The sequence below is a fragment of the Lonchura striata genome, chromosome 6 (genome assembly GCF_046129695.1).
Source record: "Lonchura striata isolate bLonStr1 chromosome 6, bLonStr1.mat, whole genome shotgun sequence".
NCBI classification, from domain to species: domain Eukaryota; kingdom Metazoa; phylum Chordata; class Aves; order Passeriformes; family Estrildidae; genus Lonchura; species Lonchura striata.
In genome coordinates, this window is record NC_134608.1 from 18086034 (window position 1) to 18152992 (window position 66959).

General features: G+C 37.8%; 2 protein-coding genes across 4 annotated transcripts; one reads left to right on the plus strand and one right to left on the minus strand.

The window, feature by feature from the left end:
* Positions 1–19580: 19580 nt before the first annotated feature.
* On the minus strand, positions 19581–22696 carry GPR65 (G protein-coupled receptor 65). Its single transcript, XM_021540954.3, has 2 exons — positions 22654–22696; positions 19581–20747 (listed from the first exon to the last, which is right to left on the minus strand). The coding sequence occupies exon 2, from the start codon at positions 20618–20620 to the stop codon at positions 19583–19585; it is 1038 nt and encodes a 345-aa protein (XP_021396629.1). The 5' UTR covers positions 20621–20747; positions 22654–22696; the 3' UTR covers positions 19581–19582.
* A 6645-nt stretch (positions 22697–29341) lies between these two features.
* GALC (galactosylceramidase) lies at positions 29342–60477 on the plus strand. 3 transcript variants are annotated; one of them, XM_021540957.2, is made up of 17 exons: positions 29342–29565; positions 30412–30480; positions 32212–32275; positions 34233–34346; positions 35705–35844; positions 37922–37960; positions 41111–41238; positions 45463–45618; positions 47618–47742; positions 48936–49063; positions 49514–49603; positions 50875–50964; positions 51306–51450; positions 51841–52021; positions 54258–54421; positions 56057–56133; positions 57857–60477. In XM_021540957.2, the coding sequence occupies exons 1-17, from the start codon at positions 29398–29400 to the stop codon at positions 57998–58000; spliced, it is 2022 nt and encodes a 673-aa protein (XP_021396632.2). In that variant the 5' UTR covers positions 29342–29397; the 3' UTR covers positions 58001–60477. The 3 variants fall into 3 exon arrangements, with proteins under 3 accessions (XP_021396632.2, XP_077640127.1, XP_077640126.1); XM_077784001.1 differs by lacking the exons at positions 41111–41238; positions 57857–60477 and adding exons at positions 43188–43318; positions 56318–57850; XM_077784000.1 differs by lacking the exons at positions 41111–41238; positions 57857–60477 and adding an exon at positions 43188–43318 and having other exon boundaries at positions 56057–57850.
* The last annotated feature ends 6482 nt before the right edge of the window (positions 60478–66959 follow it).

Here is a 66959-nt window from a genome sequence, read left to right on the forward strand (position 1 = left end):
TGTGAAACCAAAATCAGCTGTCTTCCTGTGAACAAAATCCTTTTTCCTTTTAATGATTGCTGTATGTATAAGGAAACTGTTGTATTCTCTGGTTTTGATTTTTGGTTCAAAGCTCTGGTTCACTTACAGGTGCTGTCCTTTTGGATTGCTTTGTAGAGATCACTTTGAAGCAAACTAAAATCCAATTGGAGCAAATTGGTAAAAGTAAAGCCTGCTCCTATCTTTTTTTCTTTTTTTTTTTCTTTTTTTTTTTTTTTTGGTATTTGAAGCTTCAAAATATCTTTTTCACATTACATCAAGCTTAGAAAATTGGTAATTTTAGAGAGAGAGGACTGTGCTTTGTCTGTGGTTTACTTTGTTCCTACTACTATTGTTGAAGATTTTGTTCTTTCTCAGCTCACATGCTGCAGTTCAGGGTTGCTGTCTCTTCTCAGAACAGCCCTTTGAAAGGCAGGTCTGATTGTCCATGCCATTATTCTTCCATGACTTTCCTGCTGTTTGCCTGATTCCAGGAGAGCATTCCTGATCAGGAGGAGTGGCTGGAAATCTGAGCAGTGGGATCGATGGAATGATTGGCAGCTCAGGAGCCCTTAGCATCAGCTCTGCATGTCCCTGACAGCTGTCACTTAATGCTTGATTCTGGACTTTATGCACAGTTTAGGTGAAAGCACTGGCTTTATCTCTTCTTGCTTCTAGTAGGGCAGAGATGATGTTAATAATTTTATTTTAAATTTCTTTCTCTTTAGTTACTCTTTCAGATTATTAGCTGCCCTACGCCTCAAAAAGCTTGATCAAGCCTAGAGAGAAACACATATCTCCTTCTTGAAATGCCAAATGCCTTTTGGGGAAGTTTATCAAAGGCACAGGAAGGAAGCAGGAACACAAATCATTGGGCTTTTGAAACTTTTGACTCCTGTGTTAACCCTTTTAACCTATAGATCTGACAGTTTGGAACAAGGCAGTACTTTCATTTCAGTTTCTTCATAGCTTGGCAGGCTGGCCACTGAGAGAGCTGTCAGTCAGCTCTCAGAAAGCACAGATGGCAGACATGTTAGTGTGTTTCAAACAGAGACCCATTCCAGGTCTTTCTTAATTAATATATTATTTAATCTTTATTAATTAAAGATTAGTTATAATAATCTTATTAATAGTTTCATTTTTAAAATTATCTTTTTCTTCTCCTTCCACCACTCATATCATTGAATACCTTCCTTGCCTTTCTTCTTCAGCTATGAGGACCACTGTCATGGCTGCAAGATTTGAAAAATGAGCTCTAAGCTGCTGTGTTAAAGGATGTATTAGTAAGCAGGATTTACTCGGTAAGATGGTACATGTTTACCTGGAGAGAAAGCTTGCACTGGCCTCACATTGTTCTTTGAACATCTGTGCAGATCCCTCAGTTACCATGTCTGTATTTCTACTTCTCTGGGCTGAAATATTCTCCCATGACCAGTTGCATTACTTGGTGGAGAATATTTCATTCAGGGAGAAAACAGGGGATGCACAGTGAAAGGATTTCAAAGTCAGCCTACCTTCATCACCTCAGCAAACTGGACTAATCCTAAATTTGCCCTGTGGGGAAGCAGCACTGCAGCCTAGCTTCAACATACTCCTTCAGTCAAGTAAATTAGCCTGGGTCACATGTTTTCCACACAGATATCCAGGGATTAAAGTTTTTTTCCAAAGGAGACTCCTTTTAATCTGTGTATTAATAAAATAAACCCTCAATGACAGGAATTCTGCAATTCAATTCAGGAACTACTGTATCATTATATTGTAATGATACAGTTATTTAGAATACTGTAATGATACAGTAGATTTTACATTGCCTGCAGGGTTAGACTTTATATGATGCACCATATAAGCTGATGAAGTTTTTAACACACACAGAACTAGAAGTATAATGTGAACCTAAAAAATAAACTCATTAAAAAAATTCTTCTCATGATTGGAGCTTGGTAGGAAATTGTCTCCATCTCATGGCAGTAACTGGCCAGTCTATGCCTCTATGCTTCCATGGTTTTCTCATGGTTTTCTCTGTGGTTTTGTAGGATGGGATTGCAGCCTTGGATCTCTTTTGTCAAACAGATTCCCTAATGGGAAAGAACCTGGAGCTTTAGTAATGTCTTTGAGTTCATCTGCTATCTCAATTTTTAAATTTTTATGTGTGCCTGTATGTATTTTATTAAAGGTTTAAGGTTGTTAGGGAGGTTTGGGGAAATGTTTTATGGCATGTGGAAGAAAGGGGGAATCAATACTCCATGGATCTGGCTGTGCTTACCATTGTGCAGTCACATTTTTGAAACTCACATGTTCACTTTTAGTCTAACATTTCTACTGTCACAGTATCTTTTTAATTGATCTGGAAAGGTTCTCACATCTTTATGCACCACAAAAAGCTTGTTTTGAAAGATGAGTCTTTAAAGAGGTTTCCAGGGTTTGAAAGGCAGAATACAAACTGAAAAGAGAATGTGATTGGTGAAATGTACCACTGAGACAATTTTAGATGGCAGGCACAAATCTTTCTGAAATGCCATGGTATGGGGAATGCTGTGGTAAAAATAAACTGCCCAGGGCAATAAAGAAAACAGCCATTTCTCAAGTAATTGTAGGAACTAGACTTAGGAAGTGAAATAATTGAAATGAGACACTATTAGCTAAAAGGGGAAGCATAAATCAGTAGCTGGAGGAAAATGAAATGACAAATGGAGACAGTGCTGGGGAATAGGCACTAGTACAGCTAAAATGACAACAATAACAAAAGATAAAATCTATAGCTGTTCGACAGAGCCAGTTCTGTGGGTAGAGAGAAACTAAATATGCGAGATTATGTATTTTTATTGATTTAGATGGTTAATTTCTGCCTGCATGCTTGCTACTTTATTTTGATAGTGATTACTTACAATTGTGGACAGATCATTGAGAACATATTTGGAAAGCCTCTTCTGACGTCAGCAGTTTCTTTGATTTGATGGGCAATGTGTATATCTACATAACCACCAATATTTTTCATGTATGTAATAATATCATTGTTTTGAAGAAGGTGGCTGTTTTGTAGTAGATTCAATTGCTGTATACTCCAAACTTATATTTATTCTTCAAGCTGACACTCTCTCTCATGGAAACTGGACTCCAGACTTTTAAACTCTTTTTGATCTGAAATTATTTCAGTTTAGATTGCAAAATACCTTTAATGAAAGGGGAGGGTGAAACAACAGAAGGCAAACTTCTTAAAGGTAATTTTTACCTACAGATTGCTGTACTGAAATTACAGCTTATCAATCTGTAAATTTGTAAACCTGTCATAGATGTTTCACAAAAAAAAAATTAGATAAAGCAAAAAAAAAAATCCCAAAATATTCACACATTTAAACGGTGTTGTTAAAATACAGAAAGATTAACCTGACACAGCACAACTCTTTCAACTAAAAGTTTTTTCTATTACATATTTTTAACACAATGTCACATACAAGAAAAATCCTTTTGTCTTCCTCACAGGAGGCTGCACAAAGCATTCAGCATCTAATTCAATATCCTTTACTGTGCAGAGCCTCCTGAATCTCAGGTGAATATCCCATTTCATTCATGGCCAGCAACCATGCTGGGGAAACCAGCTCATCTATGCCTTGGACCTCCGACTCCTGCTGTAACTCTTCAATCTGTCTTTCTGTTTCTGTGTGTGACATTTTATGCCCTTTCATTCAATCCAAATAGGTTTTCTCTTTAACCTTGTGGTAACAAAACATTTCATTGTATTTGAAACTAATGGCATTTGGTAATTGGCTATGCACTAAGTGGCAAAGGGCATCTCCAATAATTTACTTGAATGCTGTTTGAAAGTGAAATAATTAGATTTTCAGAAAAGAGCTACAAGCATAAGAGCTAACAGTGTCTTCTGAGCCATTAGCATAAATAGTAGTATAATATAATAGCATAATAAGTAGTAAAGGCATAAGGGGGTTTGGAAGTATTTTTGATAGCTCTTTTTGTTGTCTAGGTTATACAGTCACTTTACTGTAACTTTACATTTCAATACGTAATCAAAAATCCAAAATGTTTCTCATGTTGAAATTGTAGTTTTATGGCCAATCCTAAGTGTTATCTGTATGCACACAAGGCAGAGAAAGAAAATGAAGTATAAATATACATTATGTGTGAACACAAAAGGGTATATGTACAACATTCACTTGAGATTAAAAGGCAATGTGAGCCCTGTGTATGGGGCTCAGAGTTGGGCATTAAACCTTATGATGCTTGAACAAAATGATTGAAAGGAATGATTGACCATATTAACTTTACATGAAGTGAACAGTGTGTCCTAACTTTCTCTTTCTTCATAGTGGAAATGATGAATTCATTCTGTGGAGCATTTTGGAGCCTTTAAAAACATATTTCAGGCAAGGAGGACAGGCAGAACAGGAAGTCTTGCTAGTTTCTATTATTTTCTTCTGTTTACATAAAAATGTAAATATTTGATTTGGCCAAGTCTATCATATTTAAGCTAGTCTTGTTCATCTAAGTAGGCATTATTATCTAATTATCAAAACATAAGTATATCTATTTTGTTAAATTACAGGTGAGAATTGCTTCTCTAAGCAGAAAAAGAAGGGAAAAAGGAGAGAGGCACATGGACAGCCACTAGCAGATTCACCTGAAGTGAATTGCAAAAAGATCTGGCTGACAACCACCACCAGAAATAGAAGAACTTTCTAGTATATTTTAATATTTTGATATGTAGTGCAATTTTTTTTGCTTCCTGTTTCTTAAACCATTTCATCTTCATTCAGAACAATTCTTATTCATTTACATGTCATTATACAATGCTGATGGTATGTTTAGTGACAAGAATCACATTAGCCTGCAGGTTCAGCAACAGTTCAACTAACAGATAGATGTTTGTTCCTTCTTAATGGCATTAATTTGGGTGACATTGGCTTTTAGTGCACATTATTCATGCTCAATTATGGTAGAATAGATAAAGAATTGAAAGACACAATCACATCTGTGTTCCTGAATGAAGAGTCTTTGTGACATGCTTATAGAGATTGAAGTGTCATCCAAGTGAATTAATTATAACAATCTGTTTCCTAATGCAATCTGGCAATTATTTCCTTTTCAGAATAGCCAGCTTTGATTTTGTTTACAGATTTTATACAAACTTTGCAACAGACCCATAACCACATCACCAATTAATTGCTTTTATGAAGATCTTGGGACACAGCTGAGAAGCTGCAGAGGTTACAGCAGAATTGAGCCCGGGCAGGGAGGGGGTTGTCTCCACTCTGCCATTGCTGGAGAGCATTAGGGCAAGTCTGTCTATCCGAGCTGTGGATCAAATTTCTGAATATGGATCATGAATGAGGGACCCCAAATGACTCTGGTACTCAGCCTTTCCAGTTTTGAACTCTTAGTATGTCACAGAATCACAGAATCATGGGATAAGCTGAGCTGGAAGGGACCTAGAAGATCACTGAGTCCAGCTCCTGGCCCTGCACAGCACCATTCCCAAGAGTCCCACTTGACTGACAGTAGCACGTAAGATTTGTGTAATAAGTGATAGTTTGATGGTTTTTCATAGAGGATTTCGATCTGTTCATGTTGAACTCTATAGAACAAAAAAGCTGAATTTGGCTCATGTTTGCCAAGGTGGATGCACAGAAGTAGTAATGATTTTTTTTTAGACTGAAGTTCCTTTTTAAACTCATAACAGTGTCTTGTAATGTTTATTGCTATGAGATTTGTCTTCAAACCACAGCTGAATTTCTCAGGTGCTATCAGGGTGCCTTTACCATCAACTCTCTTAGAACACACACTTTTGAGCTAATACTTTTCTGGACTCCAAATCACAATTATAAACTGACTTCTTCTTATCTTTACTCACTTTTCCTTTAGTGGGATATCTGGAAATTATTCCTGCAAAAAGCCAGTACTAAACCTTGCCCTATTCAAGAAAAATTCAGATCATGAATAAACAGGTTCTGGATTTACATCTCACTACAGCAAGTCTGAAACTGGCTTTTATATTTCTTTAATGTCTGACATAGTTTAACCAATGATGATCTTGAGCCAAATCTTGGATGGGTGCATGCATATGTGTATGAAACTACATAATTTCTATCAAAAGGTATTTCATCACTTTTTTAAAGAAGAAGGGAGAAATGCAGGTTAAGAGAGGAATTTTTAAATTGAAATATTAGGTGTCTCATGGTATTTAAATAAATTAATCAATCATGATAGTGCTGTTTCCAGAGAAACTTTGAAAGTGATTCCCTAGAAACAAGCTGAGGATCAATTATCTCCTGCAAAAGAGCAATACAGTTACAGAATGGCAATGGCATGCAGTGGGAATAGTGGCAAAACCAGGTTTTTTCCTTTAGTATATCAGTCATAGCAATCAACTGCTTTTCTTTGTCCTAATAGATGGATTACGTGAAGAAAGTGCCATTAATGTAAGGAGAGATGTTTTCTTGCCAGCATATGCCCTTTTCCTATATGGTGTTGAAGTATCTTTAAAAAAGGTGCACTGTCTGTGCCAGGGTGGCACCAAGAGCAACCTCACAACAAAGGAGGTCCCTGAGTAGCTGCTTCCTACCACAGGGCAGACTTCCTCTGATGCCTCAGCCAGAAGGTGTGCACTGCATTTGCTTTATGTGCTAATGGCCATCCACAGCAAATCACAGGGGGATTCAGAGCCCTTCCTTCAGCAATGCAGGAGAAAAATAGATTTTTAAAGGTGAAAGAGCAGCATGAAATGCTGCAGAAATAACTCTTTTAATGATTCATGAATCTGATTATTATTGTTATTAATGATGATACCATGCTTAGAGCCATTAGTACAAATCTTAAATGCAGGGAAAGCACTTTTTTTATAGCCTGGAATTACACATTCTAAGGGATATTCATGAGTAGAAAGCTATATTATAATAATATGCATTATGGTTTTTATATCAGTTAATTCTGCTGAATTTGTCTAATTTTTGGATTTGCTTATAAATCTTAATTAGCCACTGTGGATTTGAGTGCAAATAAAAGATTACTGGAAACAAAATAAAATGTTTATATAAAACCTGTTAAATTATGAAAATGAATTCTGTCACTTATTAAGAATAATAAATTAATTGACTTTAAGTTTTACCATAACCACAGCACAAAAGAACGTTTTATTCCTGGTTTTCAATATTAAGAGCAAGTTGTATTTGTATTTGCCTGGAAGCAAGGGACAGTAGACTCTTATGGAGATGCCATCAGTATACATAAGTCAGGGAAGATACTCATTTAGCAATGCCCTCCATGCTCTGAAGTTAGATGGGCAACTGTCTTCAAATATCATGTGCTGCACCCTGGCTTTGTCACTCTCACCACTAAAGTGTCAAATGAACCACCAATGGCATTTATAAAGTAACTGTTTCCTTTGGAAATTTTGAGGTGTTGATTAAAAAAGTCCCATCACCAATGAAGAGATCTACAAAGTAGCTGAAGAAATGTTTATCCTCAACAGAACTGGAAACCATTTGCTGTATTCTGGTGCCTATCTGAATACCCCACACCCCATACCCCATCCTGCACATCCAGTGGAAACAATAAGTCTAAGAAAAAAACTGATAGCCCAGTGGGAACCAGTCCCTGACACTGCTGCTGGACAAATGAAAACAGAGATTTTTATAGTGAGAGGCCTGAAGATCCCTCTGTGCTCTTTGATTCTGAAAAGCCTTAGCAATTCTGTATGCTAGCCTATAATGTGTCTACCAAAAAAAAAAAAAAAAAAAAAAAAAAAGACCCCACATCTCTTAAAAGAATGTTTCTCCAACTAGCTCCTATCATAAATCCTGTTTCAAATCACACACTGAGCATCATGCTCTGTTGTATTTTTGTCATTGTCCTCGGTATTGAGTTACTGATTTCAGCACTAGTGGCTGTAGCTGAGATATTGAGGGAGCAGCAGAATGAAACTCCAAGGCACAGTCTGTCCCCCCCTTTGTGTCACACAGAATGGGTAAATCACACTCCTGTGTAGCTGTGCAGGAGGTGAGGCAGCTGCAGCTCCTTCAGCCACTGTAGGAAATCTCTGCTTGCATTCAGGATAAGCGGCAAAGATTCAATCACTCATGGGTCATCACAGTCTACCTGCTTATCTAGCCTGCATCTTTAAATGCAGAATATTTATGGGAAAAAATGGATTATAGGTTTTTTAAAACCATCTTTCCTCATTTTAGAGATTCCAAGTGACAGTGCTGCTGCCTTGGAGCTTAACAATGTTTAAAGACCAGTGTTGTATGGAAATGGCCTTTTCCATATGCCAAACTGCACCTCCTAAGCCACTTGGACCTGTGATCCTTTCTGGGTAGCCAGGCAGATAAGCTCCTCCTGTTACACATGCCTTTTCGATGTCTAAATAGGTAAGAAAGTGATCAAATTACTCCTCAGCTTTCTTCTCGAGTGATCAAATATCTTGAATCCTTGAGACATGCAATACATTTTTCTAGTCCCTGGATCCTCTTTTGTGTAATTTAGACTGTGCAGCAGAAAACAGTTCACATCTTTTAAAAGTTGGCATGCACATAGCATTTTATCATGCAAAACAACCAGCAGAGATATGCTTCTCTCCTATTGTAGACTCATCTGTGCTTCACTCCTAATAAATATTTCTCTTTACTGATGTATTGACAAAATGTCCTAAGTGTTGAACGTTACATTTATTTGGCCTTAATGCTGCTCATAAGACAGCATTAATTATTTCTAGGAATTACTCTGCCATAATTAGTGGGACTAACAAAGATTTGGACTATACCTCATGTATGGATTTCCAGCCAAACCAAGAAGAAATGTATTATTTCACAGGTGAGCCTTCTCTGGGGTTACTAATGCAGACTTGGACCTCAGCCTTTTTTACCTGAAAGGTCAGTAATTTAGTAATGCCAGCTACTTGGCTCTTTTCTCATTAATATAACAAAGGGCAGCTATATCCAGAATGGTTATTATGGAATATATGTCATGGCCATCTGTTACAGTAAGATATCGAGAGCCTAGAGAGGATGATTCACAATTCTGAGGCCATGTCCTATGGAAAGCATAGAGCGTGGTGGCAGATGGGAAGATGGATCTGAGCAGATGGATCTGGGTGTGGCTCATGTCTCACGCACTGGTTTACACTGGGACAGAGCACTGGGGCTAATTTCTTGCCAGCAGGAGCAGCCTGCAATGTGCACTCGTAGCAACCACCAGCAGATACCAAAATAATTCCGCTGAGGAGGCAGGCGTGCTCACAGTGCTGCTCATCCCAGAGCGAGCACTGCCTCAGCAGCTGCACAGCAATAGCCAAGGGCAGTATTTCGCTTTCAGAATAGAATGCCAGGGTGAGAAACCGCATAACATGTTCAGGTGTGACTGCTGAGAGTGTCTGTGCGTGTTCTGCATTGACTGACAGGGCTCCCCAGATGCCACAGCTACTACTCAATGACTGCCAGGTGACAAGCACATTGACAGCAGAGTGCACTGTAGCACACCGTCTCCTGAAATGGTGATAAGCACAGCAATGCCACAATCTGATTGAAGAAGGCAGCTCTTGGTAATGTTAGAGATTCTAGTTTCACTTGCAATACAGTGTTTTCAAACAATATATTAATAGTTGTGATGCTCCATAAAAGCAGCCTAACCAAATGAAATGTTTAGCAATGACACTGTTACGGAAATATTAATCACACTGTTTAAATATTTTAATATTTCTATTTAAAATTTGAACTTTCCATTTTTAATATCACATGTGCTACTCATTTGCATAGCCCAGAGCTCACAAACTCACCAGGAATCTTTCTCCACAATCTGACAGGAGCTAGCTTATATCTTTTGTACACCCATATTGATTTTGGAAAGAAAGTTGCTGCTTGAAAAGAACATTAAAAAAGTTAGACAAAATTGTGAGAAAGAGAAATAAGTTATATACCTTGCCACAAGTGCTTCCTGGAACTGTTGCCATACTCAGGGAAACAATTTTATTTTTACACTTAGCTAAATTAATTTATTGAAATAGTGCACGCTATAGTTAAAAGTCAGCACGTATATGTAATTTTTACTAGCTACATATTTTATGTAAATTCTCAAGTGCAATAGATAGAAAAATGAGAGCCACCTTGGAGGCAAGGTTGTTCTTCCCTTCTGGGCTGAGATGATGACTTCTTTAATATCCTCTTTATAGGAATCTTTGTGGTTTAGCACCTCATATGAAATTTAATACTTTTCCACAAATAGCTGACAGTGAGGAAGAAATACAATTATCTCAGGACAGAGAAGTTATTTTTAGAGCTCTGTATTGTCTACTTGGCATCAGTTTTTTATAACACTTGATATGTGCATGATATATATAACACGTATGTAATTGGACTACTTGCTGCACTTGTATTCAGACTCTGAGCTGCACTGTATTCAGTCTCTGATCTTATTTATACCTTTGCTGTGGGAGATTTATATCCAGGTGTGGTGGCTGACCAGCTCAGCCATTGCCTTTTTTCACAGTCTGGCACAGTCACTGGTAAGGCAAATACTCTTGGTAGTAGCAGTTTGCTAGTAGTTAATAAAGGAAAAAAAAAAAGTGTATTTGGAGAATAACAGCTACTATATCTCTGCTTTTAGGAAATAGGGAGTGTGCTAGTGATGTGTGTTTAAGATGACATAATACTGGTTAGGTAGGAGTGGCCATGCAATATAGGATCATGTCTTCCCATAATTCAGGGAAGGGGATTTTCTTGGCTACAGTGATTCTCTGCAAAGCCATTTTCCAGCAGTCTTAGATGTCTTGTGTATATGCATATGTCTTGCATGTGTATACCTGCACACACGCTGCTCCCCTGCTGACTGCATGCACTGCACCCTCAAGGAGAAGAGATGCCCAACACAAGAAAAGAGCAAAACAACATCCCAGGATGGCAGAATGGCAGGAGAGGGAAGAGCGTGGGCAAAGCGACTCTAGCTAGCAGACACAGCACAGTATCAGGGCTCTCTGTTCCTTTAGTATCTGTTTCATATGATCATGCTCCCACAGAAACAAATGTTTCAGATACCTTCCTTATTGATAAAGCTTTTGGGCACAAATTTTCTTGTTCTGTCTTGAATGGCATAGAGTGAGAGTTATTGGGATGTGTTATTCTTATGGTAAATTGCGCAACCATTTATTCTTGAAAAAAAGATTTTGTAAGTGGGAAATAATAATTACTATTATTACTACTATGATTATTTTAAAAATAATACTAATAACAATAGTAAGTAATAATGTTGGTTGGTGCTGTTCAGAACATTACCAAAACATATTCTGAGATAAAAAAAAAAAGTGTTTCCAACACTTCAACATTTGAAGTAACAGAGCCTGAAGATTAAATAATGTTTCCTTGACAAAGATTCATATTCCCAGCATCTGAACATACCACTGGTCCTCCTGACATTATTGATAAGTTCTGTTTTTGTTGTGGATGAGCATTGTTGGCATTGTTGACAACTACAGACCACAACAGAGTCAATACTGATTAAGGTGAGAGCAGGATCTTCCTTGCATTCAGCTCTGCACATCATAACTATTCCAAGGCTGCAAAATGAAAGAATGGAAAGGTTTTTTTTGTGTCTTGTATGAAACTCCATGATGAATAGCTAGAGACCATTTAATGGGTGTAACTCATATAGTTATTTGAGCATCTCATTGCGATGCTTCTATATCTACAAAACATTTCAAAGCAAATAAGGACATGTAATACTTTTCTCATTGCCAGTCATATCTGAGAATATGGAGAAAATGTCTTTTTTCCCCTGCAAGAGGAAAAATCATCTTGTTTAAATAAGTAGTCATTATTCCTGCCCAACATAGCATTCTACAGTTGTTCTATATTTCTTCACATGTAATTATTAATATTATGTAAGAGCTCAGCAAGATTCTTCTTCTCTTTTCTGATCAAGCTGATTTATCTGTCTGTAATATATTTTGAAATTCAGAATGAATTTACATCATCCTCATAGTATTCTAAGGTAAAGATAGGAGATTTATTCTAGTAAACAACTTTTAATTTTAAAACTGCAATTTATAAGTTACTTAGTTGCATATTAGAGAGCCCTTCAGAGAAGTAACTAACAGGGACAAAAATAGCCCAAATATAAGGGGATAAAAAGGGGGAAAAGCACAGAAGAGTGCAGTAACAAGAAACTTGGGTTGCAGGACATCTGTTTATTTTGCTATCACATTCATATGAAACTTCATGGTGGTTGGCCCTGGAGTTCATTTAAGCTGTAAGAAAATTCTCTTGAATTCTGCTTTTGGCTGCCATTGTGGTAAATATGTCCTTTCTGACCTAGCCAAAATACTGATACCTAGTGAGCTTTTTTTCCCTTCCCCAACAACATGACAGTTCCACGTGCTATGCCATGGCTCAGGGTTGCTTGTATTAGTAATAAAGATTTGAGGAGTTGAACAGAGATTTTAAAAATAAATATTCTTCAGGACATATAATGGATCAGGGTGGAGCAATATAGAAGAATGAGCTCTGGAAAAAGAAAAAAGAAGCAAATCAACATAAGGACTAGTGAAATGGAGGTAGAAGAAAAAGGAAGAAGAGAAACCTAAGGCTTCATATTGGATGGACTTGCACAGCATAACACTGAACGTTTTTCATTGTTAAATATAATGTGTATATATATGTTATATATATATATATGTTTACACATGTCTGAGTTAGAAAAATGAGTGCTCGTGGTGTACTGCTGTAGAGAGCTCTCAAGGCTCCCTGTTGGGCTGTTTGATTTTACTGTGGGTCTATGACTGACAGCCTGACAGCTTGCTGGAGCTCAAGGCAGAGGTTGAAAGGACCATGGGTGGCTCACTGCAGCCTCACGGGAATTCGGGGCACAGTGTTCCGAAACTTCCTTTTCTTCTGCTTAAGAGACACAGCTTTAAACAAGGAACGTTTTTATGCTTTTCCATAAAGCCTGCCTAAACAGACTAAAATCGCCACCTAGTGAGGACAGTCTCTCAGCTCACTCATTTTACACAAGGCTCTTGTAAATAGGTAATCCTATTATTCCACTGCATTTAAGTTTGAGTGATAATGATAAACAATATTTTGCAAGAAAAATCCCCGAGAATTTAAGGAAAAATATATTTGCTGAAGTGACAGGAACAGGCATTTTCTATAAAATAATACGTATCCAAGCACAGATATTCCTACCACCTGTCACTGCAATCATTAAGGTTCTTAATTATTGTCTTCAGAATATATTTACAGAAATCTTGAGTGAAGAGCCGATTTTAATGCCTGTGTTGGGTGTCTTATGCCTCCTGCACAGGTAGCGCTGCAAAAGGTCTCCAAGTTCTTGCTCTTTGTTTCTCTGAATGAATTGCTAAAAATAAACAAACTGCATTAATGGCTAAAACCCAATGAAGTATCCAGAAGTGGTTTCACTTTTAGCATGCCTGTAATGAATGGAAGTGAATGGGCAACAAAGAAAAGAGAAAACCATATGTACCATGTTAGCAAGGTTTTGAAAGGTTCCTTAGCTAAATCCATTTTGCAGGTTTCTTTTGCTCGATCTAAATGATCAAGACACTTTTCTATTATTTTCACTATGACGCACCATATATAAATTCTTTCCTGTTACATTGAGGAAATAAACTGACTATTAGGGTTCAAAAAAATGCATAGCAAGTCACTCTTAAGATTTTATTTAAAAATCAATTACAGTTAAATATATTATATTTTATATTATTTTTTCCTGTCCTACATTTGGTCTTTTAAAATTAACATTGTGAAGACTGTACAGTTATGAACATAAAACACCAGAAGAAGTAAGGGAAAATACACATGAACCTCCAAATACAAAGGCTGTGACTTTCAGGCAACCACATGAAAGAATTCTGAAGAAATTGTGAGTATAAACAACAGTGAGATAGGAAGAACTGTCTCACAGTTTTTTCCCCTCAGATAAAGTTACTTTCTTTGACTTGCCTTGGCAGAAATACAGTTATGGTGCTTACTGCTGATGAATATTTCTAGATCTTTTTGAAACTGCGTATGTCAGGCTTATATAAAATCAGAATTTGAATCTACTAGCATTGTACTAGGCAGTGTACTATGGATCAAAAAAAAACCTTCAGGATTTTTTTTACCTCTCTAAACAGGTCTAATTTTAAACTGCTAAATGCTACTGCCTACATTTATTTCCTGCTTTCCACAGAAGTAAATAATTCTCTAACTTTGAACTGATGAAATGGTCTTCATGATGAAATGGTCTTCTTAGAGCATGGGGAATTTTCACAGCTGCAAAATTCAATGCAAAGTTAAATGAGGAGTCACAGGCAATACACAGCACCCTTCACAATACACTGAAGTATCTTTCTCCTTCTGTTATGTTATGAGGTCTGAGTCATACCTGAACAGGGTTTAGACCCTGCACTGGTAGCCAACAGCCATCAGATGGGGAAGGAAGACTGGCACTGATCACATCAGAGCAGGTGTCCAAGAAATTATATCTTGTATTTCACACATTTCTGGCACAAACTCTGTAGCAAATGTGACTGCAGCATTATTTCCCTGTACAACATTCCAGGATGAAGCTTTTTCCTAGGCTGGTTGTGCTCCACAGAACCTGTATTAGGTTCACATACATGGAGCTGCCAGACAGTGACATGTGCTGGTTGTCTGCATGCCAGGAAGGAGAGCTCACATGTTTGCATGGGGTTACCATGAATACATTAGCAGTCCTCAATAGTTTGACTTTTTTTTTTTTTTTTTTTTACTTGTGCAATCACAGACAGTGAAGCCATGTGTTTATGTTCTCTTTCTGAGTACACCGTGAATCTCAGGAATCACTTGGTAGGTATTGGGCAGAGTTGAGAGTTCCTTTTGCCCACTAAGAACTACCTTTTTGTTTAAGAGACTTTGGGTACCTGTGGTGGAATGATAACTAAGCAGATGAATTGTCATTAGCCAGACCACCTGTTCAGACCTGGTACCTCAAATTAGGATACTCACCTCAGTCTCACCAGTGCATTTCATTTAAGGATATGAGCCTAAGGATGTGAGTCTAAGGAATTCCTGATTTACAGGATCAACAGCATTTTCCTCACAGTGTTTCCTCACTCATATAATTAAGTATGTGAAACAGAACACAGTGTGCCTATCTCTCCTTTAGACTGTAGCTTTCTGGATTTAGTACTTGTTAGGACATCTGATAAGGTACCAGATATCAGATGAAGGAAACTGTGGTGACAATCTCTCCAGTCATTCAATATATGCCTGAGATATGACTAGGATTGAGAAGCAAAAAACTCTGTGCTAAAATGCTAGAATTTTGAAATAAGATTGTTCCTGAGTGTAGCTCTTCATGTGGGGACAGAAAAACAGCCATTCCTTTGCTCCCTTGTTGTTAAAAGGAAAGAAGATTTTTTTTTTTTTAAAGGGAGATATGGCAGGTAAGGCCAAAATTCTGCAAGAAATCAAAATAAAGCTGCAGCAGGTATGAAATAAAGCAAAATTTAAGGATATTAGGACCATCTCTCATGAAAAGCTTGTGCAAATCATTGTTTATATTAAGTGAACTTCAGTAAGTCATTTGAATGGCAATGTGCCATATTTAAATGATCTGAAGAATCATCATAGAATTATAGAGCGGCCTGGACTGGAAAGTACCAGTCCAGAACATACTTTACCTCTTTCTAAGGTATTAAAGGATTTGGGTGAAATAGCTTGGTTACCTTTAATTTATAGCTGAATAGCCAAAACTTCTCTGTATTAGCTTAGGCTAGCAATTTGTTAGTAACACAGCCATTGTGGTGCAGCAATAAAAGAAAAAAATTCATGAAAAACACATGCACAATGTGTTTTGCTCTTTCCCCTTATCAGTACTAGAGCATCACTTATCAGCTGGTGCCCTAGATCAGCCTCGCTGGGGACCCTGCAGCTGCAGGGGAGTTCCTAGCCTTGGGCGGGGCAGCTGCCATCTCGCAGGGCTTGGGAACCACCAGGAGCTGCTGTCTGAGGCAGAAGCATTTTTGAGCAATCTAAGGAATTAGATACTTATATTTGATCATCACAAAGGGATAGGACCCTGGATTTTCTGAGCTTTTTCATGAAGCCCAGTCTGTGGCCCAGTTAGGGTCATGGTTTTCCTTTATCTTGAAGTGAATCTCCAGCAATGCAGGGAGGTACCACAGGAAATGATGCTACGAAAAACATCCACAGATACCCATGTAAGCTGGTCCATGGTAGGGCTTTCATGAGCATTGGTGGATTATTAAAGAATAGAAAATCTCAGGTGAAATTTTATGTAAATTAAGCTTTTTGCAGAAGCTCAGAGTCACTTACCAACAGAGTCTGTGTTCTTTACCAACAGTCTTCTCCTAGTACATTAGGAATTAACTGCCTGTGCCCAGGCCAATGCTGACATGGTGCTGCCATGTCCAGCCTTGCACCTTGCTGATCCCAACCTTGCCTTCATTACTTGGCTTCCCAGCTTGACCCCTGGCCTGCCTTGTCACCAGAAATTTGTCTGGTGATCAGAGAGCAGCTGGCCTGCTCTTCTGCCTTGCTAGGTGCCATGGGACTGTGGCTTGTCGGTGACGATGCTGCCCAGTCTGCCTGGCTGTCACCCTCAGCTCCTGGCTCACTGCCTCTTGTGGAGCTGCCAGTTCTCACTACTCCCTGACACATAGGTTTAATTTGACTTGATTTTGTTGGTTAGCTTCAGTTTTCGTTATTCTTTAAATTAATTCTTAAATTCTTTAAATTAAAAGCCAAAATAGAATTAACTTTCCAAACTTTATGGCATGTGAAAGATTTAAAAATGAACCACTGAGTTATTTTTTTTCATGAAGTCACAACGAAATTTGGTTCTGCTTTCATTTCAATGCTACAGTGAAAGTTCACATTCTATTGCAAAATGCATAGGTCAGCAGTGGAAAAAATTCATGATTAAGTAACTTGCACTGCTGCTTGCATAATTCTTCCTTCATAATATATAAGAAGGAACTACGGAAAAAAGACTCTCAAATCAGAAACACAAACCCACATCAAAACAAAATTCAGTAAATGGAAACAAAAAGGAATGGAATGTAATTTTCTAGAGAGGAAAGCAACAGCCAGAATAGTGACTGCCCACAAGATCACAGAACAATTGTGGTTTGAAGGGCGTTCAGGGAATCTCAAATGCAGCCTTCTGCTATAAAAGGAAGATCAGCTACAAGGTCAGATGTTGCTCAAGCTTTGTTGAGTTGGGTATTGGAAACTGCTGAGGATGGGGCACAAAGAACATCTTGGTGCAACCTGCCCCACTGCTTATCAGTTCATCATAGCTCAGAAACTCTTCCTTATATCAACTCTGACCCTTCTTGCTTCAGGTTTTCCACATGATTTCTTGTTCCCCCTTGTCCCGTTTTCAGCTCAGGCAGAGTTAAGTTCCTTTCAATAGCTGTTACAGTGCTGTGTTTTGAATTCAGAATGAGAATGTGTTGATAACACACAGATGTGTTCTGGTTTTGTGAAATGTTTATCCTAAGTAAAGGACTTTTTTCTTGTCTCATGCTCTGCCAGTCATGAGGTTTGCAAAAGAAACTGGGAGGGGGCTTAGCTGGGACAGGTGACTTGAACTGGCCAAAGGGATATTCCACACAATAGAATGTCCTGCTCAAGTTTATAACCTGGGGAAAGTTACCCAGAAGGGTGGCTGCTCTGGGTTCAGGAAGTGGAGTCTGACTTTGGTCAGTGGGTGGTGACAAATTGAGTTGTGCATCACTTGTTTTTTCCCTTATTATTAAAATTGACCATTATTACTACATTTTAAATTTATTTTTGATTATAAAACTGTTTTTAATCTAAACCTACAATTTTTACTTTGATTCTCCTTTCCACTCCACCTGTCTGTGGAGAGACAGAAGGGGGTTGAGTGAGTGGCTTGTGGTCCCCAATGTCCAACCAGGCTTAAAACACATGACTCCTGCTATGAGCTCTTGTGAAGAGCTTGGCTCCATCTTCTCAATACCCTCTACAGGATTGCAAAGCTGCCATTAGGTTCTCTTCTCCAGGCTGAACAAGCTCAGCTTGCACAGCCTGGCAAGGTCCTATTTCAGAATGTGAAATTAACAGAAAGTACAGACACACACAGCAACTCATGAAAACAACAGAAATTCTCTTTGCAATGGAGAATTTTTTTATTTAAACACAGAGGCACACTCTCATAAGAAATATCTTACTGCTTGTGACCACTTTATGCACATCCTCCACACATAATGTCAGACCTAAAAGGGTGCTGAAAACTTCTGGTGAAAATCTTTCCGCACACAAATTTGCTGGAGGGTGATTCTTTTTTTTTGATGGAAAGAACAATTCTTTCCCTATGAAATAAAAAAAACCACCATAACCAAATATTTTCCTGGGAATTGAGCAAAGGTAAAAAGGCTGTGAGAAGAGGAAAAAAAATGTACTCTTTTCAGAGGGTCAGGTGTCTGGATGGGACAAGGAACCAGGGAGCCAGACAGCTGTTTCTGCCTGCACATGAACAGGGCCCTGAATTAACAGCTGCACTTCTGATTTGTGCTAACACCAACTTTTTCAAAATTGTGTGCGTTCTTTTGCTTCCATTCTTACTGTTTGTTGGTATATTCATGCTTTTTGCCAGTATTGCTGGCTGGCTTAATTTTTTTAAAACTGACAGACTGAGAGCTCTGGAGCCTTTAGCTGAGGCCTCCATGTGCAGTTAAGTAAATGGATGCAAACCTTACTCTATTGAGTCTGAAAATGGAACCACACTCCAGATTTCAGTCATAACAAGCAACTCTGAAGGATGGCCCTTTACATTGTTGAGATGTGAAACCTCACCTTTCTATCCTTCTCTTCCTCTCCTGTATTTATCAGGAAAAGTTTCATCCAAATTAAAACACTGGTGGCTAGAACTTGCTTCTTTATAGGCACTTAATTTAATGAATCTTCAACTATCTGAAACCCAATACAGTAATGTAATGAAACTGCAGACATACAGCTATACATTAGAACATATATTTTTAAAGGAAAACAAAAGCTTAAGGGTGGGTAAGTGCCCATACATAGGAGGTAAACAATTTTAAGAAGTGTGTGATCTTAGGGGTATGCTAAAGAAGATTTGGAGTCTTTAATGAAACACAAGAACCATCATAGCAGCATAAATAAAACCGTGAAATTTACCACACTCCCTCTGTCTGGTTCTTTGTTAATCCATACAAAGAAAACTTCAGCCTTCCTCCAGCTTAGTACATTGCAGCAGGCTGGCTGCAAGAAGAGACAGTTATGTGGGGGATCCTCAGTAATTCTGTCACAGCATGTCACAGCCATCCTTCTTGACTGTGCATTTGTTTGTTGTCACTAATTTATATACCACACGTGAATTAAAGATATGTGTTGATACTCCATTGATTTCATTGACCCTATAGTAAGTTATTATTGGCTCCAGCTACTGGAGTAAGCTACCAGCTTAGGCTGGTATCTCTGACTTTGGGGCATTTCCTAGGCACACAAGTTCCTAGGAGCACAATTTTTCTTTCTTTTCCTTTTAGGTTATCCAGTTTTTCTCTGCATGTGGTCATTCAGGAAATTTTCACAGTCTGTGTTTCACAGGAACTTCTGTAGGTGATCAGTGCAGTGTTTTTTGTAGCAGAGCTGCACGGAGCATGTCCTTTCACTTGGTCTTCCCCACGCTTTTGTAGGCACAAGCAGCACCTGAGCAAATTCACTATCTCTGTTCGTGCAGTGTCACTCACAAAGCAGTACAGAATGGGATCCGCAATGCAATTCAAACTAGTTAAGGCCTGTGTGATTCTGTAAACCTTATACATCAGCAGCAAAAGATGTGGGTCAGAGGTGGAAGGCTCTTTGATGCTGCGGATAAGCAGTATAACATGATAAGGAGTGAAGCAAACAATGAAACTAACTGTGATGCTCACAATAAGTTTCTTCACTTTTTTCTTTTCTTCATCTACTGTGGCTTGGTTATACCTGACTACTTGGTAGATTTTATGGTAGCAAAACACAATGATTATCAAAGGGCCCAAGTACCCTGAGCATATCCGGAATAAATTTATGTTCGCCTGCCACCTTTCCAGGGGGTAGTTATCATAGCATAATGTATGATTAGTGAAATTGCAAGGATCATTGAATACTTCTTTGTACACCAATATGACTGAATTAAAGATGCTTTCCAGAAGCCAAACAATTATGCTGACAATCACTGAAAATCTTCTTGTGCGCAAGTACTGGAGCTTCAAGGGGTGAACTAATGCCAGGTACCTGTCAAGAGAGATGCAAGCAAGGAACGCAGTGCTGGTATAGAAATTCATATACATGAGGAAGGCAAAAATCTGACAAAGCAAGGCAGAGAGCCTCCAGTCATCTCCATGCCAGGCATAATCAATCCACAGAGGCAGAATCAAAGAGTACAAAAGGTCAGCCAGAGACAGGCTAAAGATGTAGACTGCTAACTCATTCTTTTTCCTCACCTGAATGCAAGATGCATAGAGGGATATGCAGTTGATGGGAATACTGATCATCATCACAGTGCTGTACACAAATGGAAACAAATACTTATCCAGGGTGTGATCATCATGGCACTCAATGCTGTTGTTCATTGTCCACCCCAGAAGTATCCTTGAGGTAATTCCAGCCTGGGTGCAATAAAACCCCCTGTTGTAGTCTGATGGGCTGTCATCTGTTAGTTCTTCAGGACCTGATTGATAAGATTCCAGCTTTCTGCTACTAAAAAGGAAAAATGTCAGCTATTACATTTCTGTTGTTTTTACAGGATTCTTGGTGTGTGTCTTTTTTTTTTTTTTTTTTTCTAGAAGTAAGGAACTGGTTTTAGGAGATCAGGGGATGTTAATGCTCCTGGAGTTAGGAATGCATAGGAAGAGGAACCCAAAATCTAAGGCTGTCAAGGTCACTTAGATGGAAGCTTCCACAGCAGAAGTAGGATGAGTAGTTAAGACACTTCTTCTAGGAGTGGGGTGCTGTCCTGCAATCCTGGGTCTCTCTTGCGGGAGAGTTAAAGGAGATCAGAAAGTAGACCACAGATAAAATAATAGATGTGCATTTTCTATTATTATGGTAAGCACTGCTCTGGAAATATGAATATGGCAGATTTTTTTATTTCAAACAGCCTCCTCCCCCCTAAGGCAATGGAGAGAGAAGGATAGAAAGACAGGGATTCAGGTATCGCTGGATGTTGGGATCTGCTCAGAAGAGGAAAATATATGTCTGGTATCTTTCTGTATTGCAAATCACTCTTGTCTTTGCATCCTCACACATCCCTGCTTTCTCTCTCCTCCTTTGTATGTGATCCCACATGAACTTGCTGTCAACTGTGCTGGTCCAGCAAGGGTTACTGCATGTACCAGAAATCCTTGTGTGAAACTTGCCAGTCTGCTGGGTTCCTGCATGCACATGACAATCTGCTGGGATGTCCCTTCGAATATGTGAGGTGGAGACTGAGCAGAGTTTTTCATTAACACTTCTTTCCTCTAAAAATTGCAGCTGTGGTGCATGAGCTTATAAAGCCATTAGCAATTAAACTTTTCTTAGTCACTTCCAGGACTGTGGTTATCAACAGCTTCAGCATGAAAATATCAGCAAAATGGTAGCCCTGACTAAAGCAGCTGGACTGGAGGTGTTGCATGTGTGAGCCTTAGTAACATGTAGAAGAGCTGACCTTTAGAAAGGGTGAAAAAAGGGCAAGAAAGGGTGTACAGCTGTAGGTGTGAGACAGCTGAGTGTCAGTATCACAGCTCTGACACTCGGCAGTTTCCTTCTCCAGAGAATGAATTGTTACATTCAGGAAATACAACAATGGAAAATATTGGTTGCAGACCAATTATACTGACAAATTTAGTAACTACTTGAGAGACTGCTGTGATAGCTAACTGCTTGAGAGACTGCTGTGATTTTAGCTCAAAGCTAATCTGTGCTTTGAGCCTGGACTGTAGCAGAGGAGGTGAAGAGGCTGAAGAATGAGTAGGTTGCTAGATAGCACATCTACAACTGTTCTCACATGGGAAAGAACTCAAGCAGAATACATCTTGTGTGCAGAAACTTTCCCATGTGGTAAGAAAATTCAGCCCTTTATAGGTTTGATGTGTTTGTGGGTTTATCAGAAAAAACCAAACAAGTTTATTGCCTGTGCTGAGAGGTCATTATATGGGTCTCTTGTCCACAAAAAAAGCCCCTTTCATTATCATTCATTAAAAAAAGGAACAATGATAATACTACCCAGAAAGCACATACGCAATTTTACCTGCCACTGCCTTGTTTGATCAAGTTGCCTAAATTATCAGCTAGAGCTAAACTCACTCACAAGCTTGAAAGCCAAGGAAAATTGTTGAGAAGGACATGGCAATTTGGTCTATTGAGGAACCTTGTCAACATGATGACTAATTTAAAAAAAATGCAGTGTCTATATTTAAAATAAACATAAGATGTCTTCATTTCAGCTTGGTTTCATAAAACCACACTGTAAATAAGCCATTGCAAGCTTATCAGTACAGATAAGTATCACAAAATAAAAATCTAGCTCTAGAAATTGGATCAAAGGGTTTTGTGACACGCTTCTCACCAAAGAGAAATCAAATGTATGCAGACAGACCAGATGAATCAAAGATAAAATACCTACCTCTTCTCCTAATCACACTTTAGCATCTCTTCTCCTGTGACAGGTCTCTTCATGTCTAAGAGGGAAACATGACCTTTCAGAAGCATATGTGTAATGCAGCAAGTGTATGAGGCAGCGTTTCCTGGTCTTGTGACTGAGAAATTGGAATTCCTTCTCCCTCCCACATAAACTCTTTCTCTTTTGTTAGTTAACTTCTTGTATTACAGATTCACCATCCTTGTAAACTCCCAACTTTTCTCTTACTACCCACAACAGCTTATTTTGTTTCTACTCTTAGACCAACATGCCAATTTCCTCATACCACTTGGGGTTTTTTCAGTTTTTTCATTTTAGCTCATTGTTTCTAAGAATTTCACTCTGTTTATCTTACTGAACATCATAAAATAAAACACTTGTCCTTATGTTGCTCTTATCTGAATAAACTACGCATCCTTTTGGGCAAGACTTTGATTTGCTCTTCTGCCAACTGCCTTAAAGAACTAATATCTGAAAGTGTAATTGCTAATGGCAGGCTGGGACACTAAAAATGAAATTCAAAGAAGTCAATTGAGACTACATGCAAACTGTCACCTGAGTTTTTTCTGTCCTTCATATTCACAAGTCACTGTACCCCATTGCTTTTTTTTCTTCTTAACCAGTATGTTCCTTAGTTCCTATGAACACAGCCCTGGAGGCTGTGCAGCATTCCCAGGTAATCCATGTCCAAACTGTGATGACACATTGATGGTACATACATGAGGACATGCTTTCAATGATGGTAATAATGAGAAGTGTGTCATTCTGGCACGTATTGATGACCTATACTTAAGTGTGTCAAAGAGCCAGGAAATGAAGCCTACCACAATACATGCTGCAGTTTCTTGCACAGAAATATAAAATCATAAAGCACCACTTTCCCCTAACTACAACACATTTTACTCAAATTGCTTGGGGCTTTATTTCAGAGGAAGTAGTCCATATCACACTTTCTTGCTGAGTTGTTTTTTTCATAATTAGGACTTTGTAATGCAATATGATTTTTCTTACCTGAATGCATGATCTGAAGCATTCCCAGGTTTTCTCTCTGCTACTGAGCACACTTGCTGGCTTTGCCTAGGAGGATGGTACTGGCTTACAGATATTCTAAAAAACAATATTTGATTATTTTCCCCAATGATATATTTTTTTTAACCATCAAGGAATTTTCGTTTGATGACATGGTCTAATGGTTTGATTTTCATGGTCAAAACCTACTGTGACTAATTCCACATACTTGTGACTTATTTTACAGACTTGTTTTGGTATCAGATGTTTCAAATAAAAAAAAAAAAATTCTTAACAGTAATTCTTTATTTTAGATACATTATTCAATTATTACAATAGCTCCTGCCTCTGCTATTTTGCTACAGAAAACCTACTGTACAGGAATTCTGAAGAGTCAGTAAGAAAAAATTTAGAGAAATGGACTAGCAAATGTTATGCTTTAAGTACTGTATGAAAACAAGTCTGTAAAGGAACTCTGTGAGATTTTCTAGAGAAAAGTAGTCATTGGATTTGTATCAACACATTTCTACAGCATCTTCTTCAGGTTCACAGAGAGCTTTATGTAGTCTCTCCATTTATGACATTTTGAAAGTTGCAAAGTACAGTGTTAAATTTTCATAAGCTTAAATACAAAAGGATATTCCATACTTCTATCTGTAAAAAACTTTGTAAGGGAAGAAAGGAACAATGCTGTGAGAGCTAGCACAGTAGCTGCTGTTCTGATGATACTGTATATCAATCATAAGATGGAAAGATAGATTGTTTTCCTTTTTCTCTTTAAGCAATTTCAACAAAGTAGATTGCTGTGTGTTCTCAGAATAAGTTCTATTGCCAAGTTGAGCTCTTCAAGTACAGGGGATGTTCCACAGCTAATTCTTTTTACCTCAGGAGCAAATCTTACAACTCAATTCTGAAAAACTTCACAATTTAGGAGAGTTGAAATATGCCTTTCAGAAACATGGCCTTTTTCTGCTTACAATTAACAGCAATTTTCCTCATACAACATTAAATTTCACCCACACATGTCCATGAGATTCTGTAGAGACTCAAACAAGTCTAAAAGAGCTCAGGCTTTTTAACTTAAATGTATAATTTGAGCATAAACATTCATTTAATGCGAGCCAATAGGAAAAAAAACCCACATGTTTTTTAGAATGTGGGCCATGCAGGCAAGTATTATTTTGCTATATCATTAAGTGCCTCATGTTTTCCCCTATGCATACAGAAAGATGTACAGTATATTTTCACATACATGATACATGGCATTCAAAGAAGCTATTTTAACCAGAGCTTATTTTTCTGCTAAGTTTTAAGCATTTTGCATATTCATATAAATAGCACTGGATATCTCAACAGTGCCTGAAGATACTGGAGAACACCAATAGAAGACTTACCAGAATCCTCTGTGAGGCCTGAGGCACATTTTGCAGTGATGGGATAGCTTAGAATGTTGAAAATTCCCCCCAAATACAGTTTTTCTCTATTATTCCCCCTTTTGTAATCAACAGTATTTTGATCATAGCAATGCCATTATAACAAACACCGAATCAAATTTTCTTTTGTAATCCTAGGCATGCCTTTCCTAATTCAATCTTTTGATGTCTTTTTCCTTAGTCTCATGTTTTGGTTGTGCTGGGATTTCTCCCAAAGCAATCTTTTCCAGCCCCTTTTGTGTCTCTTCTGTCAGATGTATGATGTCAGCATCCCATCAGGGAGAGCAAGGCTGAAACCTGTCCCAGAATGTTGACACCCGTCCCTGGCTCCTGAGCGTTTACCTTGGCCGCCACGTGTCCCCGTGCAGCGGTTCCCGTTATGCCATTGGCAGTGTGACCCGTATCTGCTTCTGAGAAAAGTGGCTGCTTCTGCTTCATCAGATACGGAGACAGGAAGCTGCTCTTTAGATAAACAGGCAGCAGTTCACACATCTCTTGGTTTTACTTCCCTTTTTTTTTTTTTTCTGTCCCCAATTCCTTGTTAATCTAAGCTTATTCATGAGAAAAAGATGAACAAAGGATGGACGCGACCTCAGTAGATAAAGGAATGCTTTTAGACACTTTATAAAATTTTAATTTAAAATATTGTCTGATTATATGAGCGCAGTGTATTATACACCCCTTATCTAGGAGACATTGTATTCTGCAGAGGAACCAATCCACAGAAATTAAATGCTGTGTTTTATTTGTATTTACTTGTGTAAGTTCAAAATGTGCATGTTTTTGTTGACTGAAGGACCTCACCTGCCTTTCCCTACAAACTGATCACAGAATCAAATAGGAATCCACCTGAGAAGAGCTTAAAAATGTTTTACAACCACTTTAGGAGTCTGAGGAAAAAGAATTAGGTATTTTCAGAATTTATGAGAAGCTCATGAATAGTTCTAGTTAACAAAGGATAATAGCATTTCATGCACTGCGACAGGTTATATATTTATGTATTTTTATATAAACTGACTCTGAGGTAGGATGCAGTTTTCAGAGGAGTGATTCTTTTAACAGATAATTCTATTCAATTAGACCAGTGGAAAGTTGTTACGTGAGTATGGTTCTCTTCCCCCTCTGTGATCAGAATAATTTATTGCATTTTTTTCTTAAATTCTGTTTGGAACAATACAATTCTGCTTTAAGAAAGTGAGTACAATTTCACTTGAAATATCCATCTGTTGAGTAACACCAAAACTGTCCGGTTTGATGATTCAGATGCTAAGGAGAAATGAAAGAGAACACATTGAAAATAGGGGCATACTGACTTCCTTGAGTATAGCAGGCTGCTCTATAATATTTAACCACTGTATAGAGAGATTTGGTTCCTTTTTTTTAAGTCAGTGTGTCTTTTTCATCCACAGTTTTTTACTGATCTGATTGTTACATGAAGCCTGAACTACCCAATACTTGTGGCCAATCTCAAACTGTTAAAATAGCCCCTTCCTGTTTGGTGATTGGAAGATCACTTATATAAATTTCTAAAATAAATTTCAGTTACATCTTCATTTTCACTGAGGGAAAAGTCATCAGACAAAGACCTGTTTCATCACTTTCCATGTGCTATTTCCTAACATGGTACCTACTAAGTGTCCAGTATGCCGGTTCTGGTGTTTTGTTGAGCATTCCTATAGTTTGCTAAAGAAAAAACAGTTCTTATAACAATTAGATATAGAGAAGCAGAGTTGGAACATTTCTACAGTTCTTTTCTGTGATGACAGCAGAACTGAAAGATCAAAGGAGGAAAGAGAGGAGATGATGCTTTTTATGCATTCTGGAAGTAAAGCTGTATGTTGAAATAAATTCTTAATTGTGTCCATATGCAAAACCACAATTTTTCCAGGGTTTTTGTGAGATCTGGACATATACAGTATCTCAGATCAGTCCTCCAAGAACAACATGTTATTAGCATTTGATGAGAAAAAAAACCCAACCCTGAAATAGGAAACCATTAACAGTGGAAAACTATCTTATCTAGAAAAGAAGCAATGAGTAAGTCCTCAATAAGTTTATTGATTAAATTGGAGTTTACAAAGGATCCACGAACAAAGGTGTTGTCAAGAAAATTAATCCACAAACATCAGAGGTTATATCCAAAAAGGAGACAGAGGAGTCCTGTAACTTTATTTGAATAAAGGGAGAGGTCATGGGGCATTCCCCATGGGGTCTCTCAAAATTTTTAGGGGATGCACCCTCCTTTTTATCCTAATTTCCTGGCCACATTTCCCTCTCTCTCCTCCCATTGGCTGAGGTACTTGAGAGGTATACAGACTTCCCAAAATGCATAATACCCCTTCTAATGTATACCCTCCTCATTTTTCTTTTTCCTTGTGTCTCTCTTCTTTTTCTCTAAATCCAGATACGTATGACAGTCTTCAGTGAGTAACAGTCTGTGTCAATTAGTGGGATTCCTATGGAATGGTTTCCCCTACTGCTTCTTTCACTTCTCCATATCTGGCCCATTGTAAAGACACCTCCTTTTTAATCCTTTCAGTGTAAAGAAAAAAAAAAGGTTCAACACAAGGTCAAGGTGCAGAGTGAAAGTTAACAGTCACAACAAAATATCCCTTTCCTTCCACCAAAAAGATTATGAGAATGTTTTTCTGTACCAATTGAAAAGGATGGGCACTCAGCACATCATAGGATTGCAATTATAAGTTTTTGAAAATTTTAGGATCTTGTGAATGAATAAGAGACTGAATTTCACAGCTGAAGCCTTTTACATGAAATAAATTGATGCATTAATCAATGAAACTATCAAAATGAATAAATTAATAATTCATAATGGCTTTGCAAACCTTCCAGGTGTGAAAACCTCTACAGTCTGCTGGAATGAACGTGAAATAGGATCAGGAGCATAATGCTGCCTCTGGCACCGACTCAGAATACCCTGAGGAAGTCACTCTGATATTTATATGTAATAATGATGTCATATAGCTCATTTGGGTGTGAGCAGGCTCATTAGTTAATGCTCGATATTGCTGTAAAGTGCAAAATGTTTTGTGAGGGCTTGGTATTGTTATTTAAAAAGAAATAAACAGGAAACATCAGTCAGGTAATGTCATCACTGAGACATTAGATCCCTCAATAACAGTGGCAGAGACACAGTGACAACAAGAGTGACCGAGGCTCGAGTAACAGCATTCTTTATGGTTAGAATGCGTGCAAAACCGGGGCTTTTTCACAGCTCTTACACAACGCAGGTCTTTAGCCACTGCATCTCCTCAGGGCTCATTCCTTCTTTAGGCACATGAAGCACCTCTATGAAACACTGAGGTCAACAGACGAGACAGTTCCTCATTACGAGTTTTTATACGATAATCAAGCTGATCGCCGATCTCCAGGTTACTTTTCCTCCGAGCTGTATGCTTGCGTGAGCTGCACTCTGAGGGAACACCCCAGCAATCCTCACGGAAGCTTTTGGCGTGCGGCTCAGCACCACCTCGGCTGCTCTCATTTCCATGCGGCTGCCCTACAGCGCACCCACCGTAATTTAGCCCACACTTCCAGCACCGCTCTCTGAGGTCGTGCTGACGGAGCCGCGGATCTAACCGGGGCCAACCGGGATTGCCCGGGAAGGGCGCGGCGCTGCCGCAGGGCTTGGGGCCGCTCCCAGCATCTGCCCCTGCGGCGGCCCAAGCTCTTCTCCGGCGCACTGGAATGTGCTCCTTCTAAGCGCCGCTTCGCCGACTCTTCAGGCGTTTGGCCGCAGCCTGAGAGCGGCGCAGAACCAGGAAACTGCCTGCGCGGTGCTGGGAGGGCGTGGAAATGAAAGGCGCACCAGAAAACGCCGTCCTTCGCCCGGGACAAGTATCGTGCCTTGCCAGGGGCTCCAAAAAGCAGAGCCAGAGCCCCCGAAAAAGCCAGCCCGCTTGACTCGGTGGCCGGGCACTGCGCTCCCGCCGCGCTCCGCACGCAGCCCGCCTCGCCTCACAGCGCCGCGGCTCTCGCGCGCTCCGCGGGACCCCGCCATGGCTCCGCGCAGAGCCCAACTCCAGCATGGCGCCGCGCGCCTCACCGGCCCGCCCTGCCCTTACGCAGAATGGCAGCCCTCGGCTTCAGGCGGGCGGGGCTGCCCCTAGAGGCCGGGAAGCCGCCCGCCCTCGTTCCCTTGAGCAGGATGGCGGTGCTGGGCGGCGCCGGGCGCTGCCGCCCCGCCCCGGGCAGGCGGGCGGCGCGGTCAGGTGCGCGCGTTGCCGGGCAGTGCGGAGGCGCTGCCGGGACGGAGCGGAGCTGGGCCGGGATGGGCTGCGCGGCTCTGCTCTGGGGCACCATCCTGCTTGCCTGCAGCTGCGGCCCGGGGCCCCCCAGCGCCGGCGCCGCTCCGCTCTTGGCGGCCACATACGTGCTGGACGATGCGGACGGGTTGGGCAGGGAGTTCGACGGGATCGGGGCTGTCAGCGGCGGCGGGGTGAGCGGGCTGCGGTGCTGGTACCATCCTCGGCGCGGCAAGGGACACCTGGGCTCGGCATCCCGTCAGCGGGAGCGCGGGGTGGCTTCGGCGGGGCTGGGCCGGGGGTGTCGCGGAGGGGAGCCCTGAGGAGCGGCGGGGTGTGGGGACAGCCCCAGGACGCTGCGGAGGCGCTGGGGCAGCGGTGCGGGCAGGGCCGGCTGCGGAGATGGAGCCCGGCTCCGCCTTGCGCCGGCCCTCCGGCCACCTGCGCTGTGCCTGTGCGGGGCCGGCCGGCTCCTGGGTGCTGCGGAAGGAGAGCTAAGCCGGGCTGGGTTTTTATGCAGAGGGCCTTAGTAGAACCTGCATTTTAAAATGCTGGACGAGCCGCTCGTCCTCTTTCGTGTGGTCTAGGCAGCAGAGCTGTGAGATTCCCGGAGCTTTTATCCCCTCTTCGAGCTGCTGAGATGCTTTCCTTGGCCTTCCACCTGTATGCCCTGTGAGCTCCCCTTGCTTTGGCATATGGTGAGCCAAAGCAGGAAGAATTGAGTAGAGCAGGAGAAATGGTGCTGGGAGGGAGCTGCCTTTTGCTTGTCGTACATAAAGCCGTGTGATCTCTTTGTTTCTCTGTTCTTTGGACTCTGTTTTCAGTAAATTCCAGGTAACTAGAGTACAAGGCAGTTGCAACCTGTGAAACTAGGAAGGCACAGCTGAAGGTTTAGAAACAAGTTATGTAGGGGCTTAGCTGAGTTCCTGGTGCTATAATTATTTTTGTAGCCCCGTGAAAGGCATAGACTGAAAAGCTGGGATGTAGTTAAACATTTGAAAGTTGTGTTTCCACATTTTCACATTTTCTTTCCATTTTAGGCCACATCTAGACTCCTGGTGAACTACCCAGAACCTTATCGCTCCCAGATTTTAGATTATCTGTTCAAGGTAAAGTTGGTTTCACTACTGCAATAACGTTTGATTTCATGCAGAATTTCTTATTGTGTTATATGGAAACTCCTGTAGTATATTCTATGCTGCTTGAAATTAGACAAACTCCCATGTTGTAAAGCATCTATTTTAGTGCTGATTGTTACCAGAACTTTAAATTTTAGGAGGCGTTTTTGTTCAGGAGACTGTTTCTTCATATTGTGAAAATTCCTTTTGTGCTTTCACAATGTGTTTTGAAAATATGTTTTCAAAAATGTGTTTATCTGTGTATTTGATCATCTGTGTGGGCTAAATCATAAGTTGTTTTTGTGGCTAAAATTGGGGATTTAGCTGTTCATAGTGATTGAAGGAAGGTGGTCTTAGAGACAGTGTGGACTTTTTTGGAGTACATCTAGATAAACATAGCATAAAAGTGACTGTGCAGACTGCGGGTACGTAACCGCATATCTATTCCAAACTAATCTCAAGTACAACTGCAGTGACTCTAGAATGTAAGCTGTGTTAGTTAGCAAGTGTAACCTGCAGAGTTACCCAACTTAATATATGGTGAGATTATTACACTGGACATTAATAGCTTGTTTTGCTTTTGGCACTGTAAATTACTCTGCTGGAAGAGGATGTCATGTCACTTTCAAGTAATGCAATCCAGATGGCTGGAGGGGAATAATTTACCATGCAGTTTAAAGAATTAATTTTCAAGGGTAGAGTAAGGTGCAATATGTGCCTGGGGAATCAAAGCTCATGTTTTTTTTGAGACTAAAGCTCTGTGTTACTAATGTGAATGTTCTGATTGGGCATGTGGTAAAATAAAATCTAGAGAGATCATGATTTTCAAAGAATTTTTGATATACTTTTTTACCAAAACCCCTTAAACTGTCATGTCTGGGAGAGGTGTACTTTGCCACATTCTCCTTGTCTTTTAGTGTCAGGCAACTTTCGTGATAGGAATGGGAGAACAAATGTGTTAGAAGTTTAAATCTAAAAAGGTCAAAAAGAGAAATGGTAAATTGGAAATAGTTACTTTGCTATTAAAAGCAAACAAAAATCCCAGACTTGTAAGCCAAAAGACATGTCATCTGTGCAGCATTTTTTTAAAAATCAAATTGCATTCTTATGTCTTAAAACATATTTTTAGATACCAAAATTATACTTGGGTCATTCCATGGAGAAGGCCAGCTTATTAGTGGTTATTAAAGTAGTGATTAATTGTAACTTCTGACTTGAGCAAGTCTTAAGCCACTAGTGGCTGGACCAACATATTGGCAGTACAACACTGACCTGTATGTATGCTCTTTCACATAAGCAGTGTAACACTGTAGAAACAAGAATAAAAAATACTGGCTTCAATAATTTGATTTTAAAAACCAGCAAGTTTGACTTCTAATAACATTGAAATTCTGCTGTGTTTCTCATATATTTTGTGTTCTGCTTTAATAGTGCTTTTGTATTTTCTTGAGCATAACCTATTTAAAATCTGCATGGTTGTGGAGAAGTATTGTTAATGGTGCCAGAGGCAATGAAACTGTTTAAAGATCAGTGTACTGTTTATCCTGGTGGATTTTCTTTTGAAAAACAGACATTTATATAATCTCTCATTACATTTATAATGGGTGTTTAAAAAGGTAAAAAAATTGCATTTTCAGCATGCTCAAAACTGTATATTGACTTATCTCATTCTTCTTGTTAACAGCAGGATTCTGTCTGGTTTTCTGTCTCTTTTTTCTACAGCCAAATTTTGGTGCTTCTTTACATATTCTCAAGGTAGAGATTGGAGGTGATGCACAGTCAACAGGTGAGCAGCATTTTACATGAGCAGCATTTAACTTCTCGTTTCAGTGATGCTGTAAATAACATGTGCTGCATATGGAGCTGAGGCATGGAGATAGCTGAACTGAGTTGCAATAAACCATAGTGGCTTGTACAAGAGAGATTTACACCAACATTCTGGAAGCAGTTCTAGCTATCATATGGTTAATAGGTTGATTTCTAGAGCAACTGAGTTCTGTTTTTTTGCCCCCTGTAGTAGGTTTCTGAGTTGCAGAGCATTTCTCACACATGAGTTTTGCAATACCAGATAGCTTATGTCTTAAAAGCATGAAATACAAAGGCATCTGATCAGAAATAATTAGATTTCTTTGGTTTTATTAGCTGCAACGTTTCACTGGAATGGCACTGGCTGGCAGTAGGCAGGATTTTTTTTCTTCCTGGGAAGAGTTGCAAATGAAAATATCTTGATATAATTTGCCTAGCCTACCTACTACATTTGCATACAGAAGGAACTATTTGGTAACTGGCTGTAACCAAAAACTAAGAAGCAGAGACTACAGCTTGTATCTTTTTTTTTTTTTCTTTTTTTTTTGATATTTTTCTTAAAGTAAATCTGGCCATATCAGACATAGTTCATAAATAAAAAGCATAGAATTTGATTTTATGGTGTATTATATATATGTATTATGTATATATATTTATGTATATATACTTGTATATATATTTGTATATATGCACATTTTTTCTCTAATGTCTGTGTTTTGTATAATTAGATACTGTTTTTCGTTCTTGTGTTTACTTCACAAAAATTAACATGCTGAAGTACTATTCTGGGTTTAAGAGCTTGGTAATGAATTGCTGGGTGTGGGAACTGGAATCGTCTTCAGGCATGCACAGACCTTCTCAAACACTCTTATTGCTGGCTCAGGAGACTGCCACATACTTGTGTGATGGTCCAGTTTTGAAAAGAAGAACAATAAGATGCATATATCTCAATGCACAAGACTGCAGGTCTTCTTCTGGCCTGAGATGTGTGATCAGGAATTAATTTGAAATGTGATATGAAGCATAAATTTGGAATCTAATTGTTCCATGTTCCTGACAACCTTGCATATAGCCAAGAGTTAGTAAGGTAAAAAAAATAAACCCTATTTTCTGTGATGAAATGTTCTGTTTCAGCAGGCTTCATTTAAAACAAAGTCTCGTTAGAAGAGGTCTCTGCATATGGTTTAACATCAGTTGCATAATTGTTGCAGTCATGTATGCAAGTTATTACTTGACTTTTTGTGTAGTGATTTCTCATACAACACTGATTCTTTTGCACCTTTCTAGTTTGTTTACCTTTGCCTGAGGAAATTCAGGACATAGCATTAAATTCCAAAACCTTTTCCTGCAGTCACAGAACATCATGAAAGTTATAAAGTCGATATTTCACTGTAAAAATAAAAACCTCACACCTCTTTCCAGTAATTGAAAAAATTCATGGTAGTTCCTTTCTTTTCTCTCCCTGGACTTCCCTTGTGCAGAAGAAACAGACTAAAACCTTTTGTTTGTTTTTTGGTTTAGAGATAACTTGCTTGTATAGTGATTTTTTTTCTCTTAATCTTAATGCTGTAACATTCCTAGTGGTTGTTAGTATCAAGATATGAGACAGTAGCAAATATAGATTTAGTGTTATCATAGCTAGGGATAGAAAATACCTAATAGTTAACCACATCTGATGCTAAAAGCAGGCAAAAAACCCCTTCAAAATAAAAATACTAAAATTATGCTAAGTTAATATGCTAAGAAGGAAGGGTAGCAAATCCTGCATTTACCTCCCACTATTCCTTGGCTTTGAAATACATACCAAGGAACCTATGAACCATGTTGGAGATACGTGCTTGCATACTATGTTAATGAGCAATGCAGCAAGCTTTACGATGTGTAACAGCTTATGACACAGAAGATAATTGTGAACTACCTGTCTCTTTCCTTCCTAGATGGTACTGAACCCTCCCATATGCATTATGAAAATGATGAGAACTACTTCCGGGGCTATGAATGGTGGCTGATGAAAGAGGCTAAAAAGAGGAACCCCAACATTAAACTGATTGGTAAATTGCTTTGAGCTTTTAGATTTAAATGCTTTTTTATTCCCCCGACTTACCTATCTGACCCTTAATTAACATTTTAATGAGGAGATGTTTTGCCGTTGCAGTAGACAAAGAAGAATCTCTAATATTTGTTAAGCTTGTCTTGATGCTTACTGTGTTTTACCTTGTTACAGCAGCACAACATCCTGACGAGAAGCATAAGATAATAAATCTCTAATAATTTGCTTGTGTTAAGTAACTAATGCTTTTAGTGTACTGCAGCAATGAACATGATTGATTTATCATGAGAGATGAATTTCTGAATAATTGAGTACAAAAAATTGGGAGGGATAAAGTAAAGTTACTGCAAGCATAAATATGTGAAACTTACACAAACTGCATTTGATCAAATGTTTTTTTTACAAACCAATCACACATCTCTTCTTTACTGTAATGATTCTGGTCTTCTGATATGTCCTACATGTGTAGTTGAGTTGTAATAGGAGTTTGCTCTCTTCCTGTTTTGATTATGGGTTATGTGTGTGTTTTGACAATACAAATGTGGAACCCTAGGTTGTATTTTTGTATTTTGGAAATACAAAATGTATTTCACATGAAAAAGGGTAAGAAATCTGTTGGTTAAAAGGTGTCTAATTCCCTCACCTTCCAGGGGGCTTTACCATATCTAGCCATGAAGCAAGGCTTGATGCAGGATTTGCCAGTCAGGTTCTGTTAAGCCTATTATTTATGACTAATTGTAGTTATTAATAATATCCCTCTTCCCTCACATCAAACTCTCAACAAAGGAAGGAAGGTTTACTTTTAAATAAGCCAATGGTATCTTATACAAGTTGGCTGGATGGTTAGCAGCATCTGGTTAGATTAATTTGTTTTTTTTTATTTACTACAAGATCCAGTGAACAGCTGAGACTTGGAAATGCTTTTTCATGATCCTTATCCTTCTCCCTCTGTCATGATGATGTCTTCTGAAATTCATGTTCAGGAGATAAACAATTTTTCACATTCTGTATTGACCCTTTGTCTTTAGCTTTGTAAATTTTTATTCTAAAGTCTTTGGACTTTTAAACCAGCTAGTACTAGAAAATTGACAAATTATATGTAGTCAGTTGTTCTCTACTAATGAATGCTTCCTAGCTTATTAAAAAAAGCTATTAATTGCTTGATCATAGTTTGTATTAGACCATTCTCTGCAGTTGGAGAAGTTACGTTTCATTGTCTTCACTGGAACCAAACCAGTTTCAAGTGCATATTTGTTCCTTCATTTCAGGTAGAGCAAATCAGAGCTTGCTCTTTAAGCTTATTGAGTAATGTGAACCAACCACTTACCTTATTTGTTTGTTTTTCTTCTTTTTTTCCAGGGTTACCTTGGGCATTTCCAGGATGGATAGGGAAGGGTGAAAACTGGCCCTATGACTATCCAGATATCACTGCTTATTATATTATTTCTTGGATATTAGGAGCAAAACAGTATCATGATTTGGACATTGATTATGTTGGGGTCAGTAAAGCAAAATCTCCTGTATGTCTTATGTACTTTATTTATCTTCACTCCTAAAATCTTGGTCTTACCTCCCATTGTTGATGACTGGAGGAGGAGGAGGAAGGCAAGAGAATTTTTTTCATAATTGCAGTTTCAGCTTGTACTGTTGCCTGGGGAAAGGCAGTATTTGTGTTAGTTTACAGTCTTCCTGAAATGATGGCTGTTAAATCAGAGCAAGTGTGAAATGGTTCCTACCCTCCCAGTTCTAAAACAAAGTTACCAAATAATTTGAGAGTTCTTTTTCCTTTTCTGCCTTGTTTGTTCTGCTTGCATTTCGGTGGTTACCAGATAACAAAAACCATCAGTTAACACAGTTTGAAAGTCAGCTAACATGACTTAGCACAAAGTATGGTTGTTATTTTGCAGAGGAGCAGTCCTCTACAACTTTTTGCATTTTTACCTGCATCATTTATAGATAAAAGTCTGTGTTTTACAGTACAACTATTGTGTTGTCCTATAGTGCAATACATGGAGTAGTGAATGAATGTCTGAGAAAAAATGTCATAAATTGGGATGAGAGTGAGAAGCAGACAATCTAAAAAAATTCAAGTTCACTATTTGAGCAAGAAAATGTGTCTAGGATTCCTCTAAAATCAATCCTATACTTACTGGACACTTATTTTGGATTCTTAAATGTTTTTATATGAGAAGTTTAACTGCAGAAAAGCTGAAAATCACTTCAGCAGTCCAGAACAAAGCTTCTAAAGCTGTTCTGAGGGTGGTTCCCATCCCTCAGAAGTCTGATGTTTCTGCTGCAGTGTGGGAAGGTGTATCTCGTGTATCTCCTGTGGGATGCAGCCCCCTTGATGTTGCTGGCTTATTTGAGTCAGTCTTGCAATGTGGGTAACAGAGATACTTCAGCAATTCAATTTTGGGAAGAGGAATAACAATTGCTGTTGCATTTTTCTCTGTCCTGTCTTCTTGGAGTAGAAAGTTAGTTCTGCACTTCATGTATTTGAGTAATACTGACTTCAGTGTTGTTGCTTCACAGTGATTAGCCTTCTAAATTCTCTCCTTCTAAGAAAAGGTAATTTTGGCTTATACAGGCAGTATTATATCATATTGTCTCATTTCTTTGTGGGTACAATCTGAAATACAGGGAAACAGTGAGAGGTCTGTGAAGGCTCTGAAACTCAAAACAATTTCAATGCTATTATGGTTGTACATAGTTAGCCTTTACCACTCTTTTGCTCTAAGTACATGTTCTGTGTCACTATTTGCTTTATGATGAGATGAGCCTTGCAGTAAGTAATGTTTTGATTGGTTCTGAAGTTTCATGTTAGCATTTATAGGAAGACATAGAAATAGCAAAATCAATTTTATTTACCCATAAGCTGAACCTTTACTGGTGAATGTGAGTTGCAGTATTCATGTTGCAGTTAGAAAAGAAAGAAACAAGGTTTCTGCCTATGTGTTTTATAGGCTAGGGGGTTTGGTAGAAAGGAAGTTCAGTGCTCCTGCTTTTGTTTTTTTAGCTGTGTTTAGCTTAAACTGTCCATAAAAGATGGAAAATTCAGAAATTAGCTCATTTTGTTTACTTAAATATGCTGTATCTCTTTTGTGTTTAAGCTTGGATGTAGTCCTGTGTAAATTAGAAAGAAAGTAAGCTTCATCGATTTGTTCAAGATGTGAGTTATTCTGGCTCTCCTATGTCCATGTATTGCAACAGGGGCCCATTCATTAGGCCACACCTTGAAGCCACAACATGTTTCTCAATGATTCCTAGCAAGCTGTAGAGCCATTGGTAATGTAACACTGCTGCCATTGTAGAGCTCAAGCAGCTCTAGCATTCTTGTCAGTGAGAAGGCAATCAGTGGACCTTACAGAAAGATAAACAAGTGCCCACTATGAACTTTCATACAGATTTTTCCCTAGAAAAGCTGATAACAAAACCAACCAACACTTCCCTCTAGCACACGGAAACCATGGATTTGATTAATGGATTTTATAATCTTACATATATATAAATAAAATCTTTTAATTCTCCATTGACGTATCCTGATTTTTCTAAATGGATTTTACTTTCTCTTTATAGATATGGAATGAAAGGGCATTTAGTAGCAAATACATTAAGGTATGTATTATTTTCTTATTTCTGTGAAGTGCTTGTTGTACGGTTCACAAACAATTAGCTTTTCTGAATTGACTTAGCAAAGGGATCTTACTTCTGCAACTATATCACTTACTGAAGTCTGTTTCTTGTAGATGCATGCATGGAAAGATAACATGTTCAGATGTCTAGATTGTTTATTTTGTGTGTCTGAAACTGTTGCTTTGAACTTTGGGCATGTCAGTGTATGCTAAATGTTAGGATTTCTCGATTTTGATGGAAGCTTCAGTTGATGGTACTATCATGCAAACTTAAACCATCTTTATACCAGCTTGGATATAGCTAGAAGTCTATGGTCTAGAATTGCTTAAAATTCTGTAGCTAAGTTCTGTGATTACAGTACCCTTAAATAGTGCTATTAAATCGCAGTAAAGGCTTTGTGTTTTTAACTTTGCAAAATTCAGTACCTTTTGTTCTAAAAAGCTGGAGGAACACAGTATTTCACATAACCAACCTTAAGATAGCTCTAAGATTTCTCACTACTGAATGCTTGTGTGGCTCTCCCCTGCTTTGAAAACTCTCTTCCTGTTTGTTACATTGTTTTGTGGTGAAATCTTGAGCACAAACTCCTTCTTTGTTCCTTTCCTTGTTCTTGCTTGAGGCTAAGATGCAATGGCATTACCTCTTCTTAAAAGCAAACAAGACTCAGAGAATCATAGAATGGCTTGAGTTGCAAGGGACCTCATAGATCATCCAGTTTCAATCCTCCTGCCATGGTCAGAGACATCTTCCTAGACCACCTTGCTCAAAACCTCATCCAGCCTAGCCTTGAACACTTCCAGGGCTGGGGCATTCCCATCCATTTCCCCTTGTACTGTCACTACATACGTTTGTAAAAAGTTCATCTCCATATTTTCTTTTGGGGTCTCTTAAGGTACTGGAAGGCAGCAATTAGGTCACCCCAAAACCTTCTCCTCTTAAGGCTGAACAATTTCAAATCTGTGTTATGTCACCTTGAAGCTTTCTCATGCTTGTCTTGGCTTTCTCATGTGGGGAGAAAGAATATGGAGAGCAAACTGTTGAGTCTAGGGGCAACATTCTACTTTATAGCTTTTTGAACACTGTTGAACTGGGACTGAGCATTTGGCTTCTAGAACTGAATATTTAAAATTTGACCATAAAATCACCCAAGTATTTACTGAAGGGTTTTTGCCTTCCTTGCACTGTATGTTAACTGATAAGAGGTTTTTTTATTAAACACCCATTTTGCCATTCATTCTCTTACAGTGTCACTTGGCACCACTCCTCTCATCAGCACTATAGTTATTTGCAGTCTGCCATTTCGCAAGAGGGTGATATACTGAAATGTACTGCTGCACACCAAATATTTTCTGTAATTCCTGTTAAATACATCACAGATAAGCTCTTAGTTATCTGGCTAAATATTTACTTGTAAGATGTTATTCTAGATACTTCATCCTCTATGGCACTAGTTATGTTTCTTAATAAGTAGGAAAAAAAGAAGTGGAGATTCTAACGCTTCTAAATTCTTGTTCAAGAAAACCCTGTCCTTTCAGTTATATAAGTACTGTGTGTAAGGGAGCTGTTTGGCAAATGTGGAGTGTGTTTTGGGTGCATGCAGTTCTGTGCCCTTGATACTTCTCTTTCAGCATGGAAATTTTGCAACCGTTCATTTTGTTCTTCGGAGCTGTCTCTGTGGTTAGGCAATTTTTCTGAGTGTCTAGGTAGCTAGAATGCTTTAAGTTTAAAGGACCGTCTAGTGTTATGAGTTTTTCTTTTGGTAGAAACTGTGTTGCAAAGGTTTCAAACAGCTAAACAGAACTTCATTGCTACTTTTCTTCTTAGTAAGTTTTATGTCTTAAATAGTTTTAGATTTAGGCTTTGATTGTTATCAACACTTAGACTTTTATTTCTGTCCTTATTTGACTACATGAAAAACAGAAATGCTCCCTATTCTTCTTCACATTGCCAGATGGCTATTACAAGAAATAATTTGAGGGTTTATGCCTACTGATCTTTAAATCAAGTTGCAAAATCTTTTTGTGCATGCATGCACACTGTGCATCATTCTTTTATATCTAAAATTGAAGAAAGCATTTTACACTGTGGACTGGGTTTTTAGCTGTATGTGCAAGCTGCTGAAACGATGTTTTTGAATTATTTTCATTTTTTAAATTTTTGGTTTAAATTTTCAGACAGTACCAGCCCTCTATAAGTGTGGTTCATTCTTAACTATTAAGGCTGAGTATATTTTGTGTGGGTATATTTTACCTAAGAAGTTCCACAGACAAATGTGAGTTGTTTGTCATCTTTAACAGTGGAAATATTAAATAGAATTTGAAAAGACAGAATAGGAATTCTTTTCTGCTGGCATGTTTGAATTCAAAGTTGGTTGCCCTCAGTTTTGTTGTAAATTTGCAATTCTAGGTTTATTCATTACTTTCCCTGAAAGTTAGTGAAACATGAGAACCAAGTAGTGGGTGAACTTAAATATTAAACACTTAAAACATCAAGGATTTTTTTTTTTTTTGTTCAGTGAAATGAGCAGTGAAAAAAATGTTTAAGTGCTCTTCTCTTGAACAGGACAGGTGTTTGGCAGAGGTTTCTGTTCTTGTAGAGAGCTGCATGGATAGGTCTTTTCTATTTTAAAACTTCAATACCTGATTTTTCAATGTACTTTTTTGGGGATCAGGTTAACTTTTGTTTCTGATCACTTGGGGAGGTATGTCCACTTCCACATTGCAGCCAGGTGTCATTTTTAGATTAGTTTAACATGACTGACTTGATGATAAATTCATTACTTTTGTGTAATGAATTACATACATGCCAGGGAGTCAGTATTTTGAGAGTGTCCAAGTGGAGTATATGTGTGCACTTGTGGTCTCAAAAGTTATCCAAGTGATGAGAAGTCCATTTTTGTGTAATGACCATCTCAATATCAGTGATAACCCTTCAGTTTTAAAAATGCTTCAATTAACTTTGTCTTAGTTGCCACCATAGCTCATGTTTGAGAAATGAGAACTTTTCTTATCCATTCTGGTCTGTAAATAGAGGCTTCCACTGACTCCTTCCAAAGTTCTTGTTTTCAGTCTTAAATTTCATGTTGCCTCATTGATGAAGGCTGTACTTTAAGTGGTGTTATCTGTTACTAAGGTGCTTCGACATTCTTTGGACAGACTGGGTCTATGGAACATTGGCATCATCGCTGCGGATGGAGATTGGAACATCTCAAAAGAGATGCTAGTTGATCCCTATCTTAATGATGCTATTGAGGTAGTCGGGTAAGTGTGGGAGAAGGGAGGCCTTTTAAACATTGTTATTGCTTCCTATCTGTAAGTCTTCCTCTCCATTTTCAAGGGTCATATATTCTTATCTCATACTTCCTAGCTGTTTCCATTTTTTACATCATTGTGTACAGTGGTGATGGATTAGTCTTTCTTGTCTTTCTTCTTTCAGTTTAGTACATGTGTAAGCTGACCTTATCACTCTTCTATCATTTATTTCAAGTGTCCATTTAGGAGCTGTGTTTTAGGCTTTTTAGTACTAGCAAATGACAGGAAACTTCTAACTAATCTGCATGTGCATGTTCTGAGTCAGAAAAACCTTAGGATTGAATTCTTGGTCTGCAACTGGTTTTCATTTTGGGTGAACTTGAACTTTCAGAGTGGAGCTTATCACCCTGGGATTTTCTGTGGCTGCAGCTGAGATTTTTCTGGTCATACACTAGAGTTAGAAGTTTCTGTTTCTTGGTTAATTTCTGATAACAATATTAGAAATGCACGCACTGATGGTAACATAGACATAAATGCAAGAACCCAAAGTTTGTAAACTAATACAGCCTATCAATTTTTTCTGTTGGTGTTTCAGCAAGTGTCAACTCAACTGTTTGCCTTTACTCTTGTTCCATAGTACACTTTTTTACTTGCTTCTGGCAATTTACTTTGCTGCTCTAGCTCTCCTTGTAAACTCTGGCTTCTCAAAATTATACATCATTTTTACAAAATTATATGTTCCCAGTGGAACCTATGTACCTATGCAGATACAAATTGCTCACTTGTGTTACATTTGTTAACTTCTTTATCTTTGTTGTTAACTTTACTGTGATAAGAGCATTCTTGTGGTCACTCATGTACCATTTATCCTTTGTAGGTATGATATGCTCATCATAGTTTAAATGAATGCATGGTTGAAGGGTTATAGCAAGTCAGTTAAGCAGGGATTTTGTAAAGAAACTGCTTTTGTATGTGTTGAGTTTGTAAACATCAATCACCTGAAAGTGGCTGCCTGAGAAGTACTGGTTATAGTGTCAGCATAGAGTAACTCATTTGGTCTAAAATAAACTTAAAAAAACTTTCTTAAGTTAGGCAAGACTTGCAGCTCAGCAGGTGCATTAGGAAATGTTTTAGTGATGGATGACAATACAGCTTGAAGAATGAATGCACTGACTGTGCATGGCTCTTGTTTCTTTAAGAGCTTGGCAGAATCAAGGATAATAGTACTTGTTTTTGTTTGTGCGTTTAGAATCACAGAAATGTTTTACTTGTTCTTTAAAATGGAAGTTCTTTTTGTCAGAAGTTTTTCTTGAATGTCATACAGATTTTTCCCCAACTCCCCCACTGCCACTGATCACAAAAAATGATGTGTTAGGTTTTCCTGTGCAGTGGTTTTGTTATCTATCAAGAAATTAAGGTTAGTACAAAACAAGAACACCATGTTTCTCAACCAATGCTGACTTAAAGGTACTAACTACCATAGAGAGTTCTTGCTGACCTCGTGAAAGATAATAGTATTTATGTGTCTGTCCTTCAAATGCTCAGGTTCAGAAAGTTCATACACATCTTGTAGGTTACCTGTCAACACTGTAACATCTAAGTGGCCCACCTGCAAATAGTGTATATTGCATGAAATGTGATATGCTTTGTCTTTATCTGTACTTTTGTGTCTGTAAGAAGAATGAAACATTTTTAATTTTTCCTTTTATCATGTATTTTGGAATTCAGTATGGTGGAAGAAGAAGGTGTCCTTTGAAGTCACTTTGTCCTTGACAGTCGTTTTGTTTGGTGTAACAGTTGTCCAAGTTGCATAAACATGAATTGAAACATAATAGTTTTTTCAGCTAGGGCTGAAGAAGATGCTGCCTTTCCCAATATAAAGTTTGACAATTTGAAAAACAGTTTTTTTTTTATTTGTCCCTTCTCTCTGTTCTTTACTCTCCTTTTTTTTTTCCAAGCTGTTGAGGTACACATTGGATAAGCAAGGTCTGGAGCAGGTGAGGATCATAGCCAGCGATAGACTGTGGGAGCCCATTTCCTTTGTCATGATGATTGACTCTGAGCTCCACGGAGTGGTCGATGTGATTGGGTAGGGGGTTCTCTCTGTTCTTCTTTCTTGGTGGTTTGTTTGTAGTTTATCTTCATTTTATTTATAACTAACACAGACAAAGCTTTACCTCTCTGTACTCTTACCTGCAAAGAAAGGATTGATACTATAAAACTTTCTTACTAACCTACATCAAATCATGCAGCTCTTTTTCCAGTAAAAGCCTCAACCTTTAATTGAATCAGCGTCTTCTATCATGTTGAAGCTTCCTGTTGGGCATGGTTGCACTTTTGGTGGATTGAAGGTTTTTTGGACAACACTATTTATTCTGAGGGTTTTGGTTACTCTTAACTGGTATGCAAAAAGTGTTTTAGCTTTATACCTTAGCACACAGCCTTGTAATTGTGATCCAGAAATGAATTTGGGCTGTGATTCTTCTTTGAGGTACAATGGCTTGATTCTTAGTTCCCAATTTGTTTTGATGACAAATTTGTATTTGGAAAACAAGGAACCTGCTGACTTGTTATACTAGTTTTGGGTTTTGTCATAATAATACTTTACCAGCAGACTAAATTTGACATTGATTACTGACTTGATGGCTGAATGGAAATGTGTGTTCATTAACTTTTCTTTTTATAGTAGCTCTAAACTTTACTTACACGGTCCCATAAACTTGCCTGACCCAATCACATGCTTCAAATGTATCAGTTCCTTACTTCAGTTTGAGTCTTCTCCCTTCATCTTTATGTATTGAACAATAGGATGTGTAGAAATGAAGGCTTTTTCTGAAAGTACATAATAGGAAGTCAGTGTCATCTACCCTTGCAATTAACCCCTCCCCCCATTCTGAACATGAACAGTATCCCAGCAGTTTTTCATAGGTGGTGTCTGGATGAAGCTCAACAGTTTTTACACTAAGTAAGCTGTATTTGCTTAAGTCTTTGTAAGTGTAAGGTTTACATCTCTACTCTGATTCAGTCTTAACAGGGAAATTAAATACTCTCTTGTGTATTTCACCTTTTATTGAGCAGGGATATTGACACTTAAGAAACTCCTTTTCAGGACTGTAGAAAGACAAATTATTCCTTCTCTGCTTTGTTTTTGCAAGCTGTGCAATTTATGGCATTACAAAAACCTTTTGCTTGGTACTAAGGCAATACTTAGGTTTCCAAGCCAAGGGGGAAATACACAGTAATCTGTACAGCAGAGCAGAATGTAGCTAAAATCCCTACTATCTGTTACATTACTGTAGTCCTTATGAAGGACTACAACCCTGGAATTAGGTCATTGCCCACTAGAGGGAAATCATGAAAAAAACACCCAACAGTCAGCCTAGAAAAACTGGTGTTTTTTATATTCCTACCACAAATGTATCAGTTTGTCAAATTGCAGGCTAACAGTTAAGGAAGTAGTTTCATTTTAGTGTATATATTAAGTGTATTCAACGAATGTGCTATGTAAAGAAAATCACAACCCTGTTTTCTGCAAGTCTTTGAAAGGTTTTATTTCAGTCAGCAAACCTTGCATGGTGGGTCTGTGTTGTGACTGAGTATAACCAAAATCTCCACTGGGAGAAAGGATGTCTCCTCACACTAAGGAAGATCTTGGAAAGAAAATTAGCTATCATATGGTTCAACTGTTATCCTTGTAACTTCTCTAGTCCAACTAGCATGTTTTCTTGAAACCTCAGTTTATTAAAAAAGATTTTAAAAAAAAAAATCAGTCAGTTCATGTTTAGTTCTAAGACATTCATGCAGCTAAATTCGTAGCATAATGTCTAGTGGTGTATCTTACTGTATGTTTTACATTATTTATAGTTTTGTTTAAGATAGTATGAGTTAGCATGTATTTTCTCTATTCAGCAAATTGTAGTAATGACCATCTTCAAGCTCAATTTCTGGACAGAGATTTGCTGTAGCAAGTCATGAAAATTATGTGACATTTGTAAATCTAAGTTTATCTATATGCTTTCATGTAGCAGAAGAAACAATCTGCTGATGTAAATACAATAGGCTCTGGAATGCTACCGCTCCTCCTTGTTCAATTATCTTGCATTCCACTTGCAGTATTCCAAAGAAATTTTATGTCATTTTCAGTTTAAAGGGAGTGAATCATTGCTGCTATATGAACTTTCAAACTTTGATTTTTCTCTTTGTACTAAGTGCTCTTCTCAAAATATTGTGTAGGGCTCACTATCCTGGGACAAAAACAGTGCAAAATGCCATATTAACTGGGAAGAAACTGTGGTCATCTGAAGATTACAGTACTTTCAATAATGATGTTGGTGCAGGCTGCTGGGCTCGGATCCTGAACCAAAACTACGTGAATGGAAACATGACCTCGTAAGTGTTGGGCGCTGTTGCTTGCTTTCACAACTTGGGGTGTAAGAATTATTTGAAGTGTTATTAAAATAACACATGCATCTGCTCTGGTGAGAAAACAGGTAGACTGAAAGTCACCCTAATGTGGTCTGAATTCAAATATTGTAAGATAGGAAGTCTGCTGTTCTGACCTCTTTCTGGAGTAGAAATCCCACAAGTTTCAATGTATTCTTATTCCCCAGCACTTGAGGGGGTTATGCAGTTTATGCAGTGGGTTTATGCAGTTAATTTCAGATGCCTTTGGGAGTGATGATAATTATTAAAAAGAGAATGTTCTTAAGAAGAGCAAACATTGGAGGAAAATAACAATAAAACTAATCATCTTTTTCTTAAGGTCTTTATCAGCTTGTTTGTCTTCAGTTAAACAGATAATTACACATGTAATTATCTAGTTTTTCCATACAACTTCTTTCTCAGAATCCATTCTTAAACATGCATGATAAATTTACTGTTTTCTGTACATTTTATTTCCAAACTGTAATAAAAATGTTCTCTTTACCGGGAAATTACATAACTCAGCTTTAGAAAAGAATAGAAAATAAAGTTTGGTATTTGTGGTGCAACAACTGGTAATCTGAAAAAAAACGTTTGATTAAAGAAAATGTAGGCATCAAGATGTAAGCATAATTGTTCAAAACTTTTAGATACTTTGTAACTTCATTTTGGAAAAACAAAGAGTAATCTTTTCTGTTGCTTCAAGTGGAGTGCAGGAAAAATCATTGATTTCTTTAGTCACCTGCTTTCTACAAATCTTCTGTCTTCTCTGCAAGCTGAAATTTTCAAACAGATGAATATTTCCTGAATGAATTCCTGATCATTCTGCTTGCTTCTTAATCTTTGTATACTTTAATATCTTAATTTGGGGTTTTTCTTTTCCCATTATTTTTCTATTTTTCCAAGCCTTTTCAAATTATAAATGTCCCATTTCTTTTGCAGACTAATGGCAAGGCATATATGCTGTATTTATAAACTATTGTAGAACAGTTCCAAGTGCAGATGTCCAACAGTGAAGTTATCTTGCCTTCTATACTGAAAACAAAATCTTTCTGACAAAAGGCAGCTTATCGTTCTGCTAAGTTTGTTTCCTTTGAAGTTGAGTTTCCTATTTTTCTTTCTAAGTTTGAAATCAACAGAACAAGTTTGATGTGAGCAAGTTGAGTTTACAATTCAGGATTTGTTTATTTTATGATCACGTTTTTGTAGAATTCTGTATGTATGTATAGTATGATAAGTCTGTGGCAGTGACTTTAGAATAAGGCCTTTGTACTCACCTGTATGCAATAGCAAAACAGATTGACAGCTTTTGCTTAACTGCTCTGTTAAACTGTATTTCCATACTTAAGGCCCAAATGTTTTAAGTTTAAAGTCCTTGCAAAATGTTTTCTCGAAGCTCAAATCAAAGTGTATGATGATCCTTGTCAGTATAGAGCAACAACTCCTTGAGGATGGCTGGTTAAAGTTGATTTCTGTTTGTTACTTACATGGATAAAGATAAGATCTTTTTTTTCGTGATACTTAACTGCTTCCCTAAAAAACTCCACCCAAAACAACTACCACCATGTGCAGAAATAGCCAAGCAATCACAAAAACCTCAACCAATCAATACCCAGTAAAAAGCTGTAGACTTTGCTAACAAAATGTTTTCCCTTCAGAACAGGAAAAAACCTCATACAAATGGAGTCTTTACTCTCAAAACATATTTCTTTTAATGTACAACTTTTTGTAGTGCTATAGCTAGAGAATTTACCACCAGGTTTGGAAGAAGTTCTCAACACTGGAAGCTGATTTGCTTTATTTTCGTCTCCTGTGGGTTTTCTTTTTCCTTTTAGCTAAAAAGATATTCCCTCCATTCCCCAAATTGTTTTCATTGTGTGCTGGAGAAAAAGGAGGGATGGATTCTTGTACTAAGTTAATCTAATACTATCCACATGAATGGAGAAAGCACCTTTTTTTCTTCCAGAACCATTGCATGGAACCTGGTGGCTAGTTATTATGAGGAGCTGCCCTTTGGTCGATGTGGATTAATGACAGCACAGGAGCCATGGAGTGGCCACTATAAAGTTGAATCTCCTATCTGGATTACAGGTGAAAGTCTTGCAGTTTTAAGTTGGTGATCTGACACCAAACATCACTGTATTTTCTGAGGCCTTTATTTATTTAGTGGTTTTATGTGTATTAGTTTTTGTACCAAATTGAGGTAGATTTGTAGAAGGTTTTGTGAATACATTAAGAAGAAAATAATCTCATTTCAATAGTAAGCAAAAAGATATAATAGTAAGGGAAATATTTATACTTGCCCTTTAGCTGTATCAGAAGGGAATAGGCTACTGCCTTTATAGCTGTTACAATTGAAATACTTTGATCTGAAGTGCCCATAAAGGTTAATGTGCTTTCATGTTTCCTTCCCCTTTTTTATTTTTAATCTTCGAGTATCAATCAATTCCATTTGGGACTTTTCAATTTGCAAAAGCAGAACAAAGAACCTCTGTATTCTTTTCCTGCTTGGCTTGTATAAATTAGCATTTCCTTGAGCTTGGGGAAAGGGAAGCATGTTCATGTAGTGTCTGTGTACACATGGATTCACTGGCTACTCTGTAGTCCTGTAATATTTTACTGTCTTAGCTGCAGTTCTGTAGAGCAACTATGCAGTGCCATGAAGGAGGAATAAGACAAATACTTTAATTTTTTTTTCTTCTTCTCCTAGTTATCTATATATGTAAAAGCATTAATGCAAAAGTGGCCACAGTTTCCCATGAATAGAGTAGCTGGGCAGTTGTTCCTATGTCCATATTGCTCAGGATTGTCATGATCTGGGTCATATTCTTGTTTGATAATTTCACTTACTTTCTGAAAATCCTGCTTATTTAGTTATTCCTCTTGAGGTTGCCCATCTGTGCTTTCCCTGCCATTTATTTGTTAAAAAGAAATCTTTATTTTATTTAAAGAAAAAAAATATTTGGGAAAATCTAAACTGTGATGAATATTCAAATTTAATGGACATGATTACTGTATATAGTTTGTACTTAATGTCTAAATAATTGGTGTAATTTTAACTGTTTTGTCTGCCACAGCGTTGATATTTTTAATTTTCCCATAGTATAATTCTTTAATCTTTCTTCTTATATAGGTAATTTTTTTTTTTTGGAAGTTCTATTACTATCTTCCCTAAATTAGCTTTCAGTTTTGTCACCATGTATAAGAGAGAGAAATTTAAATAAGCCTACAAATTTTACCATTTTTATTAAGTCTTAATTATTGTATTCTAATTTTTGTTTCAGCACACACCACACAGTTTACTCAGCCAGGCTGGTCATACTTGCAAGTGGATGGACACTTAGAAGGAGGTGGCAGTTTTGTAGCTCTGACAGATGGCCTAGGGAATCTTACCATCATCATTGAAACTATGGTATGTGCATCATTAGTTCCAGTGGACTAGAAAAGTTACAGGAAATATTTTGTTATGAAGAATCTGTCTTGTTTTACGTAGTTAGGTGTCTGTGAGTGTTTTTTGATACTTGTAGCTTTATCAGTGAGTTCACTACAGGTTGTTTTTTCTATCTGAACTTAAAATACCTTCTTGAGACTTCCCGGAGGCCAATATATATGCCATCTTTATCTTTTTATTATACATTAACTAACACTGGGAGGAAGTTTTATCATCTACTTTCTTAAAATCTTAATATTTTATTCAGAATAAAATGATTAAACTACTGTAATTGCAGCTCTTGAGATAACGGTGAAATAAATTATTGCTCTTTTAATTTCAATTCTATTCTGTAGGTTGTTCATAAGTGTTGCCGTGTGTGGCATTCCAGTAATGTGTGTCTCTTCTGTTACATTTATTTTTTTTCTTCAGAGTCATAATCACTCTAAATGTATCAGGCCTCCATTGCCAAATTTCAGTGTCATGCCTCAGAGAGCGACTTTCTACCTCAGAGGGTCATTTGTAAGTAGATCTTTGATCATCCTTTTAAAAATGAATTGCCATTCATAATCAAATACGTGCAAGTCAGTATCACAGGTTAGCGAGAAATTAACAGTCTCCAGTGTTGGAGCCTGTTTCACACTTGGCAAAGTTGTAAGCATTCTGCTTCTGTTTTACCATGAGATCCAATGCCATAACTGAAATTGTAGAATTGCTGCTTCCCAGTCTAATAATCTGTATGTTGAAGAAGAAATTTCATAGGACAGAAATGCAACTAAATTTTTCTTTAGACCAAGGCTGGGTGCTCTGACATGCTGACATAGTTTGTTGGGCCAGCACAGCCATGGCCTTTCTAGTTATCACTTAATTTGCAGGGGAATAGCTGTAGTTGATTTCATACTGTAGGTTTTGTTGTTGCACCCTGTGAAGAGATATTATTCTGAGAATCCAACAGTTGTTGATTTGATTATTCTATTTTTTAATCTCACTAAAGTATATTTCCCTCTGAAATGTGAACAATATTTTCACAGTGTAAACTGGAGGGAAATCACTGTTAGTTGATTCAGATGGTTCCTTCTCAGAATTTGACAGTTACTGATTTAGAATTTGATTTTGATTTTTTGGCAGCGATAATTTCCTTTAGGAGAAGATAATTTGGCTGATACTTTTGACAATAAAATGGTTTACTTAGGAAAAGTACTTGAGTGTCAATTTGGATACACAGCTCCTATCAGATGGCTTATTCAAACCAAGCTTTAGGTCGCTTGCTCTGTTGCTGGTGTTAGTAACGGCAAAGAAGTTAAAGAGGTGCGATTAAAATCTGGTTACTAATGTAGTTGATATACTGTAGTATTGCTGAAGGCTGGAGACACGTAAACAAAATACTTTGCTCAAAAATTAAAATCAAAGAACTAGTAACTAGACTGAAGGCCTCGTAAAAGTGAAACAAGTGGGATATTATTTCAGTCCAGTTACTTCTCAGAAGAGAACTTGTATCCAAGGTGTACTGTTGGTGATAGAGAAGCTAAAGTTTGTGTTTGTGTTTGCAATGCTTTCTGTCTTTATAAGCAGCATTAGGGCCTGTTAGGACAATGCCTTATTGATGTATAATCTATAAAAATGTAAGGCATATGTAATGATTAGCTGAATAAAAAGTTGTGGCCTCTAATGCTTTAAAGTAAAAAAAAAAAAATTAGACACCCGTGGAGGACTGGTATTTCTCAAGTTGCATATTCAAGGTTTTTTATTTTGCTGTTGGTGTGTTTTAAATGGTATGGTGTGTTCCATTGTAGTATATGGTGGAAACCCTTCAAGTGTGGCATTCTAGACTTGATTTTGAATTTGGAAACTCCAGTCTTTTCCAGCAACTCCATCCTTTACAGGTAAGTTGATCAGTTTTAATTATCAGTCCCTCTGCAGTTTCAGGTGTGTCTTCCCTCTTGGATGAAACTTCTCAACTTTCATGCTTATGCTTCATATTAAGGGAATATTTTAAGGCTGTTTGACTGCAGTTTTACTGGCTGTGTACAAGCTTACCTGGCGGTTATAACAAGTTTAGGGAAAAGGAGTTTTAAAAATAGCCCAGAGATATTTAAATGCTGAGGCATGAAGACGGGATTTTTGCCTTAAATCAGGACTTCAGAAGATCTTCTTTGCTTCAGGAACTTGTGTATTTTGTCATTTAGTTGTCAACTTTTGCAGCTTGAGCTTTCTTCAATTCCAGGTATGGGAGGGAAGATTTTCTTTAGATCTAAATGTGGATGAAGTCTACACTTTAACCACGCTCAAGACAGGACGGAAATGTGGTTACCCAGAGCCGCCTCCTCCTCAGCCCTTTCCTTCCAATTACGATGATGATTTCAATATACGTAAGCCAGAACTCTCTTATGCAAAAACTTCATTCACACACAGATAAAATTGTAATGTAGGAAGGCAGTAAGTGATGTTATTTGAATCATATACATGAGGTAGCCTGAAGAACTATTTTGTTTTTGTTTATTTATACCTGTTTTTCCAACAACTTACAGCTGTATGAGTGTACACCTTACACGTGCCACGAGGTGTATTTAATTTAATGTCTTATCTGGTATTCATGTGTTTGCATAATTGGTGTCTGCTTAAAAAACTTCTATTTTGGGGATTGCTTTGATACAGCAAAGCAAAAATCTGGAGAAAATTCTAAGGAGAAATTTCTGAAAACAAGTACACTGAAATAAAACAATATTTTAGAGTTGATGTGTATTTTATTTTCTGAACAGGTAATCCACCTTTCAGTGAAGCCCCAAATTTTGCAGATCAGACGGGTGTATTTGAATATTTTGTAAATGCTTCTGACCCAGGAGATCATGTGTTCACACTCCGCCAGGTGGTGGTTCAGCGGCCCATCACTTGGGTTTCTGATGCAGACCAGACCATCAGTGTCATAGGAAATTTTAAGTGGTATGTAAATACTATTTTGTAGTGACATTTGGGGAAATGTCCTCCTCACCAGTGTGAGTAATGATCAGTTAATTTGTCTCAAGCCTCATTTCTCTTGGACAGAGGGCTTTTGCTTTTGCCTTCCGATTCTCTGTAGACATTTAGGAATGATGATTCAGGCTTCTGATGACTTCTAAAAGTCATTGAGCCCTGCTCAGGGCCAAACATCAACTGTATCTGTCTAAATGACTCTTAAAGGATTGGGAGTCCGCCACATTTCATGGTTGTTTAGCCTTATGCTGCACTGTCTGAGAATATTTTTTTTTTTTTTTGCTTATGTCCTGCTGGGCATATTTGTTCAAGCTAATTTTTTATACTAATGGATCTGAGTTGGCATGCTAGAAACATGCCCTGAGTTTCTTATTTCTTAAATTGGACCAAGAAAAGGATTATTTGAATTACATAATTTTGAGTTATTTTTTAGGAGTTTGATCAGTCTTATAACTCTCAGAATATTTAATTTATAATTCAGTTGTATTTGTTGTGGACTGCCATCTTCTGAGCAATTCCTAGAATTGTGTGGATTTGGTGCCAATCCTGCTTCAACCACTTTTATTTCTGGGTGAAAGTAACTGAGGTTTACTGCTTTGATAAAAGTATGGTTACAATTGCAATTCTTTCTAGGAGCTAAAAATTGCTAGGAGCTGCAATGATAGTAATTCAGAATCAAGAAGCATATTTTAGAATAATGTTTATTTAAAATTAATAAGCTTTTGGGAAAGAGCCTGTTAACTAATTATGATTTTAATAGTAATAATAACTTCATGCAAAAAACTTTCTCTTCTGCTCAGAAGCGTAGCCTAAATTCTTTCCATATGTTCTTTAAAATAGCCATTTGTCAGGTTTTTTTCACTTTAGATCATTGATCTGGCAAATGCTTTTTCAGAACTTGCTTCATATTTCTAATATCAGGCCTGGAGATGTGATTGAATCACTTTGATCGAAAGCCTGGAAGAATACCACCCTCTTGTACTTGGAGGTTGTTTTTCAGTTATCTGATGTTTTATTTTGCAGGCCTCTATTAAGAAAAGTCTTATATTCTCCCTATAATCGACTTTCCCTCCTAGAGTAGATTATACTCAGTGATTCCTATAACAGCTACGTAGGACATATTCTTAAATTACTGTACTGAGATTCCTAAAAGCTTCCTTTTTATTTTGGTTCAGTTTCTTTCTGAGTCTTCATCTTACTTTCAAAACCAAGCTTGCTTCCTGAATATTCAGTTTATTATTCAAGTTTTACTGGTCTGTAACTTTTTATAATGCTAGTACTAAACTTCAGGCCCTCAAGATTGTTTGCTTCATTCTCAGTTTAAGACTCAAGTTGTCCCCAGCAGATATTTTCAGCAATGAACACCTGCTATGGAAATTCTGAGCCAATCTTGCTTTAAATTTCTCTGTAGGATGATACTTTACTTCACTTGTCAATGGAAATTTATCATTATGCAATTTCAAGATTGTTTAGTTGGTATTAGTTTGGATTTTAAACTTGTGCATGTGAAAGCTTTTTGCTTTTTTATCCTGAATTGGTTAGTATTTTTCTCTGATAGTTTTATTGAACCTGGATATATCCTGAAGGTATTACTATGTAATTATTGCTGTATTACTTTGAGTCTCTTCATAATGGCTTAAGGGAAATGTGGGGGTCTCTTTTTTGATAAATGGAGAGGCAAGAAAGTAACCTTTTTTGTGTAATGACTATATATTCAAGAATCTGGAGCATTACATTAGAATGAAAACTCAGATCATTCTTACTACTGTGTTAGAAGTGAGAAGAAAAGTTGCAAGAATAGATATTCTCTGATTCAGTTATCAGCTGAGCTGCTGTCACAGAGAGTCTTTCCACATTCTGTAAATAATTATAGATAATTATTACTTCTTAAGTGACCTTGTGGCTGTATCTGTATTACAAGTGCTTTCAGGCATGGGATGTAGATCCATTAATAGAGGGAGAGAATTTTTATGGTTAATAGCCTTGTAGTGCAGCTCTGAGGAGGAGGAAGTTGTGTAAATTTTATGAGTCCTATTTGATGGTTTTGGTATTTGCTTTATTTTTGTTTACAGCTCTCATTGCATGCATAACATAGTGCTTTACTGTTGAGCTGGAGTATAATTTCAGCAAATCAAATAATTTCTACATATTGCCTACTCAAAAAAATGTATTCCTTCCTTGTTAAAACACTCAACTTCTCTTACAGGGTAAACATGACTGTCACTTGTGACATCTACATCGAAAAACCTCGTGATGGAGGCGTGTTTATTGCAGGAAGAGTTGACAATGGTGGGATATATGTGCGACATTCCAAAGGAGTTTTCTTCTGGGTTTTTGCAGATGGCACCTATAGAGTCACTGGTGACCTGGGTAAGCAATTCTTTGCAAAAGTGGATGTTATCACATGGACATGTAATTTTGATAAATTTGATAAAAATAGAAATAATTCAGATTTTACAGTTTATTTGTCATTACTATGAATTTAGCCTGTTGGTTCTAATGATGGCCACTTTCCATCCTTGGAAAAAGCATCTGAAGGCTACTGGCTGACCTATTTCTCAGGCTCAGCTTTCTGGAGTTTTTGTTTTTCCACTGACAGTCTGTTTTACACTAGCAAATATGAACTATTTTGCTTTTTATAAATACTCTGATACACTATTAATTACAGAAAGATTTGATCTGTGTTCTTAAACTACATCAAAAAAATAGTGATTGACATGAAATGGCTTTTCTAAGGGAGCAGTTAAAGTCACTGTACTTGCATCTGGCTTACGTGATGATCATAAGTGGCCTCCTGTTTCCTCAAATTATGCATCCTCGTTTTAGTATAGCTCAGTGGAGTGAACACATGTTCTACTTGTGATGATAATATTCATGTGTGCTCCTCTGTAGAGCACTTGACAGGCACATGGAAGAGTATATGATAATACTTCATCAATAGCTAAAAGTGCTTTTCAATTTGCTTTAAAATAGTGTCCTATTTAGTTGTTTAAATGCATTTCCTATCACTTCAGGAGTATGAATTAAAATTTTCAATAGTTTCTGATGAGTCAAATGTAGCTTCTAGATCTACAGCATATCTGATAAGATATACTTTTTGTGCGTGTGTCTGTGTTCCTTTCCACTTTTACCATAGACAGGTAACATAAAAAAGGTTTTATATAGCTTCTCTTAGCATATCAGTGCTCCCTAGGGAAACCTTGCAATGTATAATTCCATAAAAACTTAAATCTCAGCTGTATGGAAATACATATCTGTGTTTAGGATTGACTCAATTTTTTATTTGTAATAAGACCTAGCAACATTACCTGATTAGTTTCTCAGGCTGTCAGAAGTAATTTTTCCTAGATGAAATGAGTGGATTTTGATTAACCACCTCATTATTTCAGCCTGAGACTCTTGTTACACAATATGATAATTTTTTCTGTACAGCTATTTTCATTCATCTTTATATTTTTGTAGAAGGGAGCTTGAATGTTAAATTATCTTACAGTAAAAGCTGTCTACTGAATAAATGAAGACTTGTAGCACTTAATTTTTTTCAGATCTTTGTCTTCCCTACAGGTGTCATTCACACCCCATTTTTGCTTTGCTTAAATTTTGGGTAGAACTAAGCAACATGATAGTATGGCAACTGAAACCCTGTGATTTAAAAGAGTTACAAACAATACATAAACAAGAAGATCTATAGAACAAGCAGAGTGATACCTACTGTCACACTTTGTGAGCCTGTACTCTCCCTTGAGTGAATCCTCATCTCTTGCCAAATTGCCAAGAGGATTGAGGATTTCAGTGAGAAAACAATTCTAGTAAAACAGGAGAATGTACTGATAATGCAGAGTCCAGGATTGCATATTAAGCCTTCCATGCTGCAATTGAAATCGGTAAAATGTCAATCTTGAACACTTCTAAAAAATAGATATTATTATCCTTTTTCTGTCTTGGTATTTATCAGTTTCACAAAGAGCTGAAGTAACACTTTGCTAACTTAAGCATGTTTTGCAGCTGGAAAAGAAATATTAATGAAAGGACTTGCTGGTGTCCGGGATAATGCGTGGCACACACTTACTCTCAACATTCAGGTAAGACAAGGCAAAAAGCTAGAAAGCCAGTTATGAAACTTACAGTCCTAAATGGTTTAGACAAAGCTGTGCTATACTACTGATGGTGTACTTGCAGTAGTTTACCCTATCAAAACCAGAAACAATGTCTGTTACATTGAACCAATATTAAAATGCCATACGAAGTTCTGCTGCTGTATTGTAGAAGAGATCCTGAGAATCTGTAGAAGGTACGGAAAATAACCGGAAAGCTGAATTGAAGGCTGGAGGTAGAAGACTCAGAGAGTCAAGTCTCTTATTTCATCTGATGGAAAGATGATGGCCTGGCTTCCTGTTCTTAAGACAGTAAAATACTAAGGTAGTCTGTGTTACAAATCTGTCTCCCACCAGTTCCCTTTGCAGGCTCAGGCCTTGCATGTGGACCTAGTAAAGGGCTGGGAAACTCATATAAGCCAAGATCCTTTTCTGCTCTGGTGGAAGAGCACAGGCATTGTCTTACTGTATAAATGGGCTGCAGTTGGTGAGAAGCATGTCTGCTTTTTTTTTTCCTTCCCTCCCACTCCACCCTTTTTGATCGTAGTGACTTGGGGAAAAAAGTAGCCCCAAACTGTATTTTAAATATCCCTGTGCACTTTAACATTGGTGCAAATACCTAAAGGCTTTAAGTTTCTCTTCTGAATGCCTAATCCCTTTGTCTAATCAACTGGCTAGAAATGTGGGGAAGCTTGAATCCTAGCTGGGGAGATACACTACTGAAGGTAACTCTTAAAATGATGCACTGAGTCCCTCATGCTAAAATGTCACAGAGTATTAGAAGCTGTTTTGTCTCTTGTGCTGTCACATTTGGAGACAAAGGGACACTTGCACCTAAGGCATTCGCTGAAATGGATGAATTGAGTTTTGGCTTTGGTACACCAACATTTATGACAGTGCTTGCCATCTGTAAAGTGGGCCAAGACATTTGGTTACTGAAGATGAACATTAATCACTTAAAAGTCAAAACAGTGTTGGTAATTTTAAAATGACAATGCTTCAAACTTCCATCTGTGTTGTTAAAGTATTTTGTACCTAGTATGCCTTTGGTGTAATGATCGAAATACAGAGCCATCTTTAAATAATTCTCACACTGACTCCTTGAAAAACATTCTTTGCTTTTATCTGTGTCTATAACTGTCTTTCAGATTAAGAAATACAAGTAAACTGAAGTACTTTTTTCTAAATACTGTTTAGTGGAACACGCAAAAGAGAAATTGTAATTTTTCTTGCAACTGCTTTTAATTTCAATGTCTTGAAGTGGCTTGAGTGATACTTGAAAGTTCTGCTGTCTCCTCTTTATTTCAGCTTAATTACTAAATTAAATCTTTCTTTACTTTTGACTTTTGCCTAATTCTCCAGAATCAGTGCCATATCACTTTAAGACAGTTGGGTTGTTTTGAAAGAGTCTGATACAATGAAGAGGAAAACTAGTTTACCCTTCAGGTTCTACACTGATTTAGCAAAGCTGTGAGTAGAAGAGGAGCCTTTAATGTATTCACTGTAAAGGCATTAGAATTATTTCACAGAGGTGATAGACACCAGAGGATTCTATGCAATATTTAAGTGAATCTCTGCATGAAAAATGTGTGAAATGTAGTTGAAAGTTGACTTGACATCCTTCTGTTTTGTCTTGTCTCCCATGTGAGCAGGCTCAGTGTCTGCGCAGAGCCTGGATTTTACAAAGCTAACATTTTCCTTTTTCTGACAGGGTAACTCTGCCTCAGGACTGTTAAATGGTTATCCACTCTGGGAGAACGTCACCGTTTCCAGCCCGGGGAACGGCTGGGCTGCCCTTGGAACTCGCTCCTTTGAGTTTGCACAGTTTGACAACTTTCACGTTGAAGCTTACTGAGGTGGCTTTGGCATTTGGAGAACCTGGTTCTCGTGTTACTTTGAATAAGAGCCAAGTCAAACTGGAGGAGAGCTGAGTGCTAAACTGTGATTGTTCTCTTGGCAAAGACTCTGGATTTGGTCCATGGTATTTGTTAAAGGTTTACTTGAGTAGATATCAATATGATTGTAGCTTTATCCCCTATTGCTGTGGGATTTTTGCCCTTCAGTTTTTGGGGGTAAATTTTAGTTCAAGGTAATGATGAAAACAAATTCTTGGATTTAAATCTCTTTTAATAACAGTATCTTAACTTACCAGTTTGTTTCTAAGATAACTTAAGAAGCTAACAGAAGACAGATTCATCTTAAGCTGCGTTTTTTAACACTTCCACTATTGTGTCCATTGTTTCACTGTGAAAGAAAGAATTAAATGCCAGTAAGCCTTATGAGCCAGTGAGCCCCATACTTTTGTAGGTCTATCATTCTCAAATATCATTTGGATAAAGTACCTAGATTTCCTATAGTAAAAAAAAAGATGTTTTGTCTGTTTTTTTGCTACAGTCTATGACTAGACATTGCAGTACTCCAAGTGCATTTGATTAAATCTTTCAACTTTTGTTGCCAGCCCTAAGATATGTCCTATTTTCAGTGGAATGGAAATGTGCCTTATGACTGATCAGGGAGTGCAGGATGTGGCTTATTTCTAATCTACCTCCTCTTTCCACTGAAAGGGTTGAAATGGATGAAAAGATACCATAACTTACAGTTTGTTGATGATAATATTGTGGGTTTTTTTGCATATTACAAAGACTAAAAACATTGCATCATGGATATTTTCATGTCAGGTCACATGTGGAAACTGGCTTTTTGTTCCTAGAAACTTGGGCAAACAGCTCCCTCTTTTGATGGATTTAGAGCTTTGAATAGAAAATAATTAAAGTCTAACAATGATATTTAGTTTATTATATTACTGTGGCAGAGAGGAGATATGGATACTATCACTTCCTGGTATAAAAGAAATTAAAAAAAAAAAGGCAGTCTTTGCCTGTAAGAGTTTGCAATCTGATCATACGGTAGGTGAGAGTTGGTGGACACAATTGTTTAGTGTGCCAAGCAATGGTAATGACACAAGAGTATCTGTTTTTAAACTTTTCCTAGGTATCATGGAGTGAAGTTCAGGGGATAATTCAGTTCTTTGGGAATGGAGGGATTCTGTTTAGCTGTTGCTTAATTCTATTTTTCCCGAAGTTACTGTGTTATAAAAAAAGCAATTAATTGTGAATATGAGGTACTGAACGGGTTTTTCCTCACACTCATTTGCCATTCAGTTGGCTCCAGAATTTGTTTGTTGTTGGTCAGTTTGAAGGAAGATGATGTCTATTCCCATAATGAAATGTGCCTCCTGTGTCCATCTATTTTTCACATTCACATCCTGTTTAATTGAGAAGCAAGTCATTCCACATACTTGATAGGGCTCTAATAGCTGTATGAGGCCATTTGTAGCAGGCAACATCTGGAGAAAAAGATTTGCAGTGTACTTTGATTTATAGAGATTATTTTTCTGATTCCCTTTATTTTGAAGGCTGATTCCAGTAATTGTTAACTTCAGTCTTTGAAGTTGTCATCTAATATAGTTAATGTTATAGAGATCATTCCTGAAAAAATTTTATAAAGTTGATCTTCCATTTTCATTTTTGGAGAAGAGTTCTTAAAATTCCATCTCTAGTAAGTAAAATGTTATGTCTTTTAGCTGTTATATTGATACTACCTATTCATACTTGAAAATTTCATACATGCCAGTAACCTTGAAAAATGGTTTAAACCACTAAATTTTAAAACCCTTGTAGAAGACTTCCAAATGTTATGTAACTGTTTACTTAACTGGGTGAAAAATGAAAGGCAATTTTCCATGTAATTTTCAAGTATGGATGCAGATCTGTTCATTACTTGCTTGATTTCCTAAGGAATGTCACTGGTCACTCCACATGTGAAAGAATCTAATTTTAGGTCCTCATATTCAAGTAATATGAGTATAATAATCTCAGAATAAATTTATTTTAGCTCTGATGGATTTTTGTAGTTGGATGCTTCTTGGAGACTTCCTGGTAATGTCTGTGGCTGCAAGCAGAGAGATCAGCAATGATAGAGTTATTCCAAAGGAGTTGTCCATTTTTTTAACTTTCTAATGCACTAATGTAATAAACTGTACTGTTATATTGTGTACTAAACACTATGTATTTATCACTGGAAATGTTGATTTTTTTTTTCCCCTAATCTTCATTTACAATGTTGGAGGATTAAAGTGTTATGAACAGAGTAAGTGATTTAATGGTGACATAATGTTATACATCTTTATATGTCTGTAATTCTTCACCCTTCAGTAGACTGTAATATGTTTGGCAATAACAAGCTGTCGGGTTTTTCACTGAGGGGTGGATTTATGTTGTTGATTAGAAATGCTAATCATTCCAAATGGACAAATAAAACACTTAAAAATGCTTTATTTGTGCAGAATGGTTCTGTAAAATGGGTCTTGGTTTTCTCCAGAAAGAAAGCTGACATTTTTGCCATTGTGATTTCTGATAAATATGCTTGACATTAACTTAATTGGATTGGAAGAGTATAGCCAACCAGTCCTTATTAAAAGTATCTCAAAATCCATGTGCATTAGGACTTGTGCTATTGATAAAATTATTTTCTTATAGCATTCAATATACATTTTGCTTCTTTCATTTTTTTTTTTAATTTGGATTTTTTTTTAATTTAGTGAAGGGAATTAAATTGTATTTGAGGACCAGTGGTACAAAACTGATTACTAAGGTCATGTGAGATTTAGCTGAAAGTCAGTTTCTAGGTTTGGAAACAGACAGTGTTGCAAGGATGTATTTCTATGGTTTAAAGGCTTCTTTATTTGGAATATCCTTTTGATTCTATCCTCAAACACATTATTTTTTTAAGCTAAACTTTAGAGTTTGATTTTACAAGGTAGGGAGAAATTCCATAGAGTTAATTATGTTTCCCAGTCCATTGTGCCAGTAGGTATGACTTATCCTCGAATTTTTGCATTCCAGTAACCAGCTATGTGTTATCACCTACGCAAACACTGCATCACAATCAATTATTTCCCTTTTCTGCCACCCCACCTTTGAGGTTGGACTTGAGCAGTTCCTGGGATTTTCAAACCCATGCAAAACACTAGGATTCCTATGCTTTAAAATTACAGAAGACTCTTACTTTAGGCTCCTTTTGCAGCTGCCTCCTTGTATCTCTGTATCAAAATTAAATAAATTAAATTTCTACTTCAGATTTGATTTGGAGTGGTAGTGGTTTGCTTTTGCCTTATAGAATCAGTTCTACTGCGTCGTAGCAGCAGGTTGTTTGTTTTCACTTAATAAATTTTCATTGGTTTACTGGAAGTTTCTATCCAGAGTCCATTTTCTGGAGGGGAGTGCCTATTATGAAATTAACCATCCTAATTATAGCAGTCTTATTTCAGCAGTATGGCCAAACAGGGACAGTTCTTGGAGACTTTATTATCCTCTTTTTGACACTTTGGTCTTTTTGTTTATTTGGTTTTGTGTGGATTTTTTGATGGTGTTTTTTTTTTGTGCTTTGTTTTTATTTGTTTTTAAACCCTTTGTAAGTACTACATTCATACAAGTCTAGCACATGCTGGGAGTGGTAGACAGGCAGGTTGTAAAAACCCTCTAGTTTTGAAGACTTCCTAGGCTGGCAGTGGAATCATCAGGTAACTTTTTTAGAATTCTGAGAGTAGTGTGCATTGAAAAGTCAGCATGAGCGAATTCCTCTTGCTGTGCTCCTTCCACTTATGCCCAAGTGTTGCTGAAACAATAAGGGTTGTGTTTCTTGAACTTGTGTTCTTAAAAAAGCCCAAAAGGCCCACTAGTAATTGAGCAGAGGAAAATGTGTGCTGCAGCAGTTTTGCCAAGCTTTTGCTGTGTGCCAAGATACTTCTCTGTGGTTTTCATAGTGGCTAAGACAAACAACTGTGAAACTCTGTTTTTCCCCTCAAGGAATCATGTTTGGATAAGGTTAGAAACAGACACACAACCCAACACCAGTTTTGTCAGGGGCTCCTGGTAACTTTGCAATGAGTGCATTAAACCTGATTCTTAATTTTATGTACCTCAGGCTAAACCTACATGTCTCTGGAAAGCAGAGATGAAAGTATCCTAAAAGTATTTTTTGGAGTGTTGACTTTTAAATTTTTTTAAATGTCTTTTCTGTTGGTATCAAATGTACCTGACTGAGTTTGACTTCACCTAGTGCAGGAAAACAGTAATCTTTGGTTTTACTGTGCTCACAGAGGCATTTCAAAGATATTATTGTTGTAGAGGATGTCTCAGTACAGAATTAACTTGAGGGTATGTAAGAGGAAACTGAGCCTAGCGTGTAATATTACCCTAATGTTATGCAGCCATGGTCTGGGAATCCTTCATGGTCTAAAATGGAGGAGGTAACACCAAAGTGACTATAAAAAAAACCCAAAACAGCATCACCAACAAAAAACCCCCAAACTGCACATATGTTCCCAAATAGTACAAGGAAAAGCAAAGAACAATCTGGATTTAACTTGTCTTCCTTTGTTCAGTTACTGCTGGAAAATACAGCCATCTTCCTTACTGTTTTCCATGGACAATGATTCAGTTAAAGTGCCTATAGAGAATACAAGACTTCATTGTTACTAAAGAGCAAATGTTGTTCAGCTAATTGTAGGAAATGCTGTTTCCCAAAAGCAGTAGAATCAGAAAAGGTTAGAAAACATGATAACAGGTTATGCAGCTGAAAGGCAGGTCTGTGATGTGTGACTCAGTCCCTCTCCTGCTTGCAGAAGATTCCTTCCCTCTGAGCATAGCAGCAGAGCTTTATGGAAAATATAAGGCAAATATTTCTCTGTTACTGCTACCCCCATTCCATGTTTTTGGGAAGTTTTGTGTACATTGGCCAATCTGAGATCACACAGGAGTGACTCTGTAGCCTCTTAGCTTGATTATATAGTGTTAACAGAGTCATTTGAAAGAGCAGCTGGCAATGGCTAGCAGCAAATGCTGTTAAGGATGTCCATATTCCCTTCTGATGTGATTGCTCTTGTAGTGGGAGCAATAAATGGTAGTGTTCACTGGCAAGAGATCAGGCAGGTCTTGTGCTGAGTGGAGGTGCACACAAATGGCTCGGTGCAGAGATCTGTAAAGCTTCACAGGGATCCACAATGTCTCTGGCATAAGCTGCCTATTTCCTGTTCAGTCTAAGATTGCTCTTTAATGGTTCAGCTTAATTTTTTTCATGCAGCCCAGCACTTTGTCCTAAGTAAATTGTTTTGCCAGCATTATATGCAAACATGCTCAGTGCAGCAGGGGAAGCCTGTACTAGGAGGAGGAGGCTGAGTACCCTGTTGATTATTCAGCCCATCTCCTTGCTAGATAGACTGTACATTTTAGGATGTGCCTTAGTAGACTGCTGAGAGAAAAGGGTGAGAGAGCTTCCACTTCTCTTTTGTAGGTGGCTATTCTATAGATTTTGAAACAAACAGCATCATTGCTTTTGTTCATGATCTGTGTGAAGGATGCAGGGAGATCATTCATCTTTTCTTACTAATTCATGATAAAAGCAAGGCTGATACTGCAGAATGTATCTTGTGTTTATTGAGCTCTAGTATTTACTCATGGGATGGATTGAGCCCTTCATGAAACACTGGTGATTCTGCCTTGAGAGACAAAACGCTGATTAAATGGATGCTTTCATGCAGATACATCAACTGTGAACACCCAGTTCCCAAGCCAATGGGAGTTTCTCTTATGGTGTTATTTCATATGGGAGACTCATTTCAAACACCATAGTATGATATAAATATTTTTTCTGAATATTAGTTCTAGTAAATTTCCACAACAAAAATTGCAGCCTCCCCATATGTAAATACATTCAGTACATGCCTTGGTTTAATTTTCCTTTCCTAATTGCACATTTAAAATGGTGACTACTTAGAGATATCTGTCACCCTTCTCAAACAAATACTAGGCCACATGAAAATGCAACAATCTTGATATTTTGAACATTTGAATCTTTTTAACTCTGTATTGTAGCTAATGATATTTTTCTTGTGTTGAATCTGAATATTGTCACACCACTTGATTTTTGTAATGAATAAAATTAATCTAAACCAGGCTCTGCAAGGAGGCAGCAAAAGGGCCATGTAGGCATCTAAAATTTCTTGTGGTGTTTTAGCCCCAAGGCACAAGTCACCTTACCTGTATTTTTCCTTTCTCCCACATATTCTCCAGTGTTGTATAGGGTGGCTACTTGGGTAACATCTTCAATTATTGAAGGTAGTATTTTTCTTGTGTATGACATGATGACTTGGGAATGATAGATGCAATCTATCTCTGTGGAACTCAACCTTCTGGAAGTCAGGCAGGTTTTTGATCACTTTTATTATACAATCAGGCACTAGAATATAATAGTCTGGAGGATTTTCTTTCTTTTCTTTTGAACCATGTTTCTTTGTTATTTTTAATTTATTTTTTTATTTTTTCTTCAAGAAGCCTGATGCAGAAGGGGTACTTGGTTGCTTTTATTACATCAAAACCTGATTACAGTAATTCTGTGTTCAGCAACGTCCCTGATAAGCATATACTGTCAGATGCCTTTGAAGACTTCCGCTGGGGTTAGTTATCTGTACCAAGTTATTTCAGAAGGCTGTTTCTCTGAAAAAGTATAGTTTCTTCTACAATAGCATGCTAATTCTATGTTTTCTGCCCTCTGATTTTTTAGCCTTGCATTTTGTAACTGAAATGTCTTTTTCTCCCCATTTCTACCACCTTCAAAAGATGGTGGGCCACATCCCGCTTTAATCTGCAAGGACCTCAATGTCATGCAGATATTACCAATGTCCTCTACTGCAAATGAAAGAAATATGTGTTACATGCTGAATTTTTCTGATGCTCAGAGAGTCTCTGTTTAGGTTTCTCTCTTTTGGGACAGTGTTCTGAAATCAGAATATAAGAATTTGCCTATGAACCTATACTGAGTTTTCAAAATGTGCTCTTCTGGTTTTAAGTAATTATGGACCACTGTGTATAGTCCTGGATTTTTAAATAACTTTTAAATTCACTACAAATACCAGAGCTTTGAATGAGTGGTGGATGGAGGTCTGGAGTACATCCTGATGTTGTTCCTGGGATCATTTCACATGCCTCAGTTTCCTCATGAAGAAGCACACAGGAATACCATGGCACTGAGCACTCTTGCTTAATAGACCGAAGTAGAAACAGAGCTGCTGCTTTAACTTCCTTCCTACAAAGACGTGCTGCATTAGTGGGGACAACATTGATTAACAGCTCAGTGTCACTTCCTGTTGAAATTGTGAGGAAATGATGCCTTGAGAACAAGGCACTGCAGGTGTGCCTCTGCTCTGTGTTAGACGTGGTAGGGGACTGGAAAGGATGATTTTATTTTCATTTGAATCTGCCACTGAACATACTGCCTTTTTTATTCTTTGTGTCTGCATAGAGCAGGAATAGTCACACTATGAGTGGGAGTCTCTTCACAAAGTTTTGGAAAGGACTCCACTGATTCTGTGTACATTGGAATCCTGTGGGTTCACAGTCCAACAGTCTCACAGTAGAGAAAAAACAGGCAAGAGTGGTGGAGTCAGTGAGCTGAAACATAACATTACCAACAGATGCCCACTACCTGTAAGGAGATCTGGAAAAGGCAAGGGAACATGCTGTGCTTCAGAGTAGCCTTTCCAGTGGGGCCAGTAGAACAGAGATGAGGAGGATAGGTTGGAAATGGCTTTGTTTGATACAGAAACACATAGTGGAATGATGCAAAGCTTACATAGTGCCTTCTCAGAGTTGGATCAATCTCTGCGTATTTGACATGACTTAAAAAGGTAGGAGGAGTGTTATTGCATCTGTAAAAGCCTGAGTCCACTATACACTCTCATGCCCAGGCTCTCTCCTTTTATTTATTCCTGAAAAAACTGATGTAAGTTGTACCTAGTAAAAGAGCAGAGCAGTACAAGAGAAAAACAAGGCCAAGTCCACTTTTCCATCTGCAGTCACCTTTCTTCAGTGTTTTTTTCCTGAAGCTAACGAGAACTGCTCACATTATTGTTTGACTAGAGCTACTTCTCCTCCTCTGGAGACCCAAGTCCCTGTGAAAAGTCTCTCAGTCCTAACCAAAACCAGATAAACAACAATGCTATTCCAGTTCACTGAGTGGGACTGACGCGGTATTTGAAATCACCACTCAGCCCAGACAGTCAGGAGGGGTAGCTCATACTTCAGGCTGCAAAAAAACCCCACCTCATTACAGCAAGTCTGATCTGTTCTCAGAAAAAAAAAAAAAAAAAAATCTATAGTGGTATCACAAAGATTGGTTTCCGAATGAAAAATTGAGGTTTGACATGAACCTTAGGACTTTTTATCTTTTGTGACAAGTTCGTAAAGCAAAAGAGGCTCTAGCACTCTGTGCTGGAGGCACTAGATGGCAGTGGAAGCATGGCTAAGAAAACAGCTGTCGTGTGGGCTTTGGGGCCAGCTACTCTGAGCCATGAAAAACAAGGAATGAAGGCAGCTTTACTTGAGAAGAGAAGGTTGAGACTATGGGCAGCCTTCTCTGCACAAAACTCAAGGCTTCCCTTACAAGGAACACTAATTCCTCATTTAATAATTTTGCATCTCCTTAAGGCAAATTAACCTATAAAACCCCAAAAGCTTTATAAAGCATGTATTACCTACAGTGGTCTGTCTGGATCAAAACCATTAAATGAAGAAAAAGTCAATTTCTAAGTGCTGCCAGTGGCACAGCTTTTGTGCGAGTCTTGGTAATTTTTAACTCTTGTTCAAGCTAAGAAAAGATCTGCAGTGATTATTTTTAAAGTGCAATGAGTTTGCTCTTCACTGCTACAGCCTATATCCTAAAAGCTTCTGAGATGCCCCAGCCCCACTATCAGAAGG

Coding starts and splice junctions, on each gene's coding strand:
- GPR65 (XM_021540954.3), bottom strand. CDS start 20,620: ATGAACAACAGCATTGAGTGCCATGATGATCACACCCTGGATAAGTAT.
- GALC (XM_021540957.2), top strand. CDS start 29,398: ATGGGCTGCGCGGCTCTGCTCTGGGGCACCATCCTGCTTGCCTGCAGC. Junction 49,604..50,874: donor TCTACCTCAGAGGGTCATTT/GTAAGTAGATCT, acceptor GTTCCATTGTAG/TATATGGTGGAAACCCTTCA. Junction 50,965..51,305: donor AGCAACTCCATCCTTTACAG/GTAAGTTGATCA, acceptor CTTCAATTCCAG/GTATGGGAGGGAAGATTTTC.